Source organism: Nicotiana tabacum, chromosome 4 (assembly GCF_000715075.1).
Source record: "Nicotiana tabacum cultivar K326 chromosome 4, ASM71507v2, whole genome shotgun sequence".
In the NCBI taxonomy this organism is placed as follows: domain Eukaryota; kingdom Viridiplantae; phylum Streptophyta; class Magnoliopsida; order Solanales; family Solanaceae; genus Nicotiana; species Nicotiana tabacum.
Window position 1 is genome coordinate 9,588,343 of NC_134083.1, and position 72,089 is coordinate 9,660,431.

General features: G+C 37.2%; 4 protein-coding genes across 4 annotated transcripts; 3 read left to right on the top strand and 1 right to left on the bottom strand.

Moving 5' to 3' along the window:
• The first annotated feature begins 17,151 nt into the window (after nucleotides 1–17,151).
• LOC107771069 (F-box/kelch-repeat protein At1g80440-like) lies at nucleotides 17,152–18,450 on the top strand. Its single transcript, XM_016590392.2, has one exon. The coding sequence runs from the start codon at nucleotides 17,166–17,168 to the stop codon at nucleotides 18,342–18,344; it is 1,179 nt and encodes a 392-aa protein (XP_016445878.2). The 5' UTR covers nucleotides 17,152–17,165; the 3' UTR covers nucleotides 18,345–18,450.
• A 6,628-nt stretch (nucleotides 18,451–25,078) lies between these two features.
• Nucleotides 25,079–26,548, top strand: LOC107771068 (F-box/kelch-repeat protein At1g80440-like). The gene has a single exon (XM_016590391.2). The coding sequence runs from the start codon at nucleotides 25,396–25,398 to the stop codon at nucleotides 26,464–26,466; it is 1,071 nt and encodes a 356-aa protein (XP_016445877.1). The 5' UTR covers nucleotides 25,079–25,395; the 3' UTR covers nucleotides 26,467–26,548.
• Nucleotides 26,549–27,073: 525 nt separating this feature from the next.
• On the top strand, nucleotides 27,074–27,634 carry LOC142179791 (uncharacterized). Its single transcript, XM_075250667.1, has one exon. It carries the CDS (start codon nucleotides 27,074–27,076, stop codon nucleotides 27,632–27,634), a length of 561 nt encoding a protein of 186 aa, XP_075106768.1.
• Nucleotides 27,635–32,173: 4,539 nt separating this feature from the next.
• On the bottom strand, nucleotides 32,174–37,536 carry LOC107771067 (uncharacterized). Its single transcript, XM_016590390.2, has 5 exons — nucleotides 37,141–37,536; nucleotides 35,516–36,596; nucleotides 34,194–35,032; nucleotides 33,096–33,152; nucleotides 32,174–32,682 (listed from the first exon to the last, which is right to left on the bottom strand). Exons 2-5 carry the CDS (start codon nucleotides 36,474–36,476, stop codon nucleotides 32,437–32,439), a joined length of 2,103 nt encoding a protein of 700 aa, XP_016445876.1. The 5' UTR covers nucleotides 36,477–36,596; nucleotides 37,141–37,536; the 3' UTR covers nucleotides 32,174–32,436.
• Nucleotides 37,537–72,089: the final 34,553 nt, after the last annotated feature.

Consider the following 72,089-nt stretch of genomic DNA (forward strand, 5'->3'; position numbering starts at 1 on the left):
AATAAAAATATCTAAGACAATTCCTACTAAATTATATTATAGAATTGTCACCTAAATTTTTTAATTCAAATTTAAAGACAAAAATATTGTAAAGAGATATTCAAAGTAATGTGTTATAATATATATACTATACTATACTATACTATACATCTTAGCTTAAGATATATAAAAAGACAAAAATATTGTAAAGAGATATTCAAAACAATGCGTTATATTTTTATTATAGCATTAAAAAATCATGACAATATCTTTCTTAGTCTTCCTCCCCCTATGGAATGAGCACAACAAGGTGCTAATACCACAATTGAGAAGAAAAAGAAACTAATCAAGGTGTGCCAAAATACAAGTTACATATTAATTTACATGGTATCTCGTACAAATTTCATAAATCCTTCAAGGTCCGGAGGAATTTCCGTTGGTGATGGCGGAAATGAAGCTTGGTCATCACCGCTTCCAGGCGAAGCATCATCCTCCGCAAGTTCAGCTAGCATTTCTTCGTAAGCTTCGTCTACCTCTGGTTGTGATTCAGCAAGTCCAAAATTTCTTCTTTCCGAACGGATCCAATCTCTGAAAAGTACTGATTTTTCCAAGCTCTCCCTCATAGACGCTCTATAATCACCGAGTTGAAGTCTTGCTTGACCGAAAGCGCTCTCTGATGCCACTGTTGAAGCTTGAATAGTTAAAATGTCTCGGGCCATCCTTGAAAGAATCAGAAAGTATTTTTCCTTGTCCTTCCACCATTCCAAAATATTAAAGGAGTCGTCAAGATTCACTTCCTCAATTTCCTGTGACAAATAAACTTCAAGCTCATTTAGTTGTGAAAAATCACTAGTACTAGAACCTTGAGAATCCTTAAACCTTGCCCAAGCACTGTGTGCTCTTACTCCCGCAGTTTTTTTAGATGATTGAGAACTAGAAGAAGAAGGAGTTGGAACATTTGGTCTAGCATGATCTAATGCAACTTGATAAGAATTATAAATAGTTTGAACTTTTATTTTAATTGAGGCTATTGCGTCCGGAAGTTTAGACAACTCCTCATCTTCAAGTGCTGAACCATTATAAACAGTTTTATACCAAAATTGAGGACCTCCTAATTTTATAGTAGGATTTAACAATGCAGCAACACCATAAATAGGGGGAATATGGAAAAAATATTTTTTAAATTTTTTTCTCATGGAATCAATAGCAAGTTGATAAATTTTCCCACACTCTGAAAAATGATCAAACAAATTTGCAAGTTTTGCAATATAAACTAAACTGTTACAACCCACATTCGCGTACCTTAGATCACATCGTAAGTTAGTCGATGTAAATCGAAGAAGAGATTATCTTTGAGATGATAAGAAGTTAATCCTATTGGTCTTAAACGATACAAGGGTGTATAAGAGTGGTTAACAAGTATTTGAAGTTAAACGAATCAAGGATGTTGTAACCCGTATTTTCGGGTAACACTAGAGGTGATTAATTGTCCCAAGAGGTCATGTTTTAATGTATTTGAATCATATAATATCCGTATCATAAGTCTTGAAGTCAAGCGAGTTATGAAACAAAAGTCGATAAAAGTTGTCGCAACTTACGTTTATAATTTTACTTAAACTTTAGGTCAAATGTTACTACATTTTTCTCCCAATGTACTTGGAATTATGGGGTGATATACCTATCAAATTTAATATCTATGAGTCTAGTTTCCAACACATTAAACCGTTCGTCGATATGATCTCTGAATAGAGAGATATTCGCGTTTTCGCGAGAGTGCACCAAACAGCTCTCTATGGGGCCCACATAGGCGGTTTAAGACATATGGATATATATATGATACCTCAACCCCATTTTAAGTCATTATTTTTCAGTATATTCAGACCTTAGATACCTAAAAACAGTCTCTCAAGGTTCTCTCATGATCCAAGACCCCAACAAAGGGCAAACAACACAAATCAAATGTCGGGAATCCCGTGGCGCTAGTAAGTTTCTTGTTCTTCTTGTTGTTGCTGATTTTTGTGTTGTTCCAGATCGTGTGGGAGGTTGTTTTAAGTGTTTTATGTTCTGTAAATACACCTTAAAGTTTTTAATATCAACCCTAGGTGATTTCAAGTCTTCTAAAGTAATTCTAGTGCCGAAAAACCCGAATTAATTGCTAGTTTCGCTTCCTTGTTCTTGTGGCAGAATTGGAGGGATATTTCGTGGAAAATTAAGGTCAAATTGGAGTTGTTCTTTCTGTTTAAAGGTAAGGAACCTCTTACTCTATATATATTTAAGATTATCCAAGTTGCGGCTAAGTCGTTGAAGCTAGAACTTGTGAAATATATATCGAAAGGCTTGGTAGTAATGTTGTTGGTTGGTGGACTATTTTGGAGGCTCAATATGATTATTAATGATTTTGTTTGGGCTGTTTGGTGATTGTATTGACTTGTGGGAAGTCATATAAATAGGGGAGGTGCTGTCCGTTTCATCGTAAAATAGGTTGCGGTCGATACATAATAGTTACGACGCTTAAACGATAATGATAGTGTCATTTGTCTTATTGTAGACTAAGGAGTAGTGACATTTGCATAGCTTGAGGTTGGGCAGTATATACAAGGTATGTGAGGCTATCCCCTTCATTCTTTTGCATGACTCCGATTGTACATAATTTAATGAATGAGCTCCCAAAGATACTCTACTCTTAGAAGCTAGCAGTACTTACATTGCTGCCCTTCTTATGAAACGATTGATATTGATGTTACTTCTCTTATTCTTATATTATCAATGTTGTTGGTAGTTCCTGATTCTTATAAGATTCTTGATGAAGAGTTAATCCTAATAACATGTACGAAGGATACCGACCTTACGTCACTCCGAAAGGTTCAAAATGTGATTCCAATGAGTCCAACATGCATCATATATATGTATCTATTTTACTCTACCGAGCCGCGCTATAGTCGGCCGGGTATAGCACCTATTGTGCAACCACTGATCAGTTGGGTTTTACCGAGCTCCACGTGGCCGGGTACGATTCTACCGAGCCCTATGATGGCCGAGTACGTTTTACCGAGCCTATTACGACCGGGTACGATATAATAATGGTGATGCCCACAAAGACGTATGTTTTAAAAGTTTATGTATATATATGTATGTATCATGTATTTCATGTCAGTAGCCCTCAGAGGTACCCAGATGTCACAGGTTGTATATTCTCTATCCCTGTTTACATTACTGTTCTTACTTATGCTTTCCTGCCTCACATACTCAGTACTTTATTCGTACTGACGTCCTTTTTATTTGTGGACGTTGCATGTCGTGCTGCAGGTCCTGATAGACAGGTAGACGCAGCTCCCCCACCACAGTAGGCTGTCCAGTTCAGCAGTTATTGGCGAGATCCCTTCTCCGGATTTGCCGTGGTCTTGGTATGCATTTTTGTTATAGACATTATGGGTATGTCGGGGCCCTGTTCCGGCAATGTTGTAGCACTTATGTTCCTTTAGAGGCTCATAGACATGTGTCGACTTATGTATGGTTTAGAATGCCTTGTCGGCTGATTTTTGTTGTATAGTCTTTCATGGCAGCATGGTAGCTCGTACCTTATATATAGTTTCTTGACAGTCTTGTCGTCCCATGTTATATATGTTCATGACATTATCTTTCATTGTTGGATGTTCATGATCCATGTCTACTATTTATATTGATCTTGTCGGCCCTTAAAGATAATAAGGAAGGTTAGATAAAATGTACGTTGGTGCTCGGCAAGTATGGCCCGGGTGCTAGTCATGACCCTCCAGTTGGGTCGTGACAAACTTGGTATCAGAGCAAGTCTGTCCTAGGGGTTGTCTATGAGCCGTGTCTAGTAGAGTTTTGATTATGGATGTGTAGCACGCCACATTTATAATCAGGAGGCTACATGACATCTAGGGTTGTTACCTTCTTCCTAAATCTAGATCGTGCGTAGAGTTGAGTCGTAAGTGTTCATATCTAATAATCACCTTATTTTCTTTCAGCGATGCCTTCGAGTAGGAAGCAAGCGATTAGTAAACGGCTTGATACAGCTGTGGGAGAGGGTAACATTCAGGTGCCTCTAGCCCGAGCAGGCCAAAGTGAGGTTCAGAGTGAGATGCCGTCTCATACTTCTCCGTCTCCTCCAGAGGATATTAGGAGGCACCCAGTACATCCAGTTCCTCCGTCTGGCACTACAATCCACGATATGCGCAGTGCGGTGCAATTGTTGACTAGCTTGGTAGCTGCTTAGGCTCAGAGGCATAATACCGGTGCTGCTGATAAACCGGTTAGTGCGAGAGTTTGTGATTTTATAATCTAGACCCTCCAGTGTTTACCGGATCAGACCCCAAGGAGGACCCACAAATATTTATTGATCAGGTTCATCGTACATTGCGGGTTATGCATGCTAGTGATACGGAGGCAGTAGAGTTGGCTTCTTATCGGTTACGGGATTTAGCAGTTTTCTGGTATGATAGTTGGGAGAGATCTAGGGGTCCGAACGTTCCTCCAACCGTGTGGAAGGAATTTTCTGAGGCCTTTCTTCGTCACTACTTGCCAGTTGAGATACGACGAGCTAGAGCTGATAAGTTCTTGAACCTTCGACAGGGTAATATGAGTGTACGAGAGTATAGTATACAGTTTGATTCTTTATCATGCTCCCCATATGGTGGCCGAGATGAGTGATAAGGTGCATCTCTTCGTGAACGGGTTGGGACCACATCTGATAAATGAGTGCACAACAACCTCCTTGGTAGAGGGCATGGATATTTCCCGTATTCAGGCTTATGCCCAGACCCTAGAGGATCGTAAGCGCCAGCAAAGGGCAGATAGGGAGCAGGATAGGGGCCAGCATAAGAGGGCGAGATTTGCAGGGTATTCTGATGAGTTCGTAGGCAGTATCAGGCCCCAATCTTCGAGGAGTTCGGCGCCACCTGTAGCTAGTGCTCCTCCACAGTTTCAGAGGCCTCAATATGATCAATTTACCTATTCTAGTTCAGGTCAGAGTTCAAGGGCATCAGGCTCACAATTTCATAGAGATACTAGTCAGACGAGACCCCCAACACCTCGTTGTGATCAGTGCGGCAAGGCCCACTTTGGACTGTGCCGTCGAGGTTCCGATGCATGCTATTCTTGCGGACAGCCTGGCCATATGATGCGGGATTGTCCTAACAGAGGAGGTGGTGGTATGGCTCAGCCGACTGGATCTGTGTCTGGTTCTTCCTCATCAGTTCGACCTCCAGCACAAGGTTTTCAACAGTCGACAGGTCGTGGTAGAGGTAGAGGTTCAGTGCCGAGTTCGAGTGGTGCTCAAAATCGAACCTATGCTCTAGTAGGTCGACAAGATCTCGAGTCATCTCCGGATGTTGTTACAGGTATATTGTCTGTGTTTTCTTATGATGTATATGCGCTAATTGATCCAGGATCTACCTTATCATATGTTACAACCTTTGTGGCTAATAAGTTTGGCATTGAACCTGAATTGATAAGTAAACCACTTGCGGTATCCACTCCGATAGGAGATTCTGTGATTGCTAGAAGGGTATATAAAGGTTGCACTGTGATGATTTGTACTCGTCAAACCTCGGCAAATTTATTTGAGTTAGAAATGGTTGATTTCGATGTGATAATGGGAATGGACTGGTTGGCCTCATGCTATGCAAATGTTGACTGTCGTACGAAGATGGTTAGGTTTCAGTTTCCTGGTGAACCCGCCATTGAATGGAAAGGGAACATTGCTACGCCGAAAGGTAGGTTTATTTCCTATCTTAAGGCAAGGAAAATGATCTCAAAAGGTTACATTTATCATCTTGTTCGCGTTAGGGATGTGGAGGCGAAGCCGCCTACTCTACAATTAATCCCCGTGGTCCATGAATTTCCAGATATTTTCCCAGATGAACTCCCAGGCCTTCCTCCTGAAAGGGAGATTGAGTTTAGCATTGATGCATTGCCTGACACTCAACCGATCTCTATCCCTCCATACAGGATGGCCCCGACAGAGTTGCGAGAGTTGAAGGCGCAGTTGAAGGACTTGCTGGATAAGGGTTTCATTAGGCCTAGCACTTCACTTTGGGGTGTGCCAGTCTTGTTCGTGCGGAAGAAAGATGGGTCGTTAAGGATGTGTATCGATTATCGACAGTTGAATAAGTTTACAATAAAGAACAAGTATCCACTTCCAAGAATTGATGACCTGTTTGACCAACTCCAGGGTGCCAAGTATTTCTCCAAGATTGACTTGCATTCAGGGTATCATCAGGTGAGGGTTAAGGAGAAGGATATTCCATATACGGCCTTCCGGACAAGATATGGGCATTTTGAGTTCTTGGTGATGTCGTTCGGGCTAACAAATGCCCCAGCAGCTTTTATGGATCTCATGAATAGTGTATTCAGGCCCTATCTTGATGTGTTCATGATCGTATTCATTGATGACATTCTGGTGTATTCTCGTTCGGAGACGGAACATGCGGGCCACTTGCGGATAGTATTACAGACCCTTCAGGATCATAAGTTATATGCTAAGTCTCTAAATGTGAATTCTGGTTGAACTCAGTAGCATTCCTTGGCCATGTGATATCTGATAAGGGTATTAGTGTCGACACTCAGAAGATCGATGCAGTGAAGAATTGGCCGAGACCTACAACACCGTCAGAAGTCCGCAGCTTCCTGGGGCTAGCAGGATATTATAGGCGGTTTGTAGAAGGGTTTTCCTCTATATCAGCACCATTGACTAAGTTAACACAGAAAGCTACCAAGTTCAAGTGGTCTGATGCTTGTGAACATAGTTTTCAGGAGCTAAAGAATCGATTGACATCTGTGCCAGTGCTCACTCTCCCAGAAGGAACAGAAGGTTATGTGGTATATTGTGATGCCTCAGGTATAGGTTTGGGGTGCATATTGATGCAACGTGGGAAGGTGATTGCTTATGCATCAAGACAATTGAAGAAGCATGAAAAGAATTACCCGACTCATGATTTGGAATTGGCTGCAGTAATATATGCTTTGAAGATATGGCGGCACTACTTATACGGCGTCCATGTTGACATCTACACAGATCACAAGAGTTTACAATACATCTTCAAGCAGAAGGAGTTGAATTTGAGGCAGCGTAGGTGGCTTGAATTACTGAAAGACTACGATGTCGAGATATTGTACCATCTCGGTAAAGCCAATGTTGTGGCAGACGCTCTCAGCCGTAAGTCAATGGGAAGCTTAATACATATTGAGGCAGGTAGACAAGGGTTGACCAAAGAGCTTCACCAGCTGGCCAATATGAGAATCAGATTGTTGGACTCTGATGACGGAGGTGTTACTGTACAGGATACAATAGAATCATCTTTGGTAGCCGAGGTAAAAGCACGGCAATATGAAGATCCTACCTTAGTAAGATTGAGAGAGGGAATTCAGCAGTGTAAGATTACAACTTTCAAGATCGGAGGAGATGGGACACTGAGATACTAGGGCCGATTATGTGTGCCTAGTGTGGCAGGGTTGCGAGAGAAGATTATGATTGAGATTCATCAGTCCCGATATTCTATCCATCCTGGCTCGACAAAGATGTATCATGACGTTAAGGAGCAGTATTGGTGGGATAACATGAAGAAGTCTATTGCAGAATTTTTAGCCAGTGTCCTAATTGTCAACAAGTAAAGATCGAGCATCAGAAACCTAGTGGATTGATTCAGAATATAGAGATTCCGACCTGGAAATGGGAGGTGATTAATATGGACTTCATTATTGGATTACCTCGCTCTTATCATAAGTTTGACTCCATCTGGGTGATAGTTGATCGACTTACAAAATCTGCCCATTTTCTGCCAGTTAAGATAACTTACACGGTTGAAGATTATGCGAAGTTGTATATCAAGGAGATTGTTAGGCTTCATGGTGTGCCGGTATCTCTTATATCAGACCGAGGAGCTCAATTTACGGCTAACTTTTGGAGGTCTTTTCAGAAGGGTTTAGGCACACAAGTAAATCTCAGCACTGCATTCCATTCGCAGACTGATGGACAGGCTGAACGTACCATTCAGACGCTTGAAGATATGCTACGAGCATGTGTTCTAGATTTCAAGGGGAATTGGGATGACCATCTTGCACTTAATAGAATTTGCCTACAATAATAGCTACCATTCCAGTATTAAAATGGCCCCGTATGAGGCACTGTACGGGAGGAGATGTAGATCACCAGTTGGATGGTTCGAAGTCGGTGACACAGAATTATATGGGCCAGATTTGATTCACCAAGCCATTGAGAAGGTGAAAGTGATACAAGAGCGACTGAGGACGGTACAAAGCAGGCAAAAGTCTTATTCCGATGTCCGGCGTCGTGATCTGGAATTTGAGGTTGGTGATTGGGTTTTCCTGAAGATCTCGCCGATGAATGGTGTTATGCATTTTAGGAAGAAGGGGAAGTTGATTTCGCGGTATATTGGGCCGTACAAAATTCTTCGACGAATTGGACAGGTTGCTTACGAGTTAGAATTGCAATCTGAATTGGAATTCGTCCACCCGGTATTCTATGTATCTATGTTGAGGAAATGTATTGGAGACCCTTCTCGGGTCGTCCCTATCAAAGATGTACAAGTTACAAAGGATCTATCATATGATGAAGTGCCAGTGGCTATATTAGATCGACAAGTCCGCAAGCTGAGAACAAAGGATGTAGCTTCCGTCAAAGTATTATGGAGGAACAAGAATATAGAAGAAATGACATGGGAAGCAGAAGAGGAGATGAAGTCTAAATACCCTTACCTATTCCAGAGTGAAGATAACGAGGATGCCGGGGAAAGAAGGATGCATTATAAGGTGAAACAGCTCTATGAGGTAAGCAATAGCTTGTAAATACTCTTTTTTTTAAATATAAAATGGTGATATAGTGATATGCAGATAATGTACATATCCATAATGCTTTGTATAGTCTTGTAAGGCCATAGGTTGGGTTTAACTGCTTGCAAGTTTGGCTAGTGTCCATTTTATAGGGGAAACTCAGCCGGAAATCTCCGTCGGAATCCACGATGAGTTAGACACCCCATAAACCCTTACATTCGAGGACGAATGTTCCTAAGGGGGAGAGGGTGTTACAACCCACATTCGCGTACCTTAGATCACGTCATAAGTTAGTCGACGTAAATCGAAGAAGAGATTATCTTTGAGATGATAAGAAGTTAATCCTATTGGTCTTAAACGATACAAGAGTGTATAAGAGTGGTTAACAAGTATTTGAAGTTAAACGAATCAAGGATGTTGTAACCCATATTTTCGGGTAACACTAGAGGTGATTAATTGTCCCAAGAGGTCATGTTTTAATGTATTTGAATCATATAATATCCATATCATAAGTCTTGAAATCAAGCGAGTTATGAAACAAAAGTCGATAAAAGTTGTCGCAACTTACGTTTATAATTTTACTTAAACTTTAGGTCAAATGTTACTACATTTTTCTCCCAATGTACTAGGAATTATGGGGTGATATACATATCAAATTGAATATCTATGAGTCTAGTTTCCAACACATTAAACCGTTCGTCGATACGATCTCTGAATAGAGAGATATACGCGTTTTTGCGAGAGTGCGCCAAACAGCTCTCTATGGGGCCCACATAGGTGGTTTAAGATATATGGATATATATATGATACCTCAACCCCATTTTAAGTCATTAGTTTTCAGTATATTCAGACCTTAGAACCCTAAAAATAGTCTCTCAAGGTTCTCTCATGATCCAAGACCCAAACAAAGGGCAAACAACACAAATCAAATGTCGGGAATCCCGTGGCGCTAGTAAGTTTCTTGTTCTTCTTGTTGTTGCTGATTTTTGTGTTGTTCCAGCTCGTGTGGGAGGTTGTTTTAAGTGTTTTATGTTCTGTAAATACACCTTAAAGTTTTTAATATCAACCCTAGGTGATTTCAAGTCTTCTAAAGTAATTCTAGTACCGAAAAACCCGAATTAATTGCTAGTTTCGCTTCCTTGTTCTTGTGGCAGAATTGGAGGGATATTTCGTGGAAAATTAAGGTCAAATTGGAGTTTTTCTTTCTGTTTAAAGGTAAGGAACCTCTTACTCTATATATATTTAAGATTATCCAAGTTGCGGCTAAGTCGTTGAAGCTAGAACTTGTGAAATATATATCGAAAGGATTGGTAGTAATGTTGTTGGTTGGTGGACTGTTTTGGAGGCTCAATATGATTATTAATGATATTTTTTGGACTATTTGGTGATTGTATTGACTTGTGGGAAGTCTTATAAATAGGGGAGGTGCTGTCCGTTTCATCGTAAAATAGGTTGCGGTCGATACATAATAGTTACGACGCTTAAACGATAATGATAGTGTCATTTGTCTTATTGTAGACTAAGGAGTCGTGACATTTGCATAGCTTGAGGTTGGGCAGTATATACAAGGTATGTGAGGCTATCCCCTTCATTCTTTTGCATGACTCCGATTGTACATAATTTAATGAACGAGCTCCCAAAGATACTCTACTCTTAGAAGCTAGCAGTACTTACATTGCTGCCCTTCTTATGAAACGATTGATATTGATGTTACTTCTCTTATTCTTATATTATCAATGTTGTTGGTAGTTCCTAATTCTTATAAGATTCTTGATGAAGAGTTAATCCTAATAACGTGTACGAAGGATACTGACCTTACATCACTCCGAAAGGTTCAAAATGTGATTCCAATGAGTCCAGCATGCATCATAGAGCCGCGCTATAGTCGGCCGGGTATGGCACCTATTGTGCAACCACTGATCAGTTGGGTTTTACCGAGCTCCACGTGGCCGAGTACGATTCTACCGAGCCCTATGATGGCCGGGTACGTTTTATCGAGCCTATTACGGCCGGGTACGATATGATGATGGTGATGCCCACAAAGACGTATGTTTTAAAAGTTTATGTATATATATATATGTATGTATCATGTATTTCATGTCAGTAGCCCTCAGAGGTACCCAGATGTCACAGGTTGTATATTCTCTATCCCTGTTTACATTACTGTTCTTACTCATGCTTTCCTGCCTCACATACTCAGTACTTTATTCGCACTGACGTCCTTTTTATTTGTGGACGCTGCATGTCGTGCTGCAGGTCCTGATAGACAGGTAGACGCAGCTCCCCCACCACAGTAGGCTGTCCAGTTCAGCGGTTATTGGCGAGATCCCTTCTCCGGATTTGCCGTGGTCTTGGTATGCATTTTTGTTATAGACATTATGGGTATGTCGGGGCCCTGTTCTGGCAATGTTGTAGCACTTATGTTCCTTTAGAGGCTTATAGACAGGTGTCGACTTATATATGGTTTAGAATGCCTTGTCGGCTGATTTTTGTTGTATAGTCTTTCATGGCAGCATGGTAGCTCGTACCTTATATATAGTTTCTTGACAGTCTTGTCGTCCCATGTTATGTATGTTCATGACATTATCTTTCATTGTTGGATGTTCATGATCCATGTCTACTATTTATATTGATCTTGTCGGCCCTTAAAGATAATAAGGAAGGTTAGATAAAATGTACGTTGGTGCTCGGCAAGTATGGCCCGGGTGCTAGTCATGACCCTCCAGTTGGGTCGTGACATAAACAGTTAGAAATAGTAGGATAATATTGCCCAAAAAATTCATTTGTAGCAATATGAAATTTTTCTAAAAAATCTACAAGTATTTTAACATTAGCCCAATCCGCATTTGTAAGGTGCTCATCATCATCACTTACATGAGTATTAAACGTTGAGTTTATGGGGTTTCTATATTCATATGCAACAACTAAACTTTCATGCATATAATTCCATCTAGTTGGACAAGGTTTAGGAACCTTTTTTTCTCTTAGGCCAAATTCATCGCATCTTTTAAAATATTCTCTAAGTCTACTTCTACGGTTTGAATAAAAAAGCCAATTAAGAGCCATTTTAACCTTTTCAATTTCCACATTTAAAATTCGCATACCATCACCCACAATTAAATGGTAAATATGACAAATACATCTAACATGAAAAATGTTACTAAATGCAGGACTTAGTGTAGTGGTAAGCAAGGCTACAACATTTGTGTTACTAGTAGCATTATCCATTGAAACTGACATTATTTTATCACTAATGCAAAAATATCTACAAATATCCGTAATCGTGCTAGAAATAAACTGCCCTGTGTGACGTGAATTAATTATTCTATAAGCAATAATGCGCTTTTGCATTATCCAATCCTCATCAATCCAATGACTGGTAACAGTAAGGTAATCACAGTCATTACCACTTCTACCAATATCAGTTGTAATAGCAACACGACAATTTATATGAGTAAATAAATAGCGTAAATATTGTTCATATTCATGTTTATATTTATAAATATCACTCTTTACGGTTGTGCGAGGAAAACCTTTATAAGTAGGATTATAAACTTTTCTAATATAATGCACAAAGTGAGGGTTAGAAGGAAAACTATAGGGTAAGCACATAACAGTAACCATTTTTGCCAATTCTTCCCGATCTTTTTTTGGATCATAATATAAAATACCACCGGTAACAGTGTTAATTCTCGGTTGAAATTGATTTGACCCGGTACTAAGGTCAACCTGACTAGGTGCGCTTGTCCCCTCGGCCAAAGCTTTCATACGAAAATATCTAGCTTTATCTTGAGGGTGTAGCAATATGTGTCTAGTCAAACTCCCCCCCCCCGACTTTCAACATATTTAAAAACTAACTCTTTGCCACAAGTTTTACACTTAGCCCTATTTTTTTCTCTTAGTTGAGTAAAAAATGACCAAACAAGAGATATTTTCTGCCCGTTTAGAAGGTTGTCTAGAAAAAGTAGGGGCAGTAACAGGAGGGTCAGACGGGGGATCATTTGGATTATTATTAGTTGGGTTAACTTCAAGAGCAGGACTAGTGGGTGTATCGTCATCCGGTTGCGTTTCATCAAAATCTATTTCTTCATCATCATTTTCATCAATAGTTGGATTACCATAAAGAGCATTCATATATTCATGGTTTAATTGTTCACCGGGTGCAATATTATGGCAAAATTGACTCTCGGTAAATTATAATAAACTATTATCGCTATCAAGAATAGGAGGTGTAGGACGGGTAACATGTTTGGGTCGGGGAGCCGGGGGAAGTGGAGGAGGAACAGATTGGCCACTAGATTCACCATTCTTGGATTTTTTCTTATTTTTACTAAATATTTTTTTTAAGGAATAAGCCATCTTAATTAATCAAGCAAAGTAAATAAAACAAACAAAACTATAATATTAAAACTTAAGAGTTGGAACGAGTTTACCGAATTGACGAACAACTTGTTGAAAAATAATTATCGTTGAAGACTTCAATTCACCAACTTCACAATTTTGCACAAATTGTAACAATTAAGTAAGCAATTATAGAAGAATATTAGAGAGAGATTGATGATTTTGTGAGAAAAATAAAAGAATGAGGGGGTATTTATAGTTGAAAATAGGAAAAAAGTATAATTATAAAAAGTTTGGGGTTAAAACAAAATTTGGGGGGTTAAATGGCTATTTTGGCAGACCAAACGGCTAGTTTTTAAATGGCCAAACAGTCATTTTTTTTTTTTAAAAAAAAATTTATCCGTTGGCCCCGGATAGGACTGTTTAGGACCACTTGAACCGGCCCACTTCTCAGCCCGTCCCGGTCCCAAACGGTCCCGGTCTCGCGGACCTCGCCTATGAGACCGGCCCACTACCCGGCCCACCACCCCACGGTCCCGGTCCTATCCGGTTAGGACCGTTTAGGCCCACCGCCTATGTGGACTTGCGGTCCTGGGCCGGTCTCGGACCTAACCGTCCCCCATACCACCCTTAGTTAAGAGTAACAACAAAGCTCTCGTCTTTTTAAATCTCAAAAATCACACATAGAGATGAGCTGGTTCATAAGAGTTTAAAAAACCCTGCATTTTAATTGGTTGTTTACCATATATATATAGAAAAGGAATATTAACTAATGAAACAACTGAAGTAATAAATTAGAAACCCTTGGGTGACAACAAGTAATGAAACAACTGAAGTAATAAATTAGAAACCCTTGGGTGACAACAAGCAATACATGTATAGGTAATAAAAAAGGAGTTTTTTTTACATTATATGTTACTACCGAGAAGGGTAAATAACTTTTTGAGTCACTTTTTTGGTTTTCACCCGATATACAATAGACTTTAAATTAATTTAAATTCGCGGATAATCCCACTTTAGAAGTAAAACGTTCTATACCCAAAGCAATTTCTTACTCGGGACTTGAAGTCAAGGCATAGACACAAATCATAATTGGACGAATTAAGGACCAAATGTCATGACCCGCCACATCATCATGCTACGTAGGTGCCATTTGGCATATATTAATGTCATGTGAAAGCTTACATATGAAATAGACTAGCACATATGGGAAGGTTCTAGAAAAATATGGAGATTTCTCATGTAAGATCTTATAACCCTATGGAATTGTTAGAAAAGTCCTTAGAAGATTCTAGCTATGTAGAATATTCTAGAGAAGGGACTTACTTGTAAATAATAAGGGTCTTGTGTATAATTATTATTTACTCACTAGCCCCTATGAAACTAGTATATAAATGGGGTTATTCATTTGTAACTCATCAAGCAAAACAATCAAGTTCTCTTTAATATAAAAGCTTCCTTTGGCAATTCTCCCGTGTTCTAACATTCCTTATCGATCTTGAGTGTAGTAAGGCTAACTTGGCATAGCAAGAACGTGAGCAAGTTGTGCAAGATCGTGAGCGAGTTGTCAAGTGCCGCACGTGTACTTAGTTAAATACTAAGGGCGTGACAACGTGGTATCAGAGCAAAGTTTATGACTAAAGGAATGTTAGAAAGAATACAAGAGATTGCTAGAAGGAAGCTTTGTAGGGAACCATGGTCGGAATTACCAAGGGCGTGGTACTTGCAAAAGGGACAAATGTGAAGGTCCTTAAGCAAAAGGAGTATGAAGGTGCACGGGGCGCACGCGAGGTGGGTGACTTACTTTGGATGGACAAGTACTTTGAGGTAGTCAAGGAGGATGGAGAAGTTGTTAAGGTACGCAACGCCGCCTCAATGTACTTGACCGAGGTTGCCTATGGTGGCGTCGAAAGTGTGCTGACATGGAGAAGGGGCTATGCAAGTTTGAGACACGGGAGCAGTTCAAGAAAGAGTTGAAGAAGCAATTCTACTCGATAAATGTGGTGTACAAGGCTAGGCGGAAGCTAAGGGAGTTTTGACAGATGACCACAATTCGGGAGTATGTGTGCGAGTTCATTTCCTTAATGCTGCAAATCTCGTCGTTGTCCGAGGAAGATTCTCTCTTCTACTTCATGGATGGGTTGCAAAATTGGGCAAATCAGGAGTTAAGAAGACATTAAGTAGCAAACGTGGACAAGGCCATAGCGGTAGCCGAGTCACTCGTTGACTTCAAGATGGAGCCTGCCAAGTCTAAAGAAGGCAACGCCGAGAGGGGTGGGGCAGAAATGACAAGGGGCCGAAAAACAATAGCGAGTACGAGCCTAAAAGAAGGTTGCTACTTCTGTAAAGAATCACATCGGGCAAGTGAAGGTCCAGAGTTCGGGAAGCTTGCAGCAATGATCGGGAACTTTGCTTAGGCACATAAGAGTGATACAGGAGAAACCACCTGCATTGAGGTAATGCACTTGGAATCTAAGCCTAAAGAAGGGAATTCCAAAGCCTATCTTGGCGCCATGCAAATGGAGCATGGTGGCAACAAGAAAAGTTGCGCAGACATAGTTGAAGTGGATGGCGAGTTACAAAGTGATGGCACGCTATCGGACTTAGACGAAGCACCAAGCAGAGGGGTCAAGTTTGCCAGTAAAGCTGTGACCACGGAGGGCAGCTAAATAGGGAGTGAAAGTATGTACCCGATGCTTAAGAAGCTGCTAGACTTGGTCGAGTCATAGGGAGATTCAGGCCAAGAGCAAGGAGAGGCATCCGATGGGCGGATGATCGAGGCCATCATTGCTAGCCGTCCAAAGTACAAACATGGCAAGAAGAAAGGTGACTAGTACCTTATGACATGGGAAGACGAACCCCTCCATAGAGCATCATGGCTAATGGACAAAGATCTCCGACGACATTAAGGCGAGGTGCGTGCATACATGTCGATGCTTTGTGCCGAGGGCGTCACAAAATTGGGTGGGGGAGAGTGTCATGACCCGCCACATCATCATGCCACGTAGGTGCCATTTGACATATATTAATGCCATGTGGAAGCTTACATATGAAATAGACTAGCACATGTGGGAAGGTTCTAGAGAAATATGGAGATTTCTCATGGAAAACCTTAGAACCCTATGGAATTGCTAGAAAAGTCCTTAGAAGATTCTAGCTATGTAGAATATTTTAGAGAAGGGTCCTACTTGTAATAATAAGAGTCTTGTGTATAATTATTATTTACTCACTAGACCCTATGAAACTAGTATATAAAGGGGGTTATTCATTTGTAACTCATCAAGCAAAACAATCAAGTTCTCTTTAATACAAAAGCTTCCTTTGGCAATTCTCCTGTGTTCTAATATTCCTTAGCGATCTTGAGTGTAGTAAGACTGACTTGGCATAGCAAAAATACGAGCAAATTGTGCAAGATCATGAGTGAGTTGTCAAGTGTCATACGTTTATTTAGTTAAATACCAAGGACATTACACAAATGTGTACAAATAAGTAAACAGGGTGTGAGAAAAAATGAAGTAAATAAGGTGAATAGACCTCGTTTACATCTCCCTCTTGGACAGTGAGGGGACATTGTGTTCTTTTTGTAGTCCTTTCTGGCGTGACAGGGGCCCAAAAAAAAACTGCTTTCTAATGTTATTTTCATGGCCCCATAAGAACATTGAAAACCTATAATTTGTCACGTTCTAACACTCAATTTTTCGCCAAAAGTGTTTTTTGTCATAATTTTTTTTTTTTTAAGTTAAGACGTTTGGCTAAAATTTTTAATGAAAAAAATGTACTTTTGGATAGAAGTAAAAATAATTTTTTTTAAAAAAAAAAATTAATTTTTTTCAAAAATATTTTTTTGAAAAGTATTTTTAAAAAATATATATTTAAAAATATTTTTTAAAAATTTAGCGCTCAAATTTTTTTTTTAAATTAATTAGTCAAAACGTAAACTTACTTTTTTAAATAGCACTCTTCAAAATAGGTCAATTTTATAAGTCAGCCAAAAAAAAAGGCTATAAATCCTGAATGAATATTTAATATTTATGCATGCCATCAGTAACAGCAACATCTGCGCTTATGAGTTCCTAAAACCAAAAATTTCTCTCATTTTCTGTTCCTTTAATTTTTCACATATGGATCTTCTACCGGGTCTTCCCAATGATATTGCTCTTGAATGTCTCATTCGTCTTCCTCTCGACCAATTCTTTAAAGCTGCTTCTGTATGCAGCAATTGGAAAAACGAGATTAAGCACCCTGCCTTTCGTCAACGACGAAAATCTTCGGGCTTTACCCGACCCGTTTTTGCTTTGGCCCAAGCCATGGTTACTACCATCAGAAAACCTCATGGTGTTACGACTCTCTCGTCTACCCAATTCTATCGCCTCTCTCTTTACGATCCAGAAAAAGGAAATTGGTACGATTTGCCGCCCATACCCGAGTTAGTCGAGGGGTTACCCATGTTTTGCCGGGTTGTCGGAGTTGGGTCGGATTTAATTGTGATCGGCGGGTGTGACCCGGTTAATTGGCGGGTTATGGACTCTGTGTTTATCTACAATTTCATATCAGGTTCGTGGCGTCGTGGGGCCGACATGCCCGGGGATCAAAGGTTGTTCTTCGGATGCGGTTCGGATTTTGAGAGATTTGTGTTAGTCGCCGGTGGACATGACGACGGGAAAAATGCATTAAAATCGGTTTTGTTATATGACGTGGCAAAAGACGAGTGGGTTACGCTGCCGGAAATGGCGATGGAGCGAGACGAGTGTAAGTGCGTATTTCACCGAGGGAAATTCCACGTCATTGGCGGCTATCCTACGCATGCACAAGGTCAGTTCCAGCGTAGCGCTGAGGTGTTCGATCTCGCCACGCAGCAGTGGTGCCTCGAAGAGGACTTTCTAGGTGCTGACACGTGTCCTCAAACTTGCTTAGAAGGCGATGATGGGAGATTATACATGTGCCAAGATGGTGACGTGATGGTAAAATGTGATGCCACGTGGAGACACGTGGCTGAATTGCCTGCTGAGATTTCTAACGTGTCATATTTGACAGCGTGGCAGGGCAAGTTGCTAACCGTGGGCAATGCCAGATTCGATGAACTCCACAGAGGTTATGAACTTCATTTGAGTAATATTAGTACTAGTAGTAAAGAAAAGACATGGACCAAAGTGGACATACCAGATGAATATTGTGGCCATATTCAATCAGTTTGTTGTTTAGAGATATGAAACTTTCAAAGAGCAACGTGTACTTCTCTCGTGTCTTTTTGTTTCGTTTGTGAATTTTTTTAGGTCAGGGTTTCGAGCAATAAATGAAGCTATTAATTTGTTTTAAGTTTGACTGTCTACGTTATCTTTTGGGGTCTGATTTTTTCACTGATCTTGCCTGAACGTGAGATCCTTTGTGTATCAGATTGTCCGTTTTGTAGTAGACGTGAGCAGTGGCGAAATTAGAATTTTTTTTAAGGGTGTACAAATTTAAAAGATATAAATTTTTTTCCGATAAAGTGTGTTTATATATATATATATATATATATATATATATATATATACTTCTTAAATGTAATATTTTACCTATAGGTTATATAACAGTTCAATATGTGAATTGTTATCCAAAAAAATTGATAACAATTAAATTTGTTTGTGGTTTTAAGGATATATGGGTTAATTCGACACAAATGATAAATTGCGATAGATTAAACGGATAAAGGAGGTAATAAATTATCAAATCACTTGAGGAGGGTGATTGCGGACTTAACAACAGCTTTAATAAAATATCCGTCATCGATCCCGGACTCACAATGACCAAGCACTGATGAACAAGAATAAAATTTTTAAATAATAAAAAAAATAATAGTATATTGCCTTGATATGTGTGTTACAGTGTCTAATGAATAATCAGATCCCTTTTTATATAGTAGGAGAGTCTTACCCTAGGTACAATTCCATAAAAGATAAAAATCTTCCGTTTAACTAATCACTCGATTTCTACTGGTATGTATCGAGATCCGCGCCGTGATACCCGGCTGGTCACGAATGCCACGACCTTCTGTTAATCGTGCTCGATTGCCTGACAACGCTTTCTGAAGTCTTTTGGGATTTGAACCGATCCCAAGGTCATGGCCCCGATATTCTCAAGGGAGGGCGTTGTACCCCAGACCCTGGCTCGATGAGAGTCTCGCCTCTATTCCGATTTCTTATCATCACGTTTCTTACTCGATTTGCCTTACTTGATTTACTTTATTAAAAATTATGGTGTCCCATGGGCCCGATTTCACCCGTATACTTCGTCACCGGATGAGAGTGAGCTCTGTTAGAAAATTGTTTCTCCTTTTGTCCAGTAGTGTTTTCTGTTTCATTACCATATGTCAGCTGCCAACGGCTTGCTACTTATTTTGGCGTTGTTTGTTTCTCCTTTTGACAAAGTCTTTCAGACGCATGGCCTACATTTGATTGGCAATTACGGTAAGCGTCAGACTTAATATATAGAATGTAATTAATCAGTGTATACATCATAATTTAAGATCTAACCATGTTATAGAATTCGTCGTTCTATTAGTTAACCCATATATAAAACTGATTCTTACATCTTCAACTTCAAGTAATATCTTATTGACATGTATTATACAAGCAAATGATACTTAGTACTTTACTTGAAAATGGAAGGTTTAGAGCAAAGAGGATCCACAACATCACTGCTTTGAGTAAATCAAGATATTCAGCGCTACTAATTAATTCAATTATTCTACTACAATATAACGTAAAGACTTGACTTTATATTGGGATAAAGACAAATATAAACACTCATTAGGGGTCCAATGACATGATATACACATCCACAACGATGAGCAAATACAGGGCCAACAAACTATTTAATGCGGGAAGACTTGCACACCGATAAAACTAGCATTAATAAATACGAAAAGAAAATAAATTTGCATACTTCTGGAAAACAGAATTGACGTCTATATTTATGACTTGTTCTATATTTTGATTCTATTTTGTGTATCTACGTTACCTAAGCAATATTATCCACAATCATAATAATTTTATTTCCCTTTCAGTGGCTTAATTTAATTCAGACGATATCCTTAAAAATAAAAAGGAAACAAAACACCTAGCTCGTAGACCACAACTTAATCATATCCTCTTTAATTTCTATTCAGTAAACATCGTTCCCCATGCTTCTATCGGAAGTTTGGATGAATCCAAAACATTTATTAATGTACGTCGGCAGGAAAACTAACTCAAATTAGCCCATATTTTAGGTTGCGTTTTTGGATGTATTAGGCCATATTAGGTTTTAAAAAGATTAATTACTTCAGATTAATCTAGTTTAGAAACGACATATTTTTTTGTCTAGATAGTGAACCAATATCACTGTAGATGAGAGTATTTCCACAGACGTCACGATGTTACAAAAATGAAATATTCCTAAATAATTTGCAATCTCTTTCGACTTTCAATAACGTCAAAAAAGGTCGTTTTTCTCATTGACAGGTCCATATATCCATTTGATGCAATTTATACAATTCACAGTTTTTTTTTGCCATAAAAAACTTAACCTCTGATTCGTGGTTAGACATTGACAGCGTTAACGTTCCGTATCCAACTCTGATTCAGTTATTCGACTTTGCCAGACAACAAGGAAAGAACAAACACAAAATCTATTTAAAAAAGAAGAGGGAAAATTGAGAATTACTTGTCAAAAGGAGGGACATTTGCTTCCTTTCTCCTCTCTACTCAGCATTATTTTTTGCGCACTACTTGTTCTCAGCAATAAGATCATTTACTTGCTTTTCTTTACCTTCAGTTTGTCAATTCTTGCATATATAGCTCCTGTAATACGTTTTCATCTTATTTTAAAACGCTTTATTATTAACCAGTGTAGTTCAACATTTACAGTATACTAAATCGATTTTTCGTTCAATATTTATTTTAGGCATGAAAACTCAACTAATCAGTCTAAAGCACAACAAAACAAAATAACAGCACATCAAACACACCCACAAACATTGTGTGATAGGTTTCTCGTAGACTTGTTCTCCTCCTTTAATTTTCCTTCTAGACTAGAACAACTCAAAAGTGGTCTATATTTAATACCATATATATAGCAGCATCAACTCAACAACGTATAAAGAAGGTAGCCGAACTCATTAGCTTTGGTCTAAATATAAACTTAATTTAAATTCATTATATACGTATAAATTTTTAATTTAAAACCCAATAACTTAAAAAAAAATTATAATTATTTGTATACGGGTGAAACCGAGCCCATTGGATACCTCGATTCTCGATGGAGTAGACGGAGCATAGACATGAGCATAAGAAACCGGAATCGGGGCAAGGAGCCCCTCGAGTCGGAGTCCGGGCAAAACACCTGCCCTTGGAAGAATCGGGGCCACATCCCCAGGTCCGATTCGAATCCCAAAACTTCGGAGAGCATTACCAGATAATCGAGCACGGCTAGCAAAGGGCCGTGATATCCGCGCCAAGCTGGATGTCACGGCGTAAATCTCGGCACGTATCGACAGAAAATCTGTGATTAGCAATACAAAAGATTTTTACCTTTTATGAAATTGTACTTAGGGTAAAACTCTCCTACTATATAAAGAGGAGTCTGACTATTCATTAAACACACTGTAACACGTATATCAAGACAATATATTCTTATTTTCTATGTTATTCAAAGTTCTTATTTTTGTTCATCATTTCTACATTGTTGTGAGCATGAGATCGCAGGCAGGCAATACATTAAGCTGTTACTGAGTCCGGATTCACTCCCCTTAATTGGTTTGACAATTTATTACATCCTTTATCTGTTTAATCTAACGCTTTTTATTATTTGTATTGAATTAATCCACATATCCTTAAAAATTACATATAAATTCAATTGTTATCCGTTTTTTTAGGGTAAACAATTTGGCGCCCATCGTGGGGCTAAGGATAATAGTGACCATTAGATACAAATTTTCATAACACACTCTATTTTACACTTATTCTTTGAGCTTTTAATTTCAGGTCAAATTAAAAATGTCAAACTCCCAATCTGCCCATTTGAACGTTGATGCTGAGTCCGGCCACCACGGCGAGAACAACAATGTGGTGCCCAGCAACGAGGTGCCCCATGTTGACCCCAACGGAATCCCAGTCGTGGATCCAATTGATGCTAACTCACACGTGGCTATCAAAGCAAACCTTCCTACTACCCCGAAAACAGCATTCGCGAAGGAGCCTAGTCGATAGCCTGAAGTACACACGACGACAAAGGTGATGTGATCAACTTGCAGGTGATCTTCGAAATGTTACAGGCTCAACAGGTAGCGATAGCCTAATTGCAGAACCAAAGCCGCGCCCCCAGCAGAGTCGAGCCCGAACCATCCGGGGAAAGTGCTCACAGAAATGGACCAGCCACTGAAAGGCAGGGTGAAGCAGAATCCGGAACCAACCCCGAGATAATAAAGATGCTTGAGGAACTGACAAAACGGGTGGAATCGGGAGAAAAGAAAATCGAAGCCAACGACCAAAAATGGAGACCTATAACTCGAGGGTCGATCAAATACCAAGAGCACCACCGATACTGAAGGTCCTAGATTCCAAAAAATTTGTCCAAAAGCCTTTCCCTCCGAGCGCTGCTCTGAAGCCGATCACAAAGAAGTTCTGTATGCCCGAAATTCCGAAGTACAATGGAACAACTGATCCAAATGAATATGTGACCTCCTACACGTGCGCCATCAAGGGGAACGACTTGGAAGATGACGAAATCGAATCCGTTCTGCTGAAAAAGTTCGGAAAGACTTTGTCAAAAGGAGCAAATGCTGAAGTACGAATCGAACCCAAGCAACAAACTACAAGTCAAGTTGTGTCACTCCCAAATCGTCTTATACAACTACCTAAGCTAGATCTTAGAGTGTTAATTAAAATATGTACTCCACCTATTATTTATGATATATACACATAAATACATACTCTATATTTTTTGGGAATTTATCAGGGGCTCGTGACCCTTTGCCCAAAACCCCATAAAATGGGTTTATCATACACTTACTGGTCCATTTACTTCTAGAAGAACTCTAAAAGAGTGTTGTTTTCTATATAAAGCAAAACACCATATATATATTCGTCGATTCACCATAACCACTAGAAGCACTTTTTGCATCTAATCCTTTAAATTCTTCCACGCCCATAAAAAGGTTGAGCCAAATTGTCCATGATATTCCAAAGACGAAAGAAAAAAATAAGTCAAGGGTCCCTCCCTAAAAAGAATAGTCTAGTCCAAACATCAGTATCCTTCTAGAAGCTTGCATTCTTCTTTTGCTCGTGACTAGTTGTAATTCGAAATATCTAGCTAAAAAGTAATCTAGATTCCACATCCCATTTAATTCAGTTCACATACTCCATAATTCAAGATTACCATATATATATGTCAGCTGCCAACGTTTGTTATATATATTTAGTTTGGCATTGTCTGTTATCTCCTTTTGACAAAGTATTTGAGACGCATGTCCCACATATTGTCATTTGATTGGCAATATAAAGTCATTGCCGGTCCGACTTGCAAATTAGAGTGTATTTTTAATAAGTGCATACATCATAATATATGGTTCCAACTTATGTTAAGTGATATCTTATTGGCATTTAAAGTCATGGTGCATGTTTACTAGCAAACGATACTAGTACTATTTGAAAATGGAAGGTTAATTTAGAAGATCGATGATATCAGTGCTTTGAGTAAATCAAGATACTCAGCTCTTTTTAATTCAATTATTCTACAACAATATAACGTAAAGAGTTGACTTTATATAGAGATTGGCCTAAGATACACACTCTTTAGGGGGCTTGTCTATGTACATTACGTAGGTAATAAACCCCACAATCACATAATGAAGTTTTTCTCCCTTCTAGAAGCTAATGCCATGTCTTACGCCTTGTATATATCCAGTGAGTCCTATAGTCACTTTCAGTTGCCGATAGTCCTCGAAAAGAAAATTAAAAGAAACAATTAGCTCGTAGATCACGAGTTGATAGTTTGGATAAATTCCAAACATTTGTTAATGTATGTTAGCTTTGTAGATTAGCTTCTAGGTCGTGTTTTATATGTTTTTTGGCTCTCTCTTAGCTAGGCTATGTATATTTGGTCTTTAAAAGATTAATTCAGATCATATTCTAATTTTAAATAAATTTTTTGTCCAGAATAGTGGAATAATCACTATGTATTAGAGGCTTAGAGCTTTTCCATTGCCAAATTGCCATTGGCCAGAACCTCCAGTAGCCTATATTCCTGATGTGTGTATATGTGTTTTTTCTTCTTTCTTTATTCCCAGTTCTTCTCTTCTTCTCTATTCCAATTTATTTCGAGTGTCAATAACGCCAAGAAAATCATGCTTTCCTCATTGACGTGCAAATTATAAAATTCACAATTACTTTTGCTATTAAAAACTAATCGTCTGATTCTGTTTATAAGTGTTTATTAATTAGCTATTTGACGACGTTCCGTATCCAACTCTTTGCTTCAATTATTCGCCTTTGCTAGACAACAAGAAAAGAATAAACACAATATCATTAAGAAAGCAGAAGAAATTACCATCGAATGAATTCATCTTATGTTGAATTTTTGTTTTCGTGTTTTGGTTTTATTTTTATGACCAAAGTTATATTATTGAACTTGCAAAAACCAAGATTGATAATACTCCAATCACAGGATGTAGCAGTCCGTAATTAATTGGTACCTCTTAATTTAGCAATCCAAAAACCATAAAACTTTTTGTAGTACACTAGGTAGATTTTTCATTTACAATTTATTTAATTTGAAAATTGCCAAACTCAACAAATCCGTCGAAGGCACAAAACAAAAAGAACAAAATATTCTGGTCTTTTTCCTTCTAGAAGAACTCAAAAATATCCTATATAATAGTATAGTGTATGTATCGTATTGCAGCATGACCGTAACCACTAACCAGGCTTCTCGTCCTTCTTACGTAATTTTTTCACGCCCATAAAAAGGCTGATCCAAACTGTCCAGAAAAAGTCTAAACACTAAAGAAAAGTTGTATGAGTCATGGTCCCAAACATCACTTTCCTTCTAGAAGCTTGCTTTCTCCTTTTCCGAGTTCGGAACCAAAGTAACACGCAATTTAACTCGAGCAATCAAAATAATGTGAAAAAAAACATCTCCCTCCACTAATTCTTTATTCCTCGTGTCTCTCTCTTTCTCTTCTGCTTGTCATATAAAATCCACTTACTTATCTTAATTTCTCTGTGTCTCTCTGACTTAAAAACCATGGATCTAATTCCCTGTCTTCCTTACGACATAGGACTAGAATGTCTTATCCGAGTCCCCTACCACAATTTCTCGTCTGTTACATCCGTCTGCAAAAACTGGAAGCAACTAATTGAACTTCCACAGTTTTGGAAGCTAAGAAGAGCTACTGGCTTCACCCGCCAAGTAATCTTAATGGCCCAAGCCCGAATTGATGACCCGAAAATAAAACTCGGGTCATCCAAATACTCAGTTTTTCCAGTTTACAGGCTAACGCTTTTTGAGCCGGATTCGGGTTATTGGGCCGAATTACCACCGCTTCCTGGCAACTCCGATGGGCTGCCGATGTTTTGCCAGCTCGTCGGAGTTGGGTTGAGCTTAGTGGTAATCGGCGGCTGGAACCCTATTACTTGGGAGCCTTCTAACGCCGTTTTTGTTTATAACTTTGTGACTGCCACGTGGCGCCGGGGAGCTGAAATGCCGGGTTGCCGGAGATCCTTTTTTGGCTGTGCGTCGGATTCTGAACGGACGGTGTACGTTGCAGGTGGGCATGACAAGGAGAAGAACGCGCTTAAATCGGCCATGGCGTATGACGTGGCAATTGATGAGTGGGTCCCGATGCCTGACATGGCAAGCGAACGCGACGAATGTAAGTGCACTTTTTATCAAGGCAAATTCCACGTCATTGGCGGATATGAAACGAGCATGCAAGGCCGGTTCGGGACAACTGCCGAGTCATTTAATACTTCCACGCGGCAGTGGGACCAAATCAATGAACATTTCTTTGATTCTGCCACGTGTCCGAGAACTTGTGTTGAGGGTGGTGACGGAAAAGTGTACTTGTGCCCGGACGGCGATGTGCTGGCACTCCAAGATTTCACGTGGCAAGCTGCGGCGGCGATTCCGGCGGAACTCCGGAACGTAGTCTTTGTGACATCGTGGCGGGGTAAAATTCTGATGACTGGTTCTATGGGATTTAATGAGCCCCACAACACTTATATTCTGGATTTACAGAATTACAAGTGGACAAAAATGGATACTCCGGTAAACTTCTCCGGCCATGTTCAATCTGGCTGTTGCCTCGAGATGTAACATTTTTAAGGTTCTTCCACTTTGTGTTGATTGTACAGTTAGAAAATTAGAAAGATTTTGCATATAGTATTTCATTTGCCAACTTGAGTAAGTGTCAAATTTGCCACTATACTACTTGAAATTGAGAAACTTTGAACTGAGTAGCGGAGTCAGAATTTTCATTAAGAGGGACCAAAATATAAAGAAATAAACTCACCAAAGAGTCAAAGGGTGTCAACATAGTATATATATTTAGATTAGTAGTTAGCTTAAAACAGCTTAGTAGCTAAACTCGGCAATTAAGTGGTTAGTTAGTTAAGTTGTTAGTGATTAGTTGACATCAGGATGTGAGCTGTCCAATTAGTTAGTCATTAGACTTAATTATAAATAGAGTTATACAGTAGTTCGTTAACATCAATATACAACAGTAGCTTCTTCTTCTGAACTCACTCTCTGCGCCTCCATGGATGAACTAAGATATGAAGCTCCATACAGTGAGAAAATCAACATGGTATCAGAGCGGTGATTCGATCGCATGCTCGTTGTGAGTTTTTCTTTCATTAATCAATTTCGTGGTTAGCTCGTCTTTAATTTCTTCTTCTATACGGGATTTCTCTGTTCTGCGGCAATGGCGAATGTTGATGAAGTTGGAGAGAAAATTGATCATACACATCCTTTGTATGTTCATCCTTCTGATACACCTGGTTCGATCCTAATTCCAGTGAAATTAACAGGATCTGAGAATTCTGGGCTTTGGCGAAGGTCAATGCGAATTGCACTACAAGCTAAGCGAAAATTAGGTTTCGTGACTGATACATGTAGAAATGATCAATTTAGGACTGAATTGCATGAGGATTGGGAAACCTGTAACGCAATTGTCCTGTCTTGGATCATGAACACTGTATTGCCGGACCTCACTAGTGGAATTGTGTACGCATCTAGTGCTCATTTGGTTTGGAAGGATCTAATGGAACGTTTTGATAAGGTGAATTGTGTTCGCATCTTCCAATTACATAGGGAGATTGCCACAATTTTGCAGGGGACTGACTCAGTAACGACCTATTTCACCAAACTGAAGAAACTTTGGGCAGAGTATGATGCTCTTGTTCCTTCTCCTGGTTGTGACTGTCCTAATTCGAGGGACTATATTGAGCATTTGCAGCAATGCTTCAATTTCTCAGTGGTTTAAATGAGTCATATGAGCAGGCTCACAGACAAATACTTATGAAGACAATAGAATCCAACTTGAATCAAGCATATGCTATGATTGTAGAGGATGAGAGTCAAAGGTCACAACCTTTTCCACCTTTGACAGGGAAGATTGATCCTATGGCTATGCATGTAGGCCGCGGACAACCATATAAAGGAAAGAAGCCTTATATGCAATGTGAGTATTGCAATATGAAGGGGCATTTGAAGGAGAATTGTTACAAGCTGATTGGCTACCCTGCTGACTTTAAGGCAAAGAATAAGTTTGTTGTCAATAATACAATTGGGAACAATGTGGTAGACAAGAGGTCTCAGGCAGTGGAAGGTGAGGTTGCTAATGAACCTGCAAAAGGTGGATATTTCTTCACAGAAGAGCAGTACAATCAGATTCTTGACATGCTGAATGGGAACAAGGATGTTGTTGCACCTCAAGTTAATTTGGCAGGTATTGCCACATCTTTTATGGCAGATTTAGGCACTACTGAGTGGATTGTAGATTCTGGTGCCTCTCACCATATTATTGCTTCACATAACACCTTAACAGATGTTAGTGAATTGAGTTCTAAAGAAGAAGTTCACTTACCTAATGGAGCTAAATCAAATATAACACACATAGGAATTGTTGAATTCCTTGAAAGTATGAAGGCTAAAGATGTGCTATATGTTCCAGATTTCAGATACAATCTGTTGTCTGTATCCAAACTGACCAAAAAGTCTCTCTTGTGTTGCCATGTTGTTTCCTGATTTATGCATTTTTCAGGACCTCTTCACTGGCAACATGAAGGGGGTTGGTAAAGAGCAAGGAGGTCTATACATTGTGAGGCAAAGGAACAATCAAAACAGTGTAAAGAATCTAGTGAAGAGTGCAGTAGTACAAGGAAAACAATAGACAGTAGTCTTGGGCATCGAAGGCCGGGGCATGCTTCAATCAAGACTATGAAGCAAATGTCATTCCTACAGGATAAAGTTTTAGATGTAGCTACCAATAAAGATTGTTCTATTTGCCCGCTAGCTAAGAAAAGCAGGTTAATGTTTCCTACTAGTCATACTGTTAGTGAAAAGCCTTTAGAATTGATTCACATGGATGTAGGGGGTCCTTATAAGACACCTACTCATGATAGAAAGCATTTTTTCCTTACTATAGTAGATGATCATACCAGATTTACATGGGTCTACTTGTTACAAATGAAGAGTGATGTTGCTACTGTACTAAGGTTGTTTCTCCCATTAATAAAGACTCAGTTTTCTACTGTTATTAAGGTGGTTAGAACTGACAATGGAACTGAATTTTTTAACAAAGTGTGTACTGATTTGTTCAATTCATATGGTATAATTCACCAAAGCAGTTGTATGTATACCCCTCAGTAGAATAGGTTAGCTAAGAGAAAACACAGGCACATTTTAGACATTGCTCGAGCATTAAAGTTTCAAGCTCAAGTTTCAACTAGATACTGGGGAGAATGTGTCAAGGGGGCTGTCTACTTGATTAATAGACTGCCTACTAAAGTTCTACAAGGCAAATCACCTCATGAATTATTGCATGGAAGGCCACCATCTCTTGATTATTTACGAGTGTTTGGATGTCTTTGCTATGCCACCACTATTGTCAGAAATGACAAGTTTGGTGCAAGGGCAAGAGCAACAGTTTTCTTAGGATATTCCACTACTCAAAAGGGTTACAAACTCGTAGATCTCAGTAGCAACGGTTTTTTTGTGAGTCGTGATGTTGTTTTCAAAGAACACATATTTCCCTTTGCTAAGCCAACTGAAGCTCACTTGTTTGTTTCTGATTCTTATCCTGTCTTTGATGTAGCCCCTGAGAGGGGGAGATCTCTTGACACTCAGGTAGCTCATCAACAGAACAATCAACAAGCTCATGGGCATCAAGATATGCACAGTATAGATGCAGATGCAACAGTAGATGCAGCAGATGCAAATTCACCCGCAGATACTGATACAGTTGCAGATGTTGATACAGTTCCTAATCAAGCTGATATTGATTATGTTGAATATGAACATCTTGACAATGCTGAGGTTGAAGAAATGGCTGAAATACTTGATAGTGTACCAGCAACTGATAATGCTAGAGATGAAGTTCATGATGCCAGCTCAACAAACACTAACCTGAGGAGGTCTGGTAGAACTACTAAAGCACCACTATGGCTTGAAGACTATGTTACAACAGGAAAACAGAAGGACATTGCATATCCATTATCAAACTACATTTCCTATCACAAGTTGTCTGCACAAGGCAGGAAGTTAGTAGCAAAAATCTCAACAATCATAGAACCACAAACATTTTAGGAGGCTTCAAAGGATGAGAGGTGGATAGAAGCTATGAAGCTGGAGATCAAAGCTCTAGAAGACAATAACACATGGGAGATAGTTAATCTTCCCAAAGGCAAGAATGCAATTAGATCAAAAATGGGTATACAAGGTAAAATACAAAGCTGATGGTGAAATTGAGAGGTTCAAAGCAAGACTAGTTGCAAAAGGCTACATCCAAAAAGTGGGATTGGACTATCATGAAACATTCTCACCAGTCACTAAAATGGTGACAGTCAGGTCTGTCATTGCATTGGCAGCCTCAAGGAACTGGAACATTTTTCAAATGGATGAGTATAATGCATTTCTACAGGGAGACTTATTTGAGGAGGTTTATATGGAGCTTCCTCAAGGCTTCAGGAGAAAGGGGGAGACAAAGGTGTGCAAACTAGTGAAATCTTTGTATGGTCTGAAGCAAGCTTCAAGACAATGGAACATAAAACTGCCAGAGGCTTGTTGATGCAGGCTACTGTCAAAGCTTACATGACTATTCTATGTTTACTAAGAAAGAAAAGGGTGACATATTGGTGGTGTTAGTATATGTAGATGATCTTTTGATCACAATAAGCAATGATAGTCTAATTCAACACACCAAGAGAGTATTGCATCAGAAGGTTAAGGTGAAAGATCTTGGAGAATTGAAGTTTTTTCTTGGGATAGAAGTGCTGAGATCACATAAGGGAATCCTGTTGAACCAAAGGAAATATGCATTGCAATTGATATCAGACTTAGGATTGGGAGGAGCCAAACCAGTCTCAACACCTTTGGACACAAATCAGAAGTTCACCTCAATAGAGCATGACAAATATTTGGGTGTTTCAAGGGATGAGCCATTGGAAGATGTGACAGCCTACCAGAGACTAATAGAGAGATTGTTGTACTTAACAATCACAAGACCAGACATCAGTTTTGCAGTACAAACACTGAGTCAATTCATGCAAGTTCCAAAAAAATCACACTGGGATGCAACATTAAGGATTGTGAAGTATGTAAAACTGGAACCAGGAATGGGCATAATGATGAATAATGGAGTAGCAGACAGCCTTACTTGTTTCTGTGATGCAGATTGGGCAGCATGTCCCAACACTAGGAGATCAGTCACATGATTTATAGTTAAGTTTGGGGACTCCATGATATCTTGCAAGTCAAAGAAACAACAAACTGTGTCAAGGAGCTCAGCTGAAGCAGAATACAGAAGTCTAGCTGCAGCAACTTCAGAAGTAGTTTGGCTCTTAGGGGTATTTGCAGAATTGGGAGTGCAGATCAAGTAGCCTGTGAACATATTTTGTGATAGCAAAGCAGCACTTCCAATTGCAGCAAATCCTATCTTTCATGAACGGACTAAGCACATAGAGATCAATTGCCACTTTATAAGAGACAAGATCAAGGAAAGAAAGCTGAAAATACATTATGTGGGGACTAGAGATCAACAGGCAGACTTGCTGACAAAAGGGCTTGGGAGAGTTCAACATTTGTACTTGTTAGGCAAGCTGGGAGTACTCAACATTTTATACCATCCAGCTTGAGGGGGAGGGGGGGGGTATTAAGATTATTAGTTAGCTTAAAACAGCTTAGTAGCTAAACTGGACAGTTAAGTGGTTAGTTAGTTAAGTTGTTAGTGGTTAGTTGACAGTTAGATGTGAGCTGTCCAATTAGTTAGTCATTAGACTTAATTATAAATAGAGTTGTACAATAGTTCGTTAACATCAATATACTACAATAGCTTCTTTTTCTGAACTCACTCTCTGCGCCTCCATGGATGAGCTAAGATATGAAGCTCCATACAGTGAGAAAATCAACAATATATACATTTTTTTTAAAATTACCTAGCTAGACAGTATAATTTTCCGACTAATTGGTGGCCACTGTTTGACCTCCGTTACATTGAATGTAATATTGACCTGCCTTAAAGAAAAAAATCTGGTTGTGCTTGACCCCTAGTGGAGATCCAACTTAAAAGAATAACGATGATCTTAAATCATAGTAAAAAATAAAGCAGAAAATTTGAACAATTTTCGTTTAGGTATTTTGACACCTGGAGTACGCCCATTTCTCGCAAAAGTTCCATTAATGGCAAAAGCAAATTCAGAACGATTTTCAAGAATTATGATTTATGAATGGACCCAAACTATATTTTTATGGACTCGGGGCTAAAATTGAATGATTTCAGATAGTAGTAGAACAAGTTTAAACCTTTTTCCTAACGTTTATAATCTGATGGCCTTCAGAAAGCCAACCGATGGATATATTTCAACTTTCAAGCAAATTAGACAAGTTGGCAAAGTAAAATCTAAAAGAAGTCGGATCTCTATCAGTAAACACTAACTAAATTTCGTACTGTCAAAAGGCGTTGACTCTTAATCTGGTTTTCTCGGGGAAGAAGATAGTGGAAAGACCAACAGCAGTACTGGAAAATTGTACAATCGAAAAAGAATGAAAAATGCCCTATATCCGGTGCTATTTTATTCTCATGCAGTCGTATAATACTTCTCCGAATTTCTTGTACATATGCTTCTTTAGGTACATATCTTCTACCTTCTTTCTTCCATTACTTCCCATTCGCCGCCTTTCTGATGGGTTATTCAGCAAATGCTGAAGATTCTGGGTCAGAACTTGAGCGCCTGGACGTCCCAAAGGATGGAGAAGACCTGTTACGTTATGTTCAACGATCTCCTTCGTGCCCCCAGCATCTGTTCCCAGTACCTGTATCAAAATCATACGCCAAATCCACTTGCTTTAGCCCTATCTTTAATAATGAGGTGATTTAGCAAGTAAAATACAAAACAGTTTTAGATTCTGTGATGATTAAATCTAAGAATGCATGACGCAAAGAACTGCCAGAGATTCCTACTTACTTGAGATTCACAAATTTTTTGCAGTTTTATATCTCAGTGCAGGTTTTGTATATGCAACCATACCAACTAATTAAGCTCAGAACGCAGAGGATTCAGCGCGATTAAAATAACTCTTTAGTTCGACTTAGCTTCTTCCTGGTGTGTTTAAAAGAAACAACTAATTTTTGTTCCAAACATGACTGCTTTGATGGCATGCAAGTACATGCATTATCTAAAGGTGACCACAATATACTATTGGCAGTACGGGATTGAGAATCTTACAGGAAGACCAAATGCCATTGCTTCAATTGTTACTCTCCCAAATGTTTCTCCAAGTCCCTGCAAATAGTAAGCAATCATTGCATAAAAATGTGTAGCAAATGAACTAAGCAACTATCCCTCAAAATATAAGTGTGTCAATTGAAGTAAGCAACCATGCTCAAGAAACAGAAGTATCAACTGAACCAGTACATTCTATCTTCTTCCCTCTAGAGAACTAGTCGTGAACAGAAGATTTTTAAAAAAAATATCCATGCTCTTTAGCACGATACCTCATATACACCCAAGTTGAATTCATAAAGGGATACATCAAGCCAGCTAACCCAGTTTGTCAATTTCATTGGGAGGCCCACAGTTTATACTGCTCAAATGGCATGACTTGGTACTCATTATAGCAAAAAGATTCATGTTGCTACGTAATCTTTACATTCACTGAGAACTCTTTACAAGATAGCAGAGCCTTACTGTGCTGTCAATTCATTTCAATCTAAGTATCACCAATCATGAAGATAATTTAGATATGCGGAGCATAGATATAATAAGAAACCCCTGCCCTCTCTATCTATGTCTATTTACTTGACCTACATTTTTTTTTCTCTTCCAGTCTGATTTACTCACAGTTCTAGCTAAAATCAGAATCTCTTTTCTTAGTACGTAACTTTATTCATCAAAAAAGAAAATATACTGTTTCTTAGTTCTTCACTTCTCAAACTATATTTAACCTTTCTTTTTTAAAAAGTAAAACCATCATTCAATCGGTTATTTAATCTTTTTTTATGAAATAAGTTGTATTTCATTAACAAGAAGCATCCAGAGGATGCATAGGTTACAATCAGTTATTTAATCTTGACATCTGTATCCTCCTTTTTACGCCATCCATGTGTACTTGACCTATATTCTCTTTTTCTTTTTTATCTATCCAGTTCACTTGCCCTACTTTCTAAAAGCAGAAACTATATTTCTTACTTTTTCACCTTCTCACTGTTACATAAACTTCCCTGTTAAACTCTTGTTTAATATTAATATCTAACAAAAGCATAGCCATTCTACATTTCCTGAAACTGAACCGTAATTAAGTTAGATAGAGTAGTAAAGGCTCACCTGAGAATTCATTACATAAGCATCTGCAGCAGCATAAAGTGCAGCGACACGAGTGGTTGCTGAAGTCCATAGTACCGTGTTTGACAAGTTAGAATGCTGAGATAGAAAGTTGAGAAGCGCTTTAACATAAGGCACCTTATTGCTCTTGGATCCAACTGAGCCAATAAGAACCTTAAGCTTCTCTCCCTGCTTTCCTTCAGTCACCGAGAAAAGCTTCCGAGTTCTGCTATCTTCATCAATTCCAGCTTCATAGTTAACTCCCTTAATGAAAAGCTGTGGTAGCTGCATCACTTTCCTTTTCAGGTTATTTTCCAAGGTAGAAGATTCGTTTTCCAATTCACCAAATTGTTTCCAGTTATGAAGCAATGCCCTTTTCTGATAAGCTTGACTTTTAACAGCAGATCCTCCCTCAATCAGCAAACGTGTTGATTCAAGAAGCAGAAACTGACCCTTTCCAGGGTTTATACTACTCAAGGACATGACGAGCATGTCATCGTCTGTCAACCCGATCTCTTTCCTAACAAAATTTCTCAGTAGCTGCCTCTTTTCCAGCATCTTCTCAGGACTGAATAGCGGAGTGCTTAGTGAGCACGGGATGCCTGCTACAAAAGCCAGTTCATCACTAACGGAAAGTGGAACCAGCGCAGGCTGGGTTTTCAGCTTTATATGTTCTTCCTCACACCAAGCTAGCCAACGTTTAGACTGTGATTCAGAAAGAAAGACAAGCTTTTTCACTCGGTTGAAAGCTAGTTTTGCCCTATCAAAGTATTCCCGCCGGTTTTCCATGATCCACCAAGCAATTTGACTTGAACCTAGCACAGTACGTGCTGCATATTGTTCTGAAAGAGAGATATTAATTGTCAGAAGTTAGCCAAGGCATGCAAAGAAAGAAAAGAACAGAAGCAGATTCATAGAGTTTATTACGGCTAAATCAAGGAAATTAAGACTCTAAAGAAAAAAAAGAAAAAAAAAAAACACAGACTCTTGATGAAGCAAAAGAAGTGAATTGATCAATAAAGATCTATCAAGAAGATTGCATCGCAAACTAGAAAAAAAGGGATCTTTTATTCAAATAATGAGAATCGAAATTTTAGATTATAGCTAAGAGTGTGGTACTTAGTGGACCAAAATGTATAAGGATCATTAAAAGTAGCATTAGTGGAGTACGGTAAAGTGAATAATATGCAGATCTATCAATTGAACATGATATGCTGCAGCTGTTCTATCGGTGAAGAATGAAGATCACAATACAAGCACAACTTGCCACATTGGACTCTATAGCAGATAGATACAGTGATGATAGTATATGTGAAAGCGCTTACCTATCCATGATGCACACACTGCAGAGCCTGCAATAATAAGATCTGCTTTCATGGCCGTTTTGAAACTGAGGTCCGATTTGTCTTCTAGCACTTTGATCTTTCTTCTAGACAGTTCTGACATCAGACCACCCCTTCTGCTGAGAGGTACTACATAAACTGTGGCCCCACAGCTCAAAAGCTCAGTCGCCAATTCCAACATGGCAAGTGGAGCTCCAGTCATCGAGAGTTCATGGAGTATAAGCACAAACTTCCTAGACCAAACAAGACGTGCAAACTGACTTTTCCTATCGCAGGTTCCTGACCGCTTCTCAGGACTCCACTCCAAAATCTTGTCCTCTATTGACCCAAATGGACCAACAAGCAGGCCGTAGGTAGTATTTCGTTTTGGTATTTCCTCTTCTTCGACTTCAGCATTATCATTTTTGACTTCCGCTACCACCTTCTTCTTACCACGAGTCTTCCTACGAGAAGCACGTGTAGATTTCTTGGTCTTCTTCTTAGAAGATGCAACCTTGTCCGATACCACCACACTGTTTCTCTGTTTGGCCAAGACGACATCCATGTCCCTTGAATTGGCCTTTGTTTTATTACTTGGAGCCTTGATTGCTAAAGAATCCTCACTTGCAACTAGAATTCGTTCAACTTTTTCCTCTGGTAGAGAAATTTCATTTCCTACAGATCCTCCGAAGATGCCTTCCTTGTTGTCTCCATGGGCCCACCTTGACTGAACATAAAATCCTCCATAGGCCCAAAGAGTAATCAAAAGCAGCCAAAGTACAATGCGGTTACTTCTAAACCACTGAGAACTGAAGGAATTGCTTTTACCATCTCTTCGCGGGGTACGTCCAGAGTTCAATCTCCTGAAGGAAGGTGATCCTCGAGGAGTTGACCTTCCTGACAATGTGGACTTCACGGGACCAGTCCTCAAAGGCGACAGTCTTACTATATTCAGATCCTCCATTATTTGAACTATGTATGCTAAAAATGTTCATACAAGATTAATTGCATCAACACCGTCCCTAAAAATAGGTGCCAATTTCATGTACAACTATTGAGTTGAATAGCTTCTTCAATACCATACCTAAAAAGCAAACAAATTTCAGAGCCTTTTTGTGAATACAAGAATGGTTTCTTTAATTTGCAGAGATTAAAAGAACAGAACTTGTTACATAACTCAGAATACTAATGCACGACACATAAAATTGATTCAGAGAAGTATAGTACTAATTACTTGTTTTTTTGTGGTTCACTCGGCAAAAGAAAATAAACTACTAAATACTATACTAAATATTCCTAGCTAACACTTGGGCATTCAAATCTTGGAATCAAATCTCAATACTACTAAATAAACAACAAGTAAATGCTTCTTATGCAACTAAAGCAAACTCCTTCTTCAGCTCCTTTCGCAAACGAAATATAAAAAATAAAAAAAAACAAAATAAAAACTAAAGATTGGCAACTTCAAGAACATACTTACAAGATTACAAAATAAAGATTGGCAACTTCAAGAACATACTTACAAGATTACAAAATAAAATGCTTATACATCAACAATTAATCAACTAGCCTCAATTCGAATTAGCTAGGAAGATCAAAGACTTAGTGAAAATTGTAAAAATACTTACAAAATTGAAGAAAATGATGACGTGAAGCAAGACAGAACAAGTGCTCTTCTCAGCTGAAAATCCAACTAAACTCTACTCTGAAAAATAAACTTCTGTTTCAAGATCTCCGTTTGAATTGACAAAGAAATTGTTACGATGTGGATCTTCTTGATAAAACACGAAATAGTCCAAATGATTACTGTCACAGTGAAAGAGACTCACTCTTTGTATTCAAGAAAATGAAGAAAGTGGAGAAATGGCAAACGGGTATTGAAAAAGAGAAACTTAAGTTCAAGAGCAGTGCAATAAAAATGATGAGTACAGTCCCACAACAGACACCCAAGAAAGAAAGAGAGAGAGACCAATGTCTGAAGAAAACTGAATTGAAGATCTTCTAGTTGTTTATATTTTCCTTTTTTGGATATTTTTTTTCTGTACCTTTTATTCATTTAATGAGGTAAGTGCCACGGTCACCGACGTTTTATCTTTGAAATGAACAGTTAAGATATGTAAAAAAGACGTCACCCGCTATTTTTTCCTTCTTTTCTTAGACAATAAAAAAAAGATTTTTACCTTCCTATAATACATATAAAAAATTTTTACTTTCCCTAATCAAGTTTTAACTTAATTACATGATCATATACAATTTATCAATTATATACAAATTAATTTTAAATGGATAACCCCTTATATAAGAAATTGAATAAGGAATCAGTTATTTCCCATCCTTGTTCTCTCCTGCGCTCTCTCTCCGTCTCTCTTCGTCTCTCTGTCTCTTATTCTCTGTTCTTTCCCCAATTTTTCTTCCTCTAATATTCTCTATTTTTTGTCCTTTCATGTTGTATATATTTTTAATGGAATTCATCAAAAAATTTCAATCGTTTTACTATAGAGTTTTAACTTAGCAATTTTCTTTCATGTTACACAATTGGTGTTCAAATTGAAATTGTCAATTAATAAATTTTGAAGGTATTTGACTTTCCACCATTGACAGCCATTAAAAAGCTTTGAAACTTTGAATTCGAATTTGGGTTTTCAAAAATCATTATTTGTTTGGATTGTGTGTTGTTACAAACAATTGAGAATATTGTTTGGAGTTTATATCTCAATTTTGAGGGTGTTTGATGAAGATTAGACTTGATTTTGGTGAAGAAGAAGAAGAAGAAGAAGAACACATGACATACAATATACTTACAAAATTATAGTTAAGTTTGTATGTAAATTGTATTCAGTTGTAGTTATATATTTTTTATTTGAATATTGTATGAAAGTTAAAAAATAGCTGTATAATATATGAATCGTTGTATAAAATTTGTATTTAAGTTATCAATACTATCTTTTTTACATAAAGTTGTTGATGTGTATCAAAATTGTATTAAGAGAGTTTTGATTGGAATTTTAGAGAGGAAGAAGCACACACCACATACAAAATATATACAAAAGACATATTGTATAAAATTTGTATGAAAATTATATTTAAGTTGTATGATGTTGTAGTTGTATTTAACTGGGTAGAAATAATGTATGAAAGTTATAGATAAGTTGTAAATAGGGTTAAGTCATGCATAACATGACTTTTATTTTACTATATATGTTGTTGTAGATATTTAAATTTGTAATAAATTTATACGAATTTTATTTTTAATTTGTATGTTGATGTACCATACATTGTTCTTTTCTCAGTTGATTTATTAAGGAAAGAAAAATAGAGAATGAATTCCAAATCGACTCATGTGCACTGATTCATATTTGTTTGAACAAAAAAAACTTGAATATTGATGGGAACTGAATGATTTTGGTGGAGAAATTTCGAATTTTACATTAAAAGCGCCATCGTCGCACTACGGAGAAACTGAGTTTTATGTGAGATTTAAATTTTGTGTGAGAAATTAATTGGGTAGCATAGATTCTTGTTGGAAATACTAATACAAAGTTGAATCCGAAGTTTGGAGGCGATTGAATTTAATTTGAAATTTGCTAAAGCTGTGAATCTGCTCAATTATGCTTTAAGTTGTATGATATTATATTTAAGTTGTATGATGTTGTAGTTGCAAGATCGGCAACCTAGGTCTACTTCTCCTAATAAAATTGGACCAAAGGAAAAAGAAGTTGGGCATGAATTACGCTGCAAATTCTAGTTACAACAAGGAAGTTGCTGGGATTTTGAATTGTTATGAGACCAGGTTAAATGAGGATGAATTGGGTAAAGCTATAAAGACAAGTAGTGAGAAAGGTTTAACTGTTGTGTCAAGCAATATTATTTCAAGTAGAGATAGAGAGTAGAGTTATTGTTTCTAAAGTTAGTACGTAGAGTTTTCCTTTGCATGTTCATAATTAGTAATTGATTTGCATGTTCATAATTAGTAATTGACCTAAGTCTTCTCAATTAGTAATTGACCTTGTAAGAAAAGAAAAATACAACAAAGCGCCTAATACATTAATCATCTGAACCAAACAAGAAATTCTTAATGATTTTATTGAACTTTCCTCTCTGTTCTAGTTGGCGTACATGAGAGGCATTCTTAATGATTTTCAATCTAGCCTTCTCTCCTAGAAACCTACAGTTTATGAATCAAATAACAATCATCTAAATAGGGGATTTTAGTTTTTCTATAGCTAATTACGGACAGGAGGAGATTGGGGTTGCCAATGATAAGGAAATGTAACTGAGTAGGTGGTAGAGAACATGGAAAGAAAAGAGGAGAGAAAATAGGAAAAAGATATAACTAAATCCCCTAATTTAAGGCATTAATAATGGATTGTATATAATTTATAAGTAATCCTTATTTAGGGCGGGTAATATACAAAATTAGGATAATTTTGGTAAATAAATTTTAAATATTGTATAAGAAAAAAAAATCCCAAAAAATAACAAAGTTGAAATTGCTTGACTTTTGCGAGTAATCATTGGAAGGAAAAATTTCACATAAATGTCACGATCCAAATCGATGGGTCATGACGAGTGGCCGAGTCCTACCTGTCGAACACCCCTAAGCATACGTCTAAGATATAAACATGAAATAGGGTTAAGTCATGCATAACATGACTTTTATTTTACTATATATGTTGTTGTAGATATTTAAATTTGTAATAAATTTATACGAATTTTATTTTTAATTTGTATGTTGATGTACCATACATTGTTCTTTTCTCAGTTGATTTATTAAGGAAAGAAAAATAGAGAATGAATTCCAAATCGACTCATGTGCACTGATTCATATTTGTTTGAACAAAAAAAACTTGAATATTGATGGGAACTGAATGATTTTGGTGGAGAAATTTCGAATTTTACATTAAAAGCGCCATCGTCGCACTACGGAGAAACTGAGTTTTATGTGAGATTTAAATTTTGTGTGAGAAATTAATTGGGTAGCATAGATTCTTGTTGGAAATACTAATACAAAGTTGAATCCGAAGTTTGGAGGCGATTGAATTTAATTTGAAATTTGCTAAAGCTGTGAATCTGCTCAATTATGCTTTAAGTTGTATGATATTATATTTAAGTTGTATGATGTTGTAGTTGCAAGATCGGCAACCTAGGTCTACTTCTCCTAATAAAATTGGACCAAAGGAAAAAGAAGTTGGGCATGAATTACGCTGCAAATTCTAGTTACAACAAGGAAGTTGCTGGGATTTTGAATTGTTATGAGACCAGGTTAAATGAGGATGAATTGGGTAAAGCTATAAAGACAAGTAGTGAGAAAGGTTTAACTGTTGTGTCAAGCAATATTATTTCAAGTAGAGATAGAGAGTAGAGTTATTGTTTCTAAAGTTAGTACGTAGAGTTTTCCTTTGCATGTTCATAATTAGTAATTGATTTGCATGTTCATAATTAGTAATTGACCTAAGTCTTCTCAATTAGTAATTGACCTTGTAAGAAAAGAAAAATACAACAAAGCGCCTAATACATTAATCATCTGAACCAAACAAGAAATTCTTAATGATTTTATTGAACTTTCCTCTCTGTTCTAGTTGGCGTACATGAGAGGCATTCTTAATGATTTTCAATCTAGCCTTCTCTCCTAGAAACCTACAGTTTATGAATCAAATAACAATCATCTAAATAGGGGATTTTAGTTTTTCTATAGCTAATTACGGACAGGAGGAGATTGGGGTTGCCAATGATAAGGAAATGTAACTGAGTAGGTGGTAGAGAACATGGAAAGAAAAGAGGAGAGAAAATAGGAAAAAGATATAACTAAATCCCCTAATTTAAGGCATTAATAATGGATTGTATATAATTTATAAGTAATCCTTATTTAGGGCGGGTAATATACAAAATTAGGATAATTTTGGTAAATAAATTTTAAATATTGTATAAGAAAAAAAAATCCCAAAAAATAACAAAGTTGAAATTGCTTGACTTTTGCGAGTAATCATTGGAAGGAAAAATTTCACATAAATGTCACGATCCAAATCGATGGGTCATGACGAGTGGCCGAGTCCTACCTGTCGAACACCCCTAAGCATACGTCTAAGATATAAACATGAAATAGGGTTAAGTCATGCATAACATGACTTTTATTTTACTATATATGTTGTTGTAGATATTTAAATTTGTAATAAATTTATACGAATTTTATTTTTAATTTGTATGTTGATGTACCATACATTGTTCTTTTCTCAGTTGATTTATTAAGGAAAGAAAAATAGAGAATGAATTCCAAATCGACTCATGTGCACTGATTCATATTTGTTTGAACAAAAAAAACTTGAATATTGATGGGAACTGAATGATTTTGGTGGAGAAATTTCGAATTTTACATTAAAAGCGCCATCGTCGCACTACGGAGAAACTGAGTTTTATGTGAGATTTAAATTTTGTGTGAGAAATTAATTGGGTAGCATAGATTCTTGTTGGAAATACTAATACAAAGTTGAATCCGAAGTTTGGAGGCGATTGAATTTAATTTGAAATTTGCTAAAGCTGTGAATCTGCTCAATTATGCTTTAAGTTGTATGATATTATATTTAAGTTGTATGATGTTGTAGTTGCAAGATCGGCAACCTAGGTCTACTTCTCCTAATAAAATTGGACCAAAGGAAAAAGAAGTTGGGCATGAATTACGCTGCAAATTCTAGTTACAACAAGGAAGTTGCTGGGATTTTGAATTGTTATGAGACCAGGTTAAATGAGGATGAATTGGGTAAAGCTATAAAGACAAGTAGTGAGAAAGGTTTAACTGTTGTATCAAGCAATATTATTTCAAGTAGAGATAGAGAGTAGAGTTATTGTTTCTAAAGTTAGTACGTAGAGTTTTCCTTTGCATGTTCATAATTAGTAATTGATTTGCATGTTCATAATTAGTAATTGACCTAAGTCTTCTCAATTAGTAATTGACCTTGTAAGAAAAGAAAAATACAACAAAGCGCCTAATACATTAATCATCTGAACCAAACAAGAAATTCTTAATGATTTTATTGAACTTTCCTCTCTGTTCTAGTTGGCGTACATGAGAGGCATTCTTAATGATTTTCAATCTAGCCTTCTCTCCTAGAAACCTACAGTTTATGAATCAAATAACAATCATCTAAATAGGGGATTTTAGTTTTTCTATAGCTAATTACGGACAGGAGGAGATTGGGGTTGCCAATGATAAGGAAATGTAACTGAGTAGGTGGTAGAGAACATGGAAAGAAAAGAGGAGAGAAAATAGGAAAAAGATATAACTAAATCCCCTAATTTAAGGCATTAATAATGGATTGTATATAATTTATAAGTAATCCTTATTTAGGGCGGGTAATATACAAAATTAGGATAATTTTGGTAAATAAATTTTAAATATTGTATAAGAAAAAAAAATCCCAAAAAATAACAAAGTTGAAATTGCTTGACTTTTGCGAGTAATCATTGGAAGGAAAAATTTCACATAAATGTCACGATCCAAATCGATGGGTCATGACGAGTGGCCGAGTCCTACCTGTCGAACACCCCTAAGCATACGTCTAAGATATAAACATGAAATAGGGTTAAGTCATGCATAACATGACTTTTATTTTACTATATATGTTGTTGTAGATATTTAAATTTGTAATAAATTTATACGAATTTTATTTTTAATTTGTATGTTGATGTACCATACATTGTTCTTTTCTCAGTTGATTTATTAAGGAAAGAAAAATAGAGAATGAATTCCAAATCGACTCATGTGCACTGATTCATATTTGTTTGAACAAAAAAAACTTGAATATTGATGGGAACTGAATGATTTTGGTGGAGAAATTTCGAATTTTACATTAAAAGCGCCATCGTCGCACTACGGAGAAACTGAGTTTTATGTGAGATTTAAATTTTGTGTGAGAAATTAATTGGGTAGCATAGATTCTTGTTGGAAATACTAATACAAAGTTGAATCCGAAGTTTGGAGGCGATTGAATTTAATTTGAAATTTGCTAAAGCTGTGAATCTGCTCAATTATGCTTTAAGTTGTATGATATTATATTTAAGTTGTATGATGTTGTAGTTGCAAGATCGGCAACCTAGGTCTACTTCTCCTAATAAAATTGGACCAAAGGAAAAAGAAGTTGGGCATGAATTACGCTGCAAATTCTAGTTACAACAAGGAAGTTGCTGGGATTTTGAATTGTTATGAGACCAGGTTAAATGAGGATGAATTGGGTAAAGCTATAAAGACAAGTAGTGAGAAAGGTTTAACTGTTGTGTCAAGCAATATTATTTCAAGTAGAGATAGAGAGTAGAGTTATTGTTTCTAAAGTTAGTACGTAGAGTTTTCCTTTGCATGTTCATAATTAGTAATTGATTTGCATGTTCATAATTAGTAATTGACCTAAGTCTTCTCAATTAGTAATTGACCTTGTAAGAAAAGAAAAATACAACAAAGCGCCTAATACATTAATCATCTGAACCAAACAAGAAATTCTTAATGATTTTATTGAACTTTCCTCTCTGTTCTAGTTGGCGTACATGAGAGGCATTCTTAATGATTTTCAATCTAGCCTTCTCTCCTAGAAACCTACAGTTTATGAATCAAATAACAATCATCTAAATAGGGGATTTTAGTTTTTCTATAGCTAATTACGGACAGGAGGAGATTGGGGTTGCCAATGATAAGGAAATGTAACTGAGTAGGTGGTAGAGAACATGGAAAGAAAAGAGGAGAGAAAATAGGAAAAAGATATAACTAAATCCCCTAATTTAAGGCATTAATAATGGATTGTATATAATTTATAAGTAATCCTTATTTAGGGCGGGTAATATACAAAATTAGGATAATTTTGGTAAATAAATTTTAAATATTGTATAAGAAAAAAAAATCCCAAAAAATAACAAAGTTGAAATTGCTTGACTTTTGCGAGTAATCATTGGAAGGAAAAATTTCACATAAATGTCACGATCCAAATCGATGGGTCATGACGAGTGGCCGAGTCCTACCTGTCGAACACCCCTAAGCATACGTCTAAGATATAAACATGAAATAGGGTTAAGTCATGCATAACATGACTTTTATTTTACTATATATGTTGTTGTAGATATTTAAATTTGTAATAAATTTATACGAATTTTATTTTTAATTTGTATGTTGATGTACCATACATTGTTCTTTTCTCAGTTGATTTATTAAGGAAAGAAAAATAGAGAATGAATTCCAAATCGACTCATGTGCACTGATTCATATTTGTTTGAACAAAAAAAACTTGAATATTGATGGGAACTGAATGATTTTGGTGGAGAAATTTCGAATTTTACATTAAAAGCGCCATCGTCGCACTACGGAGAAACTGAGTTTTATGTGAGATTTAAATTTTGTGTGAGAAATTAATTGGGTAGCATAGATTCTTGTTGGAAATACTAATACAAAGTTGAATCCGAAGTTTGGAGGCGATTGAATTTAATTTGAAATTTGCTAAAGCTGTGAATCTGCTCAATTATGCTTTAAGTTGTATGATATTATATTTAAGTTGTATGATGTTGTAGTTGCAAGATCGGCAACCTAGGTCTACTTCTCCTAATAAAATTGGACCAAAGGAAAAAGAAGTTGGGCATGAATTACGCTGCAAATTCTAGTTACAACAAGGAAGTTGCTGGGATTTTGAATTGTTATGAGACCAGGTTAAATGAGGATGAATTGGGTAAAGCTATAAAGACAAGTAGTGAGAAAGGTTTAACTGTTGTATCAAGCAATATTATTTCAAGTAGAGATAGAGAGTAGAGTTATTGTTTCTAAAGTTAGTACGTAGAGTTTTCCTTTGCATGTTCATAATTAGTAATTGATTTGCATGTTCATAATTAGTAATTGACCTAAGTCTTCTCAATTAGTAATTGACCTTGTAAGAAAAGAAAAATACAACAAAGCGCCTAATACATTAATCATCTGAACCAAACAAGAAATTCTTAATGATTTTATTGAACTTTCCTCTCTGTTCTAGTTGGCGTACATGAGAGGCATTCTTAATGATTTTCAATCTAGCCTTCTCTCCTAGAAACCTACAGTTTATGAATCAAATAACAATCATCTAAATAGGGGATTTTAGTTTTTCTATAGCTAATTACGGACAGGAGGAGATTGGGGTTGCCAATGATAAGGAAATGTAACTGAGTAGGTGGTAGAGAACATGGAAAGAAAAGAGGAGAGAAAATAGGAAAAAGATATAACTAAATCCCCTAATTTAAGGCATTAATAATGGATTGTATATAATTTATAAGTAATCCTTATTTAGGGCGGGTAATATACAAAATTAGGATAATTTTGGTAAATAAATTTTAAATATTGTATAAGAAAAAAAAATCCCAAAAAATAACAAAGTTGAAATTGCTTGACTTTTGCGAGTAATCATTGGAAGGAAAAATTTCACATAAATGTCACGATCCAAATCGATGGGTCATGACGAGTGGCCGAGTCCTACCTGTCGAACACCCCTAAGCATACGTCTAAGATATAAACATGAAATAGGGTTAAGTCATGCATAACATGACTTTTATTTTACTATATATGTTGTTGTAGATATTTAAATTTGTAATAAATTTATACGAATTTTATTTTTAATTTGTATGTTGATGTACCATACATTGTTCTTTTCTCAGTTGATTTATTAAGGAAAGAAAAATAGAGAATGAATTCCAAATCGACTCATGTGCACTGATTCATATTTGTTTGAACAAAAAAAACTTGAATATTGATGGGAACTGAATGATTTTGGTGGAGAAATTTCGAATTTTACATTAAAAGCGCCATCGTCGCACTACGGAGAAACTGAGTTTTATGTGAGATTTAAATTTTGTGTGAGAAATTAATTGGGTAGCATAGATTCTTGTTGGAAATACTAATACAAAGTTGAATCCGAAGTTTGGAGGCGATTGAATTTAATTTGAAATTTGCTAAAGCTGTGAATCTGCTCAATTATGCTTTAAGTTGTATGATATTATATTTAAGTTGTATGATGTTGTAGTTGCAAGATCGGCAACCTAGGTCTACTTCTCCTAATAAAATTGGACCAAAGGAAAAAGAAGTTGGGCATGAATTACGCTGCAAATTCTAGTTACAACAAGGAAGTTGCTGGGATTTTGAATTGTTATGAGACCAGGTTAAATGAGGATGAATTGGGTAAAGCTATAAAGACAAGTAGTGAGAAAGGTTTAACTGTTGTGTCAAGCAATATTATTTCAAGTAGAGATAGAGAGTAGAGTTATTGTTTCTAAAGTTAGTACGTAGAGTTTTCCTTTGCATGTTCATAATTAGTAATTGATTTGCATGTTCATAATTAGTAATTGACCTAAGTCTTCTCAATTAGTAATTGACCTTGTAAGAAAAGAAAAATACAACAAAGCGCCTAATACATTAATCATCTGAACCAAACAAGAAATTCTTAATGATTTTATTGAACTTTCCTCTCTGTTCTAGTTGGCGTACATGAGAGGCATTCTTAATGATTTTCAATCTAGCCTTCTCTCCTAGAAACCTACAGTTTATGAATCAAATAACAATCATCTAAATAGGGGATTTTAGTTTTTCTATAGCTAATTACGGACAGGAGGAGATTGGGGTTGCCAATGATAAGGAAATGTAACTGAGTAGGTGGTAGAGAACATGGAAAGAAAAGAGGAGAGAAAATAGGAAAAAGATATAACTAAATCCCCTAATTTAAGGCATTAATAATGGATTGTATATAATTTATAAGTAATCCTTATTTAGGGCGGGTAATATACAAAATTAGGATAATTTTGGTAAATAAATTTTAAATATTGTATAAGAAAAAAAAATCCCAAAAAATAACAAAGTTGAAATTGCTTGACTTTTGCGAGTAATCATTGGAAGGAAAAATTTCACATAAATGTCACGATCCAAATCGATGGGTCATGACGAGTGGCCGAGTCCTACCTGTCGAACACCCCTAAGCATACGTCTAAGATATAAACATGAAATAGGGTTAAGTCATGCATAACATGACTTTTATTTTACTATATATGTTGTTGTAGATATTTAAATTTGTAATAAATTTATACGAATTTTATTTTTAATTTGTATGTTGATGTACCATACATTGTTCTTTTCTCAGTTGATTTATTAAGGAAAGAAAAATAGAGAATGAATTCCAAATCGACTCATGTGCACTGATTCATATTTGTTTGAACAAAAAAAACTTGAATATTGATGGGAACTGAATGATTTTGGTGGAGAAATTTCGAATTTTACATTAAAAGCGCCATCGTCGCACTACGGAGAAACTGAGTTTTATGTGAGATTTAAATTTTGTGTGAGAAATTAATTGGGTAGCATAGATTCTTGTTGGAAATACTAATACAAAGTTGAATCCGAAGTTTGGAGGCGATTGAATTTAATTTGAAATTTGCTAAAGCTGTGAATCTGCTCAATTATGCTTTAAGTTGTATGATATTATATTTAAGTTGTATGATGTTGTAGTTGCAAGATCGGCAACCTAGGTCTACTTCTCCTAATAAAATTGGACCAAAGGAAAAAGAAGTTGGGCATGAATTACGCTGCAAATTCTAGTTACAACAAGGAAGTTGCTGGGATTTTGAATTGTTATGAGACCAGGTTAAATGAGGATGAATTGGGTAAAGCTATAAAGACAAGTAGTGAGAAAGGTTTAACTGTTGTATCAAGCAATATTATTTCAAGTAGAGATAGAGAGTAGAGTTATTGTTTCTAAAGTTAGTACGTAGAGTTTTCCTTTGCATGTTCATAATTAGTAATTGATTTGCATGTTCATAATTAGTAATTGACCTAAGTCTTCTCAATTAGTAATTGACCTTGTAAGAAAAGAAAAATACAACAAAGCGCCTAATACATTAATCATCTGAACCAAACAAGAAATTCTTAATGATTTTATTGAACTTTCCTCTCTGTTCTAGTTGGCGTACATGAGAGGCATTCTTAATGATTTTCAATCTAGCCTTCTCTCCTAGAAACCTACAGTTTATGAATCAAATAACAATCATCTAAATAGGGGATTTTAGTTTTTCTATAGCTAATTACGGACAGGAGGAGATTGGGGTTGCCAATGATAAGGAAATGTAACTGAGTAGGTGGTAGAGAACATGGAAAGAAAAGAGGAGAGAAAATAGGAAAAAGATATAACTAAATCCCCTAATTTAAGGCATTAATAATGGATTGTATATAATTTATAAGTAATCCTTATTTAGGGCGGGTAATATACAAAATTAGGATAATTTTGGTAAATAAATTTTAAATATTGTATAAGAAAAAAAAATCCCAAAAAATAACAAAGTTGAAATTGCTTGACTTTTGCGAGTAATCATTGGAAGGAAAAATTTCACATAAATGTCACGATCCAAATCGATGGGTCATGACGAGTGGCCGAGTCCTACCTGTCGAACACCCCTAAGCATACGTCTAAGATATAAACATGAAATAGGGTTAAGTCATGCATAACATGACTTTTATTTTACTATATATGTTGTTGTAGATATTTAAATTTGTAATAAATTTATACGAATTTTATTTTTAATTTGTATGTTGATGTACCATACATTGTTCTTTTCTCAGTTGATTTATTAAGGAAAGAAAAATAGAGAATGAATTCCAAATCGACTCATGTGCACTGATTCATATTTGTTTGAACAAAAAAAACTTGAATATTGATGGGAACTGAATGATTTTGGTGGAGAAATTTCGAATTTTACATTAAAAGCGCCATCGTCGCACTACGGAGAAACTGAGTTTTATGTGAGATTTAAATTTTGTGTGAGAAATTAATTGGGTAGCATAGATTCTTGTTGGAAATACTAATACAAAGTTGAATCCGAAGTTTGGAGGCGATTGAATTTAATTTGAAATTTGCTAAAGCTGTGAATCTGCTCAATTATGCTTTAAGTTGTATGATATTATATTTAAGTTGTATGATGTTGTAGTTGCAAGATCGGCAACCTAGGTCTACTTCTCCTAATAAAATTGGACCAAAGGAAAAAGAAGTTGGGCATGAATTACGCTGCAAATTCTAGTTACAACAAGGAAGTTGCTGGGATTTTGAATTGTTATGAGACCAGGTTAAATGAGGATGAATTGGGTAAAGCTATAAAGACAAGTAGTGAGAAAGGTTTAACTGTTGTGTCAAGCAATATTATTTCAAGTAGAGATAGAGAGTAGAGTTATTGTTTCTAAAGTTAGTACGTAGAGTTTTCCTTTGCATGTTCATAATTAGTAATTGATTTGCATGTTCATAATTAGTAATTGACCTAAGTCTTCTCAATTAGTAATTGACCTTGTAAGAAAAGAAAAATACAACAAAGCGCCTAATACATTAATCATCTGAACCAAACAAGAAATTCTTAATGATTTTATTGAACTTTCCTCTCTGTTCTAGTTGGCGTACATGAGAGGCATTCTTAATGATTTTCAATCTAGCCTTCTCTCCTAGAAACCTACAGTTTATGAATCAAATAACAATCATCTAAATAGGGGATTTTAGTTTTTCTATAGCTAATTACGGACAGGAGGAGATTGGGGTTGCCAATGATAAGGAAATGTAACTGAGTAGGTGGTAGAGAACATGGAAAGAAAAGAGGAGAGAAAATAGGAAAAAGATATAACTAAATCCCCTAATTTAAGGCATTAATAATGGATTGTATATAATTTATAAGTATTCCTTATTTAGGGCGGGTAATATACAAAATTAGGATAATTTTGGTAAATAAATTTTAAATATTGTATAAGAAGAAAAAAATCCCAAAAAATAACAAAGTTGAAATTGCTTGACTTTTGCGAGTAATCATTGGAAGGAAAAATTTCACATAAATGTCACGATCCAAATCGATGGGTCATGACGAGTGGCCGAGTCCTACCTGTCGAACACCCCTAAGCATACGTCTAAGATATAAACATGAAATAGGGTTAAGTCATGCATAACATGACTTTTATTTTACTATATATGTTGTTGTAGATATTTAAATTTGTAATAAATTTATACGAATTTTATTTTTAATTTGTATGTTGATGTACCATACATTGTTCTTTTCTCAGTTGATTTATTAAGGAAAGAAAAATAGAGAATGAATTCCAAATCGACTCATGTGCACTGATTCATATTTGTTTGAACAAAAAAAACTTGAATATTGATGGGAACTGAATGATTTTGGTGGAGAAATTTCGAATTTTACATTAAAAGCGCCATCGTCGCACTACGGAGAAACTGAGTTTTATGTGAGATTTAAATTTTGTGTGAGAAATTAATTGGGTAGCATAGATTCTTGTTGGAAATACTAATACAAAGTTGAATCCGAAGTTTGGAGGCGATTGAATTTAATTTGAAATTTGCTAAAGCTGTGAATCTGCTCAATTATGCTTTAAGTTGTATGATATTATATTTAAGTTGTATGATGTTGTAGTTGCAAGATCGGCAACCTAGGTCTACTTCTCCTAATAAAATTGGACCAAAGGAAAAAGAAGTTGGGCATGAATTACGCTGCAAATTCTAGTTACAACAAGGAAGTTGCTGGGATTTTGAATTGTTATGAGACCAGGTTAAATGAGGATGAATTGGGTAAAGCTATAAAGACAAGTAGTGAGAAAGGTTTAACTGTTGTGTCAAGCAATATTATTTCAAGTAGAGATAGAGAGTAGAGTTATTGTTTCTAAAGTTAGTACGTAGAGTTTTCCTTTGCATGTTCATAATTAGTAATTGATTTGCATGTTCATAATTAGTAATTGACCTAAGTCTTCTCAATTAGTAATTGACCTTGTAAGAAAAGAAAAATACAACAAAGCGCCTAATACATTAATCATCTGAACCAAACAAGAAATTCTTAATGATTTTATTGAACTTTCCTCTCTGTTCTAGTTGGCGTACATGAGAGGCATTCTTAATGATTTTCAATCTAGCCTTCTCTCCTAGAAACCTACAGTTTATGAATCAAATAACAATCATCTAAATAGGGGATTTTAGTTTTTCTATAGCTAATTACGGACAGGAGGAGATTGGGGTTGCCAATGATAAGGAAATGTAACTGAGTAGGTGGTAGAGAACATGGAAAGAAAAGAGGAGAGAAAATAGGAAAAAGATATAACTAAATCCCCTAATTTAAGGCATTAATAATGGATTGTATATAATTTATAAGTATTCCTTATTTAGGGCGGGTAATATACAAAATTAGGATAATTTTGGTAAATAAATTTTAAATATTGTATAAGAAGAAAAAAATCCCAAAAAATAACAAAGTTGAAATTGCTTGACTTTTGCGAGTAATCATTGGAAGGAAAAATTTCACATAAATGTCACGATCCAAATCGATGGGTCATGACGAGTGGCCGAGTCCTACCTGTCGAACACCCCTAAGCATACGTCTAAGATATAAACATGAAATAGGGTTAAGTCATGCATAACATGACTTTTATTTTACTATATATGTTGTTGTAGATATTTAAATTTGTAATAAATTTATACGAATTTTATTTTTAATTTGTATGTTGATGTACCATACATTGTTCTTTTCTCAGTTGATTTATTAAGGAAAGAAAAATAGAGAATGAATTCCAAATCGACTCATGTGCACTGATTCATATTTGTTTGAACAAAAAAAACTTGAATATTGATGGGAACTGAATGATTTTGGTGGAGAAATTTCGAATTTTACATTAAAAGCGCCATCGTCGCACTACGGAGAAACTGAGTTTTATGTGAGATTTAAATTTTGTGTGAGAAATTAATTGGGTAGCATAGATTCTTGTTGGAAATACTAATACAAAGTTGAATCCGAAGTTTGGAGGCGATTGAATTTAATTTGAAATTTGCTAAAGCTGTGAATCTGCTCAATTATGCTTTAAGTTGTATGATATTATATTTAAGTTGTATGATGTTGTAGTTGCAAGATCGGCAACCTAGGTCTACTTCTCCTAATAAAATTGGACCAAAGGAAAAAGAAGTTGGGCATGAATTACGCTGCAAATTCTAGTTACAACAAGGAAGTTGCTGGGATTTTGAATTGTTATGAGACCAGGTTAAATGAGGATGAATTGGGTAAAGCTATAAAGACAAGTAGTGAGAAAGGTTTAACTGTTGTGTCAAGCAATATTATTTCAAGTAGAGATAGAGAGTAGAGTTATTGTTTCTAAAGTTAGTACGTAGAGTTTTCCTTTGCATGTTCATAATTAGTAATTGATTTGCATGTTCATAATTAGTAATTGACCTAAGTCTTCTCAATTAGTAATTGACCTTGTAAGAAAAGAAAAATACAACAAAGCGCCTAATACATTAATCATCTGAACCAAACAAGAAATTCTTAATGATTTTATTGAACTTTCCTCTCTGTTCTAGTTGGCGTACATGAGAGGCATTCTTAATGATTTTCAATCTAGCCTTCTCTCCTAGAAACCTACAGTTTATGAATCAAATAACAATCATCTAAATAGGGGATTTTAGTTTTTCTATAGCTAATTACGGACAGGAGGAGATTGGGGTTGCCAATGATAAGGAAATGTAACTGAGTAGGTGGTAGAGAACATGGAAAGAAAAGAGGAGAGAAAATAGGAAAAAGATATAACTAAATCCCCTAATTTAAGGCATTAATAATGGATTGTATATAATTTATAAGTATTCCTTATTTAGGGCGGGTAATATACAAAATTAGGATAATTTTGGTAAATAAATTTTAAATATTGTATAAGAAGAAAAAAATCCCAAAAAATAACAAAGTTGAAATTGCTTGACTTTTGCGAGTAATCATTGGAAGGAAAAATTTCACATAAATGTCACGATCCAAATCGATGGGTCATGACGAGTGGCCGAGTCCTACCTGTCGAACACCCCTAAGCATACGTCTAAGATATAAACATGAAATAGGGTTAAGTCATGCATAACATGACTTTTATTTTACTATATATGTTGTTGTAGATATTTAAATTTGTAATAAATTTATACGAATTTTATTTTTAATTTGTATGTTGATGTACCATACATTGTTCTTTTCTCAGTTGATTTATTAAGGAAAGAAAAATAGAGAATGAATTCCAAATCGACTCATGTGCACTGATTCATATTTGTTTGAACAAAAAAAACTTGAATATTGATGGGAACTGAATGATTTTGGTGGAGAAATTTCGAATTTTACATTAAAAGCGCCATCGTCGCACTACGGAGAAACTGAGTTTTATGTGAGATTTAAATTTTGTGTGAGAAATTAATTGGGTAGCATAGATTCTTGTTGGAAATACTAATACAAAGTTGAATCCGAAGTTTGGAGGCGATTGAATTTAATTTGAAATTTGCTAAAGCTGTGAATCTGCTCAATTATGCTTTAAGTTGTATGATATTATATTTAAGTTGTATGATGTTGTAGTTGCAAGATCGGCAACCTAGGTCTACTTCTCCTAATAAAATTGGACCAAAGGAAAAAGAAGTTGGGCATGAATTACGCTGCAAATTCTAGTTACAACAAGGAAGTTGCTGGGATTTTGAATTGTTATGAGACCAGGTTAAATGAGGATGAATTGGGTAAAGCTATAAAGACAAGTAGTGAGAAAGGTTTAACTGTTGTGTCAAGCAATATTATTTCAAGTAGAGATAGAGAGTAGAGTTATTGTTTCTAAAGTTAGTACGTAGAGTTTTCCTTTGCATGTTCATAATTAGTAATTGATTTGCATGTTCATAATTAGTAATTGACCTAAGTCTTCTCAATTAGTAATTGACCTTGTAAGAAAAGAAAAATACAACAAAGCGCCTAATACATTAATCATCTGAACCAAACAAGAAATTCTTAATGATTTTATTGAACTTTCCTCTCTGTTCTAGTTGGCGTACATGAGAGGCATTCTTAATGATTTTCAATCTAGCCTTCTCTCCTAGAAACCTACAGTTTATGAATCAAATAACAATCATCTAAATAGGGGATTTTAGTTTTTCTATAGCTAATTACGGACAGGAGGAGATTGGGGTTGCCAATGATAAGGAAATGTAACTGAGTAGGTGGTAGAGAACATGGAAAGAAAAGAGGAGAGAAAATAGGAAAAAGATATAACTAAATCCCCTAATTTAAGGCATTAATAATGGATTGTATATAATTTATAAGTATTCCTTATTTAGGGCGGGTAATATACAAAATTAGGATAATTTTGGTAAATAAATTTTAAATATTGTATAAGAAGAAAAAAATCCCAAAAAATAACAAAGTTGAAATTGCTTGACTTTTGCGAGTAATCATTGGAAGGAAAAATTTCACATAAATGTCACGATCCAAATCGATGGGTCATGACGAGTGGCCGAGTCCTACCTGTCGAACACCCCTAAGCATACGTCTAAGATATAAACATGAAATAGGGTTAAGTCATGCATAACATGACTTTTATTTTACTATATATGTTGTTGTAGATATTTAAATTTGTAATAAATTTATACGAATTTTATTTTTAATTTGTATGTTGATGTACCATACATTGTTCTTTTCTCAGTTGATTTATTAAGGAAAGAAAAATAGAGAATGAATTCCAAATCGACTCATGTGCACTGATTCATATTTGTTTGAACAAAAAAAACTTGAATATTGATGGGAACTGAATGATTTTGGTGGAGAAATTTCGAATTTTACATTAAAAGCGCCATCGTCGCACTACGGAGAAACTGAGTTTTATGTGAGATTTAAATTTTGTGTGAGAAATTAATTGGGTAGCATAGATTCTTGTTGGAAATACTAATACAAAGTTGAATCCGAAGTTTGGAGGCGATTGAATTTAATTTGAAATTTGCTAAAGCTGTGAATCTGCTCAATTATGCTTTAAGTTGTATGATATTATATTTAAGTTGTATGATGTTGTAGTTGCAAGATCGGCAACCTAGGTCTACTTCTCCTAATAAAATTGGACCAAAGGAAAAAGAAGTTGGGCATGAATTACGCTGCAAATTCTAGTTACAACAAGGAAGTTGCTGGGATTTTGAATTGTTATGAGACCAGGTTAAATGAGGATGAATTGGGTAAAGCTATAAAGACAAGTAGTGAGAAAGGTTTAACTGTTGTGTCAAGCAATATTATTTCAAGTAGAGATAGAGAGTAGAGTTATTGTTTCTAAAGTTAGTACGTAGAGTTTTCCTTTGCATGTTCATAATTAGTAATTGATTTGCATGTTCATAATTAGTAATTGACCTAAGTCTTCTCAATTAGTAATTGACCTTGTAAGAAAAGAAAAATACAACAAAGCGCCTAATACATTAATCATCTGAACCAAACAAGAAATTCTTAATGATTTTATTGAACTTTCCTCTCTGTTCTAGTTGGCGTACATGAGAGGCATTCTTAATGATTTTCAATCTAGCCTTCTCTCCTAGAAACCTACAGTTTATGAATCAAATAACAATCATCTAAATAGGGGATTTTAGTTTTTCTATAGCTAATTACGGACAGGAGGAGATTGGGGTTGCCAATGATAAGGAAATGTAACTGAGTAGGTGGTAGAGAACATGGAAAGAAAAGAGGAGAGAAAATAGGAAAAAGATATAACTAAATCCCCTAATTTAAGGCATTAATAATGGATTGTATATAATTTATAAGTAATCCTTATTTAGGGCGGGTAATATACAAAATTAGGATAATTTTGGTAAATAAATTTTAAATATTGTATAAGAAGAAAAAAATCCCAAAAAATAACAAAGTTGAAATTGCTTGACTTTTGCGAGTAATCATTGGAAGGAAAAATTTCACATAAATGTCACGATCCAAATCGATGGGTCATGACGAGTGGCCGAGTCCTACCTGTCGAACACCCCTAAGCATACGTCTAAGATATAAACATGAAATAGGGTTAAGTCATGCATAACATGACTTTTATTTTACTATATATGTTGTTGTAGATATTTAAATTTGTAATAAATTTATACGAATTTTATTTTTAATTTGTATGTTGATGTACCATACATTGTTCTTTTCTCAGTTGATTTATTAAGGAAAGAAAAATAGAGAATGAATTCCAAATCGACTCATGTGCACTGATTCATATTTGTTTGAACAAAAAAAACTTGAATATTGATGGGAACTGAATGATTTTCTACAGACCTCTAATAGAGTGTACAACTGTATAAAGGACGGGATTAGGCCCCGTCATACCTATATATGTATACAAAAATATCGTACCAAAATCTAATAGCAGCTCCGGATCAAATGGAGCACACCAACTCTCGCTGAGCAAGGACCCTGAGAAGGGAGACCGTCAGCCTGTCTACCTGCACCTGCGCGCATGAAATGCAAGCCCCTAGGCAATAGGGGTGTCGGTACGAATAATGTGTACCAAGTATGTAAGGCATAAAAATCAGTATATTAAAAACATGAAAGAAAAATGGAGTAAAGGACTCAACCTGTAAGTCTGAATAGCTCTGTGAATCATGAAACATTTTTAATGTCATGCATATGCGTACATAACATCATCAAGCCTCTAAGGGCATCCCATCATACCATCTCGGCCTCAGTGGACGAAATCATCAACGTATACCAACTGATCAGGTGGTGGTGTATATATAACATCGTAACCTTTCTCCATACCCCATATACAGATAATATACACGTATATAACGTCATCTAGTAATGGGTAAATGTACATGTATAAATGAATGCAATGCATAAGAAGTAAAAAATAAGACCTCTCGAGATGTCATAAGTTCAATATACCTTCGGTTAATATCACGAAATAAACTTTATCAACTTACGTATTTTCTGAGACCCATGAGCAGACGATATTATAATAGGACATGGGGAATCAAGAACATAGGCAACCCTAGTACTTCTAAGAATCGAGTCATTTGTGAAAGTTGCGTGTTTGTTCATTTCGTTGTATCATATGGATCATGCCAAAAGGAAAGAAGGGATGGCCTTAACATACCTTATAGAAATTTTTCTAATAATAATGCTAAACTCAACATTGCACTTTAATCTACAACAACAACAGTGAAGCTATTGTCAAGATACGAATGAGTCTCTCATTTATATAACGAAAGTAACTTAATCTGTAACAAAACGAACAGCATTTTCCCTGATTTTACTGCTTCCTCAAGCCTACTATAGCCGAGACAACAACACAATAAAATCAGTAACTCAAAAATAACCTAACTATAATTTGGGACCTTTACTACAACAAAAACCCCAAATATACCATAATACACTCAATCGACAAGTTATCAATTAGCCTGAAGTTGCAATGACGAGCGACCAGCCCACTATCCTACCACATGTGGCATTTCTCCACGCTATTTATCCTTCCAAACTTCATAAATCAGCAAGAACAAGAAGCCAACACGTGTGGACTACAAAACAGTCCACTACAAGTGGAATAAATCGAACTCATAATTTTCGATCACCGTCCCATGAGTTCTAACTATTAGGAAACGAATTTATCAATCTTTCTTGAGATTTAAAAGCTTAAATACAACAAGTAGGAATTTTCTTAACTATGAAGTACTTTTCAAAACTCAAACTACAAATAAAAAGAGAGGCGGTATAATGATACTTACGTTGTAGGGATCGTTCTTAAGTTATCACTTCTTGATTTTGTATCTGAGATGTTAATCCTTTTTGAAACTCTTGTAGAAAGCTTAAGGATAAGTTTATAGGTCTTCTTTTTCGTGGTCTCTGGAAAAATGAAGAAAAAGAAGACTTAAGGCATATATATATATATATATATATATATATATATATATATATATATATCCACTTTTGAAAAGTCAAAGAGGTGCTAGCTTGGCACCCTAGCATTGGCCCTTCTTCAGACGCTTATATCTTTTTATCCAGGCGTCGTATGAATGAACGGTTAAGATTGTTCGAAACTAAATTCCAAGACCTTCAATTTGGTATATAATATATCCCCAAAAGACCTCATATAGCACACGAAATGTATTTCTCAAAAAGTTTCGTTACAAGGCAAATCCTTAGTCGGTGTTTCCGCAACTTAAATCCAATTTTTTCCAAACTTTATATTTTATATATAAACATCATATATAGTCATATTATGACTTTACACTCATTTAAATCATAATTAAAAAATCTCATATTCATTATATGTCACCTAGGGACGCACATGATGTAACAATCTCCCCCTTTAGAAACATTCGTCCTCGAATGTTAAACTCCCAGAGATCTATAGAAATTTTGGCAGAGTCTCCTCTGTAATGGTACTATTACCAACCTGACACACAGCGAACCCAACAATACAAATCCACACAGGGCCACAATCATCAATAACACCATTGGCCTCACCCGACCAATGACAGTAACTAACATAAGAATCCAGTATCATATACCTAAAAGTTGTGATGTCTCAGTCTGATCCTCCTCCGGAAGCGGAAACAAGTGAGGATACCTAGACTTCATGTCTTCTTCAGCTTCCCAAGTCATCTCCTCCACATTCTTGTTTCTCCAAAGTACTTTAATCGAAGCTACGTCTTTAGTTCTCAATCTCCGAACTTGTCTATCTAGTATAGCAATGGGAGCTTCTGATCGCGTCCAATTGCACACATCAAAAGAGGTATGAAATGGTTATTTGCAATTATAGAAACCCAACTAAGAGTCGGGGTCGAATCCACAGGGAGCTAAGATGGGAGTTAGGGGTATATATTTCAATGTGCATGATTGAATTATCGAGAGTGCACTTCCACAAAAATATTGGTTTTCTATTTCTAATTTTACTCTATTGATTGCCAAATATAGAAAGAAAACTAGAGATAACTATTTTTGGGTTTTTTTCAAATTGATAAAAAGCCTAGGGCTGTGACCATTACCTAGGTGTTTGCCTAATGAGATAAAGACTTTAATGCTTGTTCTGTTGATTGTGGTGTATTATAGCTATCAACTCTAAATTACACACTTAATACCTCTCGGTCAGAGAGTGATTTTATCCAATTTGGCTTTCTCAAGACCAAATGAGTATCACACAAAATAATTGATAAAAGCTCAAGTCGGGTTATTACTATCTCTAGGTTGAACCCTTTAATTGGGTAAATCAATCTCTCAATTGACCCAATTTCTTGTTAGCCAAGTTATCCTAGACTAGGTCTCTCTTTCTCAAGAAGAGACTAAGTCAAATAGGCATGAACTAACGTTTGCAACCATTAATTCCTCAAAATAAAGCATGAACTAAGCTAAATAATAAACATCCAATTATAAACAAGCACTAAATTAAATACCCATAAGGTTTACATACTAGAGTTGGGTCACAACCCTAGTAAAAATCTAGCTACTCATACTAGGGATTGAAGAAAATGAAGAAGAAAGACTAATTAAACTCATAATTAAAGATTAAAATGACTAAATCTATTGTAAAATACACCAAAGAAAAACAAACTTCCAAAAATGGCAAAGAAAAACAGCTACAGTGATTGCTGATGTTCAAACTTGACCTAATTTCGAGAAACTCTTCTATTTATACAAGTCTAAAAATCTCGGACAAAAATGCCCCTCGGGAGGTTCTGCGGCCGCACAATTCCATGTGCGGTCCACAAACTTCTTCATCTGGCAGGAGTTGGGAGTCTACGGCCGTACAATTCTTCACTACGGCCGCGAGGCAACATTTCTGCGGTCCGCAGATTTAGAACCGTGGCCGCAAGTCACTCTTTTGCGGTCCGCAATAACAGGATTGCGGTCCGCAATAGTAGGATTGCAGTCGCAAGATAATTTTCTGCGGCTGCACAAATCTTGTGCGGTCCACAATTTTCTGAAGCTCTGGACTTGGTATTTTTGCAATCTCTCTAATCTTGACCTTTAGCCCATATTTTGCGGCCGCACAATTCAATTGCGGACCGCAATTTGCACAAATGTCTGCTGAGTTTTCCTTCTTTGTTTGCGGCCGCAGGTCGAATTCTGTGGTCCACAATTTCTTTTGCGGTCCCAGAATTCCTTCTGCGGACCGCACATTTTGTGCTTATGTGCTCTTTGTTGCCTTGTGCTTGGACTACTCATATTTGAGTCGAATTTCATCTTGGGAGCCGAGCTTCCAGCATTCCTGTAATTTTGTACAATTTCATTAGTTCCGGGAGCATAATTCAATGCTTTTGGACTAAAACAAAAGTTAAAAGGCGTTAATAAGCAGTCAAAATCCCCACGTATCAACTCCCCCAAACTTAAGTCTTTGCTTGTCCTCAAGCAAATAAATTAGTTCACACCCCCACAAGTTAAGGGTCATTTCAGCTAGTCGAAAGTAAGCCATCCATACATCAGTTGGGACCAACAATTACCCACACTACCTATGTATTATCAACAAGGCGACAAGTTAAACATTTATGCACATATAGTTCTAAAGTGACATTTGAGCATCAAGAGTTGACTTTACTCACCAAGGAATCTTTCTCTATCATATAGGTCATTGTGGATTCTAAATTCTTCCTCCTCTACTCTCCGGTTTGCCTGGCTCGCTTAAGAAATTTAACACTCAATCCAAAGATTTATGAAAGGTTCACTCATCTCTCTCAAAAGAATGTCACAAGTACGACTTCAAGTACTATAGACTTGCCCCTCATGTAGATCTCCACTAATGTAAGCTCACTCGGCTCAAAATCAAGTAGGAATTCTTTCGGGATATAATGAAGGCTTTTGGGTTAGGGTTTGATACAATATGGGTAAGTTGTTACACCTTCCTTAAGCACTCCATCATTCATTTCTCGGCTCACACTTTGCCAATTCTTTGAGGCACTTTCTTTTCCTTGGGGGCCTAGAGAGACTTAACATCACTCTTTCTTGATCATTACATTCATATTTCTCCATGTTTGTGCTCATTGCCTTTCTTTGAATCCCTTCAACTCTTCTACTTATTCATTTTGTTGCATTTTTCTTTTCGTTCTTTTCTTTTCTTTGTCCTTTTTTTCTCATCATTTCTTTTTCTCCTTTTGTGCCTTGATACCTTTTTTTTTTATTTTCTCGTCTCTCCCCCAAATTTACATATTTAGCCATTTGTTTCACATGAGTGTTAAGAAAATCTTGGGTGGCTAGAGAGGGTCACAATAGAATAGGTAAAGACTTGTAACATGATTTTCAAATGAGAAAGGCTAAAGGCTCGAAGAGGTTGACTAGGGATGACATCATTGGTAGGCAATAGAAAACTCAACAGGCCAAGGAAAGCCTACAATCACTTCTCAAGCCAAGCAAAATATAGGATTTCGCCTTGAAACACATTCGGGGCAAGTGCTAGACCTTTCGCATGGGTACTTGGACCTACAACAAAGCAACTCACCTCTCACGCAACTGGATTGTTAAAGAGGATAGAGTCGAGAGCCTACAACGACCACATTCAAGTTTGAAAATCACTATGGTTCAATTAAACCACTCGATGGTTGCCAAATTCAACACAATAGTCACAAAGTCACTAACTATAGCTATTTCTTTCAAAAACTTTGTTTTAACCATAAGCATGTAGTTAAGTGTATTGGTACCAAATGAAGCACGATTGACTCTTCGAGCATGACTCAATTAGGTTTTTTTAATTCATTATTACTACTATTATTACCTAAACACCAAACGGACTCATTCCCTTAAGAAGGTTATCACGCCATCCATCATTGAGAGGAGTCACCCTGTTCACTCAATAACTACCTTTGGAAAGAACCGTGGCATTAAGAAAACCAAAGGCTTATTATCTACTGAAACATAAAAAGAAGCTACTAAATAAAAAAGAAGCTACCAAATAAAAAAAAAAGCTACTAAATTAAACACTAACTAATAAGAAAACAAACATAAAGAAGCTACAAAGTAAAAACTATCGGAAATATAACGAATATACATGATGAGAGAGAAAGAGAAGATATATACGAAATGAGAGAAGAAGAAGAAAATAGTATCAAGTTATTACAAGCCAAATATCTCAGAATCATCAAATAAGATCAAATAAACTCTACCCTCCCCCTCCCTCCTCCCCTCCCCCCCCCCCAAAAAAAATAAATAAAAATAAGCATTGTCCCCAATGCTTAACAAAATAAGAGTAAAGGAAGGGAAAGAGTGAAGAAGACTCTCTATGGCTACTTGGACATCTCTGTGTCCCCAGCAATGTCACCACCCTCAGTCTCTTCCAATGGGATCTCATCATCCTCAACCTTGGGAGTGACTGGGTTGGGGAATATCTAACGCACTGCCTCGACAATGTCGGCAGCAGAGTCTAGCTCCTCAAACTAGCCAGCTGGTGCTACCGTTGCTAATGGTGCTACCAGATCTGGGCCTGAAGGGTGTGGTTCAATCAGCATGTCGAAAGGGATATCGCCGGCTACAACAAGCTTTGTAACATGTCTCTGGAGCTTGTCTACTGATTTCTTGCTAGCCCTGGGACTTTCTCATTTTCATGACTTCTTTGCCCAGCTCTTCGATCACTGACTCGTGCTATACCAAGATAGCCATGATGGTGTTCTGATTCTCCAGGAGCTTCTTCAATATTTCTTCCACAGTCGGGGGAACCTGAGGTATTTGAATAGAAGATTGTGCTACAACAGTGTTGGATAAGTCAGACAGCTTTCCAGTGACTGTCTGCATCTAGTTGTTGAGGCTCGCCAATGTCTGGGAGACTCACAGTGCAGAAAGTGGAGCAGTAGGCATGGGCACCGGCTTCAAAGTCGAGGTGGAACCTATGGCAGGAACTGCAGTGGGAACTGAAGATGGTGGTGGAGGCATAGCTGCGGCACTAGATGAAGGATCGATCGAGGTGAATGGAATATCAATTGCCTCTGCAACTACCACCGATGGCTCATCAGACTGGCCTGTGGTGGTAGACGACTGACCCTTTCTCTTAGGGTTGTGTGCATCCATCAATGAGTACCATAAGAAAAGCTTTTTCAGTCGCACATTTGTATCAAAGTCCCTCAGTTCTACCCTCGTATCCATGAGATACTTTGTAATGGTGTTGGGATACGGGTAGGACGTGTTAGCTTGCCGAGCAATCACAGAGATATTGGCCGGCATCACGGTACCCACATTGATAGGGTACCCGGTCATGATAGAAGCAACTAGAACTGCCCGAGGGATCGGAAGATAGGTCTCATTCTGGCACGGTTCTAGTCTGTTGCAGACAAAGGTTTGCCACCATTTTGCCTCAAAGCTCAAAGTATTCCTGTGAATATAAACCTCTGTTATGATCCATGGTGGTGGTGGCCTAGGAGTTGCTAGAATCTCTGCTATCCAAGGACGAGCTGCATCCCCAAGTGCACACTTCTCTAAGTACTTTGTGGGATCGACATCATCAAATCCTAAGTATGTGTTCAATGTGTGCTAATCAAATCGCACTTTGAGGTTTCTCACTTTCGTCACATTTGTCCCTTTATTGATATGCGCCACATTGGCATAAAATTCCCATATAAGGCAATCCTTAGCATCCACCACGCTCTGGGCAAACCACATCCACCCTTTGCATTCTCTAAACTATCTTAATACGGCAGGGTTATACCTCTCCAGATCTTTCAACTGTAATTGTCGCTCAAGAGTGAGCGACCTCACTGGCCACCATTCACAGAAGCTGGAGAATGCAGCCAAGATGACAAAACGGTCCTCCCATACCTCTTTCTTCTTTGACCGTTCAAGGCCGGCAACTGTAGCATCTCTACCTCTACCATCATCGGGGGTGTCCTGAACTGATGTCTCTGGTGCCTCAAGGACAGGTATAGTGGAAGGCTTAGAAGCCTGACTAGAATTTTTCGAACCCTCAGAAGTGTTGTGTGATAATGACGGCTCGTCCCTCAATTGAAACCTCCCTAATGACATGGACTGTACTGCTGGTTGTTCCTGAACAGAGGTCGAGTTGCCCTCTGATACGTCCCTAGATGGGGCATAAGAACTGGTCTCAGAAAGGTCTGCATCTCTTCCTCTCCCGGTTGTTGTTTTCTTTCTAATTTCATGCTGCTGGGTACTAGGTAAGGGTCTCTTCCCTCATCCCCGAGAAGGGTAACCTCTTCCTTTCAAAGTATCGCCTCTGCCTCTAGATCAAACCATTTTTTGTACCAAGTAAAGGCGATTGTTAATTGTAATTCGAGTTCAGATATATAATGAATATATGGACACACCAGAAGATACAGTGAGGAACACAGTTGAAACATGCTTGCAGGATAGGGATCTGCGGTCCGCACATTTTCTATTGCGGCCGAAGAATATGAAGTGCGGTCCGCACATTTTTCATTGCGGCCGCAACTCATAAACCACAAATATGCCAACTCTCTGATGATAAAGAATTGGCTTATGTGTGGCCGCAATATGTTTTTTGCGGACCGTACATTTTGTCGTGCGGCCGCACAATGAATCACAAATATATCACTTTGCTGAAGACAGTAAAGTAGTTGCTTTGCAGACGCAATGGAAATTCTGCGGTCCGTAAAATTTTCCTTGCGGCCGCAGACCTATTCATTCCTAGAGTTACCCTAGACTTAACTTCTACGGACCGCACAAGTTCTTGTGCGGCCACAGATTTCAAACAATTACGAACGGTTAGTACTTTTATATACGGCTTACAATATTTGCACATATTTTGACATGAAAATAGCGTACAAGCATGAAAATCTATTGACCCATTCCCTATAGAGCATGTACTAGATAACCCACTACATATTTACCCCCACATGGTTGTACAGTTGAATTCTACTCACAAATGGTCTAAAATTTGACTAAAAATCTAAAACTTAAAAGAAAAATATTAACAAGATTGTGAAGCATACCAAATAAGTGAGTGTGATGAGTGATTGATCAAAGATGTTGTATGAATGCACAGGTAGACTCAATAAGAAACTTCAAAAGAGTATGTTATTTTTGCCCAGAGAGGGAAAAGGGTAACAGTTATCCTAGCCCTCTATTTATACGTATCGAGTCTCTAAGGGAAAGAAGAGTGACTGCGGCCGCAGAATTTCAATTGCGGATCGCACTCTGTTACCTGATAAGCTAACATATCATTTTGTCGGCGGTCCGTAGATTTTTGTGTGCGGCCGTAGATTCTTGTTGCGGACCGCAGATTTTGTGTTGCGGCCGCAGATCGGCCATTTTTCTGACAGGCCAACTTCAGAGAGCTGTCATTTTCTACCTTCAATTTGTGCGGTCCGCAAGTTAATTATGCGGCCGCAGAGCACCTTTCTCTACAACAACCATAATTGTGCGGTCTGCACAATGCAACTACGATCCGCAATTCTTTCACACTTAACCAGATGTCTATACACAATTCCTGTAAAGCACACTCATCAATGTAACACACTTCAAATCAAGTTAGCACAAACAATAACACCTAACTACAAAAGAAACAAAGAAAAGGAAAAGAAAAGGAAACATGGGTTGCCTCCCGAGAAGCGCCTGATTTAACGCCGCGGCACGATGCAGAATACCATCAGTTGAAATGAATCACCGCCACGATGTGGCCATATCCAACTTTTCCCAAATATTGCTTCACCCGGTGACCATTGACTCAGAATACCTCATTGTTTTGTTCTTCAAGTCCAATGCACCAAAAGGTGTCACACCCACAATTTCAAAATGATCACTCTATTTAGACTTTAGCTTTCCGGGAAACATCCTCAACCTCGAGTTGAACAACAATACGAGATCGCCCACTTTGAACTCTTTATTCCAAATTTATTTGTCATGAATGTATTTCATCTTTTCTTTGTACAAGGACGAACTTGCATAAGCATGATGCCAGAACTCATCCAATTCATTCAAATGTGCAACCCTCAAGTTAGCGGCTACATCCCAATCAAGAATCAACTTCTATAGAGCCCACATGGCTTTGTGCTCAAGTTCCACCAGAAAATGACAAGCTTTTCCGAACGCCAGCCAGTAGAGCGACATTTCGATAGGTGTTTTGTAAGTCGTCTAATAAGCTCATAATGTATCATCGAGCTTCTTGGACCAATCCGTCTGGTTAGCATTCGCTGTTTTGGACAAAATACTTATTATCTCCCGGTTGGAGACTTCCACTTGACCGCTTGCTTGTGGATGATAAGGAGTCGTGACTTTATGAGTAACACCATACTTACTAAGTAAAGTGTCAAAAGTCTTGTTGCAAAAATGCGACCCCCCATCGCTTATGATAGCCCGCGGAGTGCCAGACCTTGTGAAATATTCTTCTTCAAGAACGCCACCACATTTCTCACCTCATTGTTGGGTATAGCAACGACCTCAACCCATTTAGACACATAATCAATCGCGAGCAAGATGTAGGTGTTTTTACAAGAACTCACAAAAGGACCCATGAAGTCAATACCCCACACATCAAAGATATCAATCTCCAAAATAGTAATGAGAGGCATTTCATTTTTCTTCGAGATTCCACCGGCCCATTGATATTCATCACATCCTTTCACTACATCACTTGCATCCTTGTAAAGAGCGGGTCAATAAAAACTGCAACTTAGCACTTTGGCCGTCGTTCCTGCTTTACCATGGTGACCACCAAATGGAGAAGAATGACAAGCCCCAAGAATATCACCTTGTTATTCTTCCGGTACACATCTTCTAATCACCCCATCCGTAAAAATCCGGAAAAGGTATGGTTTATCCCAATAATAATCTTGACAATACCGTTTGAGCTTCTTCCTTTGGTTTGAAGAGAACTCATCTGGGATGATTCCACACACAAGGAAATTTGCTAGATCCGCGAACCATGGCACCTCCTTCATTGAAATAGCCAAGAGTTGCTCATCAAGGAAGGAGTCATTGATTTCAAGGCCATCATACAGCCTCCTCTCCTCCTCCAAACGAGACAAGTGGTCCGCCACTTGGTTTTCACTTCCTTTTCTATCTTGGATGTCAATATCAAACTCTTGCAATAAAATCACCCATCTCATCAATCTATCTTTGGAATCTTTCTTGCTCATAAGATAATAAAGTGCCGCATGATCCGTGTGGACAATAACTTTTGCACCGATCAAGTACGGGCGGAAATTCTCAATTACAAACACAATGGCAAGGAGCTCTTTCTCCTTAACGATATAGTTGACTTGGGCACCATTCATAGTCTTGCTAGCATATTAGACCGGATAAAAAATCTTATTGATGAATAGCCCCAACAACTGCGTCACTAGCACCACACATGAGCTCAAAAGGGATACTCCAATTTGGAGCAGTGATGATGAGAGTGGTTATCAACTTGAACTTTAAAAATTCAAAGGCTCTCATTCAATCATCATTGAAGTAAAACTTAGCATCTTTCTCAAGAAACTTGCACAACGGGTTCACCACCTTAGAGAAATCTTTGATGAAACGCTGGTAAAACCCCGCGTGGCCTAAGAAACTCCGCACACCTTTCACCAAAGTTGGAGGTGGAAGTTTAGAAATCACCTAAATCTTTGCCTTGTCAACTTCAATTCCATTCTTTGAGATCTTGTGGCCAAGGACAATGCCTTCCTCGGCCATGAAATGACACTTCTCCCAGTTGAGCACCAAATTCGTTTCTTCACATCTTGCCAACACTTTATCTAAATTGGCAAGACAATCATCAAAGGCATCCCCAACCATAGAGAAGTCATCCATGAAAACTTCAAGGTAATCATCCACCATGTACGTGAAGATAGCCATCATACACCTTTGAAAAGTCATCGGTCTATTACACAAACCAAATGGCATCCGCTTGAAGGCAAAAGTACCATAGTGACATGTAAAGGTTATTTTCTCTTGATCCTCCGGTGCAATAAGGATTTGGTTATAGCTCGAATACCCGTCAAGGAAGCAATAGAAAGCACGGCCGGCCAACCTATCAAGCATTTGGTCAAGGAAGGGAAGTGGAAAATGATCATTCCTTGTGACTTTGTTGAGCTTGCGATAGTCTATAGACACTCTCCAACTGGTCACCGTTCTTGTAGGAATCAACTCATTCTTGTCATAGGTGACCACTGTCATGCCCCCCCTTCTTTGGGACACATTGAACCGGAGAAGTCCATGAACTATTGGAAATGGGGTAGACAACCCTGGTATCCAACCACGTGATAATCTCCTTTTTGACAACTTCTTGCGTAAATTCATTTAGTCTCCTTTGATATTCAATAGATGGTTTGTTACCTTCCTCTAACTTGATCTTATGCATGCAAAATGCAGGGCTTATCCCCCGAATGTCCGTCAATGTCCACCCAATAGCCTTCTTCCACTTTTGTAGCACCACCAATGTAGAATCTACATGTATGTTAGTCAAACAAGAGGAAATAATAACCGGTAAAGTAGAACAAGGACCAAGAAATTCATACCGAAGATGTGGAGGCAATGGCTTCAACTCCAATGGAAGGCTTTGTAGGCAGAGTTTTCCTATTTTCAAGATCCAAGGATAGTTTTCGGGGTGGATAATTATACGACCCCATTCCTTGCAAAGAGTTCACACATTCCATGAAGTCATCCATCTCGTCATCATCAAAATTGAGCAAGACGGCCTCCAACATATCACCAACATTGATTGTGGCACTTGTATCATCAACAATAACATCGGTCACCAAGTCCACAAAAGAACACACCTCGTTACTATTTTCTTGCCGCATAGACTTGCACACATGGAATACCACTTTTTCACCACACACCCGGAAAGTGAGTTCTCCGACTTTCACATCACAAAGAGCCTTACCCGTAGCAAGGAAAGGTCTTCCAAGAATAATCGGCACCTCATAATCAACTTCACAATCTAGAATGACAAAATCTATCGGAAGAATGAATTTATCAACACAAATCAAGACATCTTCAATCACTCCCAAAGGTCTCTTCATGGTACGATCGGCCATTTGCAATCTCATAGAGGTAGGTCTTGGTTGCCGAATTCCCAAGGTCATGAAAACCGAATATGGCATCAAATTGATACTTGCCCCAAGATCACAAAGAGCTTTAGTAAACTCGGCACTTCCAATTGTACAAGAAATTGTGAAAGCACCGGGATCTTCCAATTTAGGGGCCATTTAGTGCACGATTGCACTCACTTGATGAGTGACCTTGATAGTTTCAAAATTCATTGACCGCTTATTTGTCACAAGATCCTTCATAAACATTGCATAACCGGGCATTTGTTCCAAAGTTTCAACTAATGGCACATTTATTGAGAGACTCTTTATCATTTGAATGAACTTTTTGAATTGATTCTCGCCATTTTGTTTGGCAAGTTTTTGAGGATATGGAGGTGGAGGCATAGGCAATGGTGCCTTAGCCTTTTGCACTACTGGTTCCGGTATGTCAATAACGTGATCCCTAGATGGGTTCACATCCTCTTGAGTCTCTTCCACATTATCATCAATATGAATCTGAACTTCATCATTTGCTTGCACCACATTGTTCGGGACCTCCTCTTCTTGTACTACTTGCTCATCATCTACAAGTTGCCTTTGACTTAAGGTGGGTACATTCCCACCTCTTCCACTTCTTGTAGTCACGGCCATGGCATGCCCCGTGTTGATTCCACCATTTTGGTTCACTACCGTGTCACTTGGTAGTGCCCCCTTAGGACGAGAATCGAGAGCTTGGGAGATTTGCCCCATTTGCACTTCTAAATTGCGGATCGATGTGTTATGTGAGGTAAGTTGGGCATCCGAATCGGCATTTTTTTCCATTATTTACTTGAACATATTCTCAATATGCCCCATCTCATTGGTTGAATAAGTAGGACCGTGGGAAGGATAAGGAGGTGGGTTGTTTGGTTGTTGATACATCGGGGACCTTTGAAAACCCGACCCCCGATTGCCTTGGTTATTGTTCCATCCGTCTTGATTATTACCCCCCCCCCCAATTTCCTTGATTGTTTTTATGCCAATTCCCTTGATTGTTTTCACCACTCCAATTACCTTGGTTGTTAGAATTCCAAATGCCTTTATTGTTTTGAGGTCGCCATTGTTGTTGATTTGGGCCTTGAAAATTATTTTGTTGCCCTTGAAAGTTGTTCACATGTTGCTCCTCCTTCTCTTGTTTATTGTAAGAATCATCTTGATCAAACCCACTATCTTCTTGCACATAATTCTCCACTTGATGTTCCACTTGCAGACCATTGGTTCTTCTTTCTTCCACCATCATGTTCACTCCCTCCATAGCATTGACTTGCTTAGGATTTTGTACTTGTTGAAGTTGAGCCTTTGCTAGTTGATTCATGGTGGTAGTCAATTTGGCTATGGCTTCCCATGGTCATACAACTCTTTGTGAAGGTGGATTACATTGGGATCGCCTTGTGGAACATTAGCCCGAGATTGCCACGTCGATGAAGTTTCCGCCATTTCATCTAAAATCTCACACGCCTCCGCATAAGGCATAGTCATAAAATTTTCACCGGCAAGTTGATTCACCACATATTGGTTGGTCATGTTAATCCCACGATAGAAGGTTAGTTGAATCATGTTTTCTATCATATCATTGTTGAGACATTCCTTGACCATTATTCTATACCGCTCCCATATCTCGTGTAGTGGTTCATTGGGCTCTTTCTTGAATGCTAGAATCTCATCGTGTAGCCATATGCCCCGGAGAGGAACTTAGAAATAAACTTTTTCACCAATTCATCCCAAGTGTGAATGGAATGGTTCGGCAAACGTTCCAACTAATCTAAAGCTTTCCCCCATAGAAAGAAAGGAAAAAGCCTTAGCCTCAATGCATCCTCATAGACAATTGTTTGTTTGCTCCCCCAGTAAGTGTCCACAAACCCCTTCAAATGTTTGTATGCATTTTGACTTGGAGCACCAATGAAGAAACCTCGTTGCTCTAGCAAAGTGAGCATCACGTTGGTGATTTAAAAGTTGCCTGCCCGAATACGGGGAGGGACTATTGCACTTGCATATCTTTCATTAAGTAACACCCAGTGTGGAGAAGCTCGTGGTGGAGGTGGGGGTAGGACGGACACATTGTCATGACGCACTCGGCCTCTTCTATTGGCTTGAGGTTCAAGAGAAACCTCATCCACTTGGTCATCCTTAATGTCCACATCCCCCAAAGCAATATTTTCGAGCTCATTGTTTTCCATGGTTGTACCTATGATTTCTCAAACAAGTTAATAACATAGAAGGAAAAGAAGATACTCCAAAAACACACCCAAATATATAGCTAACACCATTTTTTAACTCCCCGGCAACGACGCCAAAAATTGATCGCGTCCAACTACACACCTCAAAAGAGGTATGAAATGGTCGTTTGCAATTATAGAAACCCAACTAAGAGTCGGGGTCGAATCCACAGGGAGCTAAGATGGGAGTTAGGGGTATATATTTCAATGTGCGTGATTGAATTATCGAGAGTGCACTTCCACAAAAATATTGGTTTTCTATTTCTAATTTTACTCTATTGATTGCCAAATATAGAAAGAAAACTAGAGATAACTATTTTTGGGTTTTTTTCAAATTGATAAAAAGCCTAGGGCTGTGACCATTACCTAGGTGTTTGCCTAATGGGATAAAGACTTTAATGCTTGTTCTGTTGATTGTAGTATATTATAGCTATCAACTCTAAATTACCCACTTAATACCTCTCGGTCAGAGAGTGGTTTTACCTAATTTGGTTTTCTCAAGACCAAATGAGTATCACACAAAACAGTTGATAAAAGCTCAAGTCGGGTTATTACTATCTCTAGGTTGAACCCTTTAATTGGGTAAATCAGTCTCTCAATTGACCCAATTTC

Bases quoted from the DNA above. Each gene is read 5' to 3' on its own strand.
- LOC142179791 (XM_075250667.1), top strand. From the start codon at position 27,074: ATGGCGAATGTTGATGAAGTTGGAGAGAAAATTGATCATACACATCCT.
- LOC107771069 (XM_016590392.2), top strand. From the start codon at position 17,166: ATGCATGCCATCAGTAACAGCAACATCTGCGCTTATGAGTTCCTAAAA.
- LOC107771068 (XM_016590391.2), top strand. From the start codon at position 25,396: ATGGATCTAATTCCCTGTCTTCCTTACGACATAGGACTAGAATGTCTT.
- LOC107771067 (XM_016590390.2), bottom strand. From the start codon at position 36,476: ATGGAGGATCTGAATATAGTAAGACTGTCGCCTTTGAGGACTGGTCCC. The intron at 35,033-35,515 runs GTAAGCGCTTTC...TCTCTCTTTCAG, and splicing joins AGTGTGTGCATCATGGATAG to AACAATATGCAGCACGTACT. The intron at 33,153-34,193 runs GTGAGCCTTTAC...TACTATTTGCAG, and splicing joins CTTATGTAATGAATTCTCAG to GGACTTGGAGAAACATTTGG.